At 64.0% G+C, this 65498-nt stretch overlaps 1 protein-coding gene across 2 annotated transcripts; it reads left to right on the top strand.

Moving 5' to 3' along the window:
* Positions 1-22272: 22272 nt before the first annotated feature.
* On the top strand, positions 22273-61311 carry KIF26A (kinesin family member 26A; the record flags this gene model as incomplete). 2 transcript variants are annotated; one of them, XM_082855485.1, is made up of 16 exons in its annotated part: positions 22273-22314; positions 22667-22912; positions 35630-36064; positions 42558-42748; positions 48608-48797; positions 53086-53298; positions 53844-53937; positions 54219-54481; positions 54595-54778; positions 54914-55076; positions 55402-55564; positions 56171-59045; positions 60084-60289; positions 60396-60416; positions 60784-60934; positions 61130-61311. In XM_082855485.1, 16 exons carry the CDS (start codon positions 22273-22275, stop codon positions 61309-61311), a joined length of 5619 nt encoding a protein of 1872 aa, XP_082711611.1. The 2 variants fall into 2 exon arrangements, with proteins under 2 accessions (XP_082711611.1, XP_082711612.1); XM_082855486.1 differs by lacking the exon at positions 60396-60416.
* Between the last annotated feature and the right edge of the window lie 4187 nt (positions 61312-65498).

Raw genomic sequence — 65498 nt, 5'->3', positions numbered from 1 at the left:
ACTGGCTTTTCCCCAAGTGGGTCATCGAGGGCAGGGGAGAGGCTTCTGCCAGAGGGGCGGATGCGGGGAGCTCCCCTCCAGGCCCCCACTTCTCAGGCCCCTCCCCACACTTGGGGGATGCAGAGCCCCACAATGAGTGGCTCCTGGACTGGGCAGGTGTCCCAGGAAGCTCTGGAAAGTCTCAGACATCTGTCTGGAAAGTTCCCCAGGGCCATTCCTCAGAGAGTGGCCAAGTCGCAGCAGGGGAGTAAGGGGCCGCCCTCCTTGCCCAGCACCGCGCAAGGGGGGGTAGCCCTGCGAATAACAAAGTTGAAGGGTCACCTGCCGGGAGCTAGCTTCCATCCCGCGACGCCCCCGAATGGGCACCAGCCCATCTTCCTTCCCACTTTACAGCTGAAGAAACTAAGGCCCAGGCCTGTGCTCAGGGTCCCAGGTGGGCACGTGGCAGAGCTGGGCTACCAGTCCGCCTGGCACTGCACCGGCCCCCTCACCTCTTGAAGGTAGTGCCACCGGGAGAGGTCGCCGGGCTGGTGGGAAATGCGGGAGTGAGGCGAGCTCGGCGAGGGCGGGGTACACGTGCAAGGCGCCCAGACCCCCTCGGGGTCTCGGAGGGGCCGGAGCTGCGTGGCTCGCACCCCGTGATTTCATTTGGGGTGGCGCTCCGGCTCCCAACGGCCCATCTCCTGTCACTGGGATCCCAGGGTTATCGCTGGGAAACATCTCTCATTTAGGCCGTTATCCACGTTTACCCAGTGTCTTCCGTCCTTAGATTTCTCAGTCAGGGCCGCCCTCACCCCAGCTACAGGTCACACCTCAATACCTCCTGCTGCGAGTGGGGGCCCCAGGCACTGGTACTGGTCACCTCTTCCTCTTCACTCTTACCAGTCCCCTCTGGTGCCGGCGACAGTGGCAGTGTGGAGGGAGAGGTCTGCCCCGGACTGGGCTGCACCAGGGCCGAGAACAGGGGACAGGAGAGGTGGGGTCTTTCCGCCCATGCAGTGACGGGGGTGTGCGTGTGTGTGTGGGGGGGGGGCAGGAGCTCCCAAGCTCATTGTCTTGGTTACACACCTCTGTGCCCCCTCCCCCCAGTTCCTGCCCACACACACTGCCACTCAGGCCTGTGGACTCAGCAGAGATGTGGGGTGTGGAGTCCCAGCTCCACCATGGAGCGCCGTGTGACCTCTGAGAAGTCACTGCCTCTCTCTGAGCCTCAGTTTCCCCAACTGCAAATGGAAACGATGAAACCTTTGCTACTCACTTTACTGGGTGCTGGTGCAGGTAAACCGCACACAGCGTGTGTGACGAGGTCTAGAGGGTCCGTCACACCTCGGTGGCTGCACCCCGACCTGGGACCAGCCTGGGCTCCCGAGCCCAGGGGACACGGGGGTGCAGCTGGTGGCGCGGCCTCGTGTGGCCACCCTGGACTTAGCCAAACGATGGTGACCACCACCCGCCCCCCCCCACCCCCACCCCCGGGCCGCACCACTGGCTCAGGGTTTGGGCCGAGGACTTTAGGGGTCACCTCCCTCCAAATTTTCTCTTTCTTAAGCTTGGACTCTGCCATTAGCCCCCAGTGGGCAGCTCCGCTGCCCCAACATGTCCAGGTAACTAAAGTGGGCAGGCCGGGGTGCACGGGGCTGCGGGGTGCCGGCCCAGGGCTCTGCCGGGCGTGGAGGGGACGGGGACAGGAATGTTGTGCCCTGGCTCCCCTGCCGCCCAGGGTGGGGAGTGTGGGCGCAGGATGGGGCTTCCAGCGTGGGCTCTGAGGAGGGGTCCGGGCTGCCCTCCTTACCCTCCGGGAGGAGACAGGGTCTGAGAACCAGAAACCTGCCGGCGCGTCCTCACCCTCCCTCTAGTTTCACTTTCCATTTGTTCCCTTCCTCCCCTCTCCCACGAAGTTCCCTTTGAAGTGAGAAGGGACACGGATGGGCGTGTCCAGCCGGCCCTCCCGCCACCCATGGGCGGTACCCGGGTCCCGGGCTTCTGCCGGCTCCGGTCCTCACCTGGGCACCAACTCGGCTGCCGTCCCCACCTCCCCGCAGTGAGCCCGGGCGCCCCGGGTCCCTGGCGGGACGGTGCGGGTATGGTCCCCGGGCCCGGGGCGTGGAACCCAGGGGCGCCGGGGGCAGCGGGCCGGGCGGGGCCGGGAGGCCGGTGAGTCAGGGCCACCCCCGCGTGGGCGCGCCGAGCAGGTACCGGGGCCGCGGACGACCGGCCGCGCGACCTGCCGGCCCGGGAGCCGCCCCGCCCGGAAAAACCGGTCGGGCCGGCGCGGCCCGGGCGCATTCCGGCGGCGGGGGAGGGCGGCCACCCGCTTAAAAGGCGCCGCGGCACTGGCCGCCGCCGCACGGACGCACCGCCGGGCATCGCGGGGCCGTGGGCAGAGGGGACGCGCCGCCGGGACGGCTGGGCTCGCGGGGGCTCGTCGGGCGCGGTCGGTCGGTCGGGGCTGGGTCCGGCTGCCGCGCTCCCCCTGCGTGTCCGGGAGTCGGGGCGCGCGGCCGGGGTCCCGGGCGGCGGGGCTCTTCTCTCCACAGCGCGGCGGACGCGGATCGCGCGCTGGGTTCAGTGGTTCTTAACAGTTCAACAGTTCTGTAGCGCAATTGTGAAATGTTTAGGACCACTAGACCCGGCGGGCCTGCACGCAGCGACAGCAATGGAGCGGCCCACGCGCGGCCCGGGAGCAGGGCCAGGGGCGGGGGCGCCTGGAAGGAGCCCTCGGACCCTGCGCCGCGCACCCTAGGCCGGCCCAGGCCCTCTGCACCTCGCCCGGCAGACCCCGAGGCCGGGCCTGGGGCCGAGCGCAGCGGGAGGCGGCGGGGCGTGATGGCGCCGAGCGCTGGGAAGCGCTGGGAAGCCCTGGGAAGCGCTGGGAAGCGCTGGGAAGGGCTGGGAAGGGCTGGGAAGCGCTGGGAAGGGCTGGGGTTTGGGCGCGCCGGGCCCACGCTCCTGGCGCGCTGCCTGCGCGGAGAAGCCACTGCTGTCCTCCTGTAGCCCGAGCACCCCCCCACCCCTCCGACACTTAAAACTCCGTCGGCTTCCCAGCCGGGCCCTGGCGGTGGCCGCGCGGGGTGAAGGAGCTCTCCTAGCCCTCGGCCTCCCGGTCCTGGTGACGCCGCGGCCGCGCCCTCCGGGGCGGGACTGGGTCGTGGGTTCGGGCTCCCTGGGGGAGAGCTGGAGCCTTCGCTTCGCAGGGGGCCCGTGCGGGGCGATTGCAGGGGCCCAGTGACAGCGTGTGGAATGAATGAAGGACCCCCAGGGACAGAAACGTGTGGGGGGGAGGAAGTTGGGAGACCACGCCCCAGGTAGGGGAACAGGCCCGCGGACTCGGTGGGTCGGACCGCCTTGGCCAGGGCGTCCCCTCTGCAGTGCGTCCTGGGAGCACGCGCCCGATAGGCCCCGTGGGAGCCGCGGGAGCCCGCGTATCTCTGGGAGGGGCTGGCCCCAGGGGGGGCTCAGCAAAGTGTCACCCCATTCCCACCTCCCGCCAGGGCGAAGCGTCCCTCCCGGAGGATGAGACTGACCTGCTCGGGAGCCTGCCTGGCCCGCGGGTGTGGCGCCACCCTCTGGGGAGGGAAGGTCCCTGCCTCCTTGGCCCCGGGAGTAGGGGAGCCGAAGGGCAGCCTGGATGGCGGGTCGGACAGGCCTGGGTTTGAGGCCCACCGGAGGCGCGCGGACCAGCTGGATGGCTTTAGGCCAGTCACCAGCTCGTGAGTGTGGTGGTGGCGGTTCGCGGGGTGGGAGGGCGGATGCCAGGCCCCTACAGGGTGGATGTGAGGACAGGAGGCGTGGCGCGGAGGGAGAGAGCTGGCCGCGCGCAGCAGGATGTGGCCCCAGCCCCGGCTGTGGGCCCTCTGGCTGCCTGGGGGAGGGGGTCGTGTACTCGGCATGAGGGTCCACCTTCCGGCCAGCACTTTCCCCTTTTGCTCAGTAAACTCTACTGCAGCCGCCTCTCGGGAGCACAGCAGGGCCAGGCCGGGTCCACGGTGCTCTGAGGGGTCCAGAGGGTCTCAGCAAGCATGCTGACGCCGTCTCCTGACCGCCAGTGGCAGCTTCATTCGACAGTGTTCTTCCTGCCCCACCTGCTGTGCCCCCAGCAGCCCGGAGGCAGGGGCTCCCCTGCTGGGGTCCAGGTGAGGGGTCATGGGGTGTTACCTAGTCTGTGGTCTGGAATCATTTTGTACGATGTGAATATATACATTACAGACTGATGAAAATAAACATATGTTCTAAAGCATCATCATGTCCCGGGCTGGCTGTCCTTTCTCCCCCGGGCCTCGTCGTGGTCTCTTCTTCCTTCCAGCCCCAGAGGAAGAGAAATGAGGACAGTTGTGTAGGGGGGTGGCCAGGTCCCGACCTGGCCTGGCTGCCAGCCTCTGCCTTGCCTCTGGCCCCGTGGTCTCCCAGCAAGCCCCTAGCCCCTGCCACCAGCTTTCTCTTAGTTGGGGAAGGGACACCTCCTGAAACCTTCTCCCGCCTCCCTGACCCAGACCCCTGGGCCCCTCCCCCCTTCTGTTTTGAGCTGCTGCCTTGAAGAGCCGGGCTGGGGAGAGGGCTTGGTCCCGGGGCCCCAACTTCAGGTGGCTCCACCTGCTTCCAACCTCACCCCATACTGGCGCCCGGCTGGCTGCTACCGTGCCCAGCCTGGCTGGGCTCTGGTCACCGGGAGGGGCAAGGTTGGAGGGCTTAGGGGCTGAAGTGATGGAGGACCCTCCTCGGCCGTACCCACCCCCTCCCCCATCCTGGCACAGACTGAGAGTCAGTCGTGGTTACAAGCCTTGCCGCCCATAAGCAAGTGACCGTGGCAATTCCCTCCTCTCAGAGAGCCCATTGCTTCCTCTGGCAGCGGGGCTGGTAGTGCCCATCTCACGGGGCTCGCTGCAGGGCCACTCCCAGAGCGCTGATGTGGGGCAGAGCTAGAGCTTATCGCAGGGACGGTAATACCTCGTGGGGGAGGGCTGATGGGGGGAAGAGCCCAGGTAGCAATGGGGTGGGGTCTCAGCCCACGCCCCCTCGGTCCCTGGGGCTTTCTGTGACAAGCCCTGTCTCTCCTGACATACATTGCCCCCTGCCCCTGCCCCCCGACCCCTCTCCTCTCTCTGGCATTATGCCCAGGGTCCCCAGTACCCATTCTCTTTAGCAATGGAAGCCCCTAGTGTCCACTGGGCACTTGGCCCCCTGGGCTGCTAGTGTGGGGTTCTGGCCTGCCTCTACTTCCTCTTTCCCCTTTCCGGGTGGAACCAGGCTACTGTGGTGCTAAGCCCGCCCTGGTCTTGCAGACAGAGGGCCACCCTGGGCCATGGCAGAGCCTCCCTGGATGAGGCTGACCAACTCGTCAAGGTTTGCCTGGGACTTGCAGGTTTTAACACTGGAGATTTCCTGTTTTGGGCGCCCTGTTTGTTCAGGGCAAACTGGGACAGCTGATCACCCCACCCTGGGCTAGTTCGGGGGATCCACCACCCTGGTTCCTTGAACCACTTACCAGCTTGTCTTTTCCACAAGAGAAATTAACCTTCTGTCTTTTTAAAGCCACTGTTATTTTGGTCTCTGTTAAAGTAGCTAAACCAGTCTTCTGAGCGAGTGGTCTCCAGCTTTGCCATGTGGCTGTCACCGGGAGGGCTGGCGAAGGTCACCAGGCCCAGGCTCAGAGCAGGGTGGACGGGGAACCCACGCCTTGGCCAGGTTCCCAGGTGATTCTGATCGAGGCCCAAGGCCGGGAACCACTGTCTTAAGTAATCGATCTCAGCAAGAGAAAAGAATTGGAGGAAGGAGGGTAGACAGAGCCCGGAACCTGTGGCTTTTGGAGATGTCCCGAGCCTCTAATCCCCAGGGAAGCAAGAGCCCAGAACAGACACTGCCTGTCGGTCCCTCTGTCCCCAGCAGCCCTGCCTGAGTCCCTAGGGCCTGGGCAGCCTGCTGGAGGCTGCCCCCAGGCTACAGTGAGTCACATCCAGGTGCCCCTGAGGTTGAGGATCTTCACAGAGGAGGAGGGGCAGGTGACAGTTCCCTACTGTCTCCACACCCTTGGTGACTTGGTGAGTGTCCACTGTGACGGGCTCTCTGAGCATCTGCTGCGGTTCTTGAAGACTGCGGGGCACACAGTTGGCAGGGGACATGTCCAAGAGAGCTTCCCTCAAGCCCTCCAGTCGTTGGGGATCACTCTTTTTTTCTTTTTTTTTTTTTGAAGTCTTATTTTATTTTAATTTTTAATCATACCTCATCTAAAAAAATAGCTCTGAAATTGCAATGGATACTATTGAATACACATAGTTGATGACGTTAATCAGGTATTCTTTGTTTTTTTTTAACATCTTTATTGGAGTATAATTGCTTTACAGTGGTGTGTTAGTTTCTGCTTTATAACAAAGTGAATCAGCTGTACATATACATATATCCCCATATCTCCTCCCTCTGCGTCTCCCTCCCACCCTCCCTATCCCACTCCTCTAGGTGGTCACAAAGCACCGAGCTGATCTCCCTGTGCTATGCGGCTGCTTCCCACTAGCTATCTATTTTACCTTTGGTAGTGTATATATGTCCATGCCACTCTCTCACTTTGTCCCAGCTTACCCTTCCCCTTCCCCGTGTCTTCAAGTCCATTCTCTACATCTGCGCCTTTATTCCTGTCCTGGCCCTATGTTCTTCAGAACCATTTTTTTTTTTTAGATTCCATATGTATGTGTTAGCATACGGTATTTGTTTTCCTCTTTCTGACTTACTTCACTCCGTATGACAGACTCTAGGTCCGTCCAGCTCACTACAAAGAACTCAATTTCGTTCCTTTTTATGGCTGAGGAATATCCCATTGTATATGGGGATCACCCTTGTCTTTATTTTTTCAGTGTCTAGAGAGGTAATTAACATATAGTAAAATCTGCAGCGTATGTTAAAAGCGTGCAGCCTGATGGCGTTTGCCCTATGCACACATCCATGAAACCGTCTGCATGGCGTTTGCCCTATGCACACATCCATGAAACCGTCTGCATGGCGTTTGCCCTATGCACACATCCATGAAACCGTCTGCATTGCCAAGGTAAGGAGCAGATCCACCCCCCAACGGGGCTAACGTGGCCCTTTGTGATTACTTCCTCCCTTCCCCAACGCCCCCCACCCGGACACGAAGTTTTCTTTCTTGGAACATTTTCAAATGCAAATTCAATATCTTTAATGGATAAAGGGCTATTTGGTTTACCTATTTCTTCTCAGGGGAGTTTTAGCAGTTTGTATCTTTCAAAGAATTTGTTTATTTAGTCTAAGTTGTCAGATTTATTGGTATAAAGTTATTCATGAAATTCCATTATTATTCGTTTGGCATCTGTAGCATCTGTACAATGTCCCATCTCACGTTCTTTTATTTTTTCAAAATTTTATTTATTTATTTATCTGCCCAGCATATGGGATCTTAGTTCTCCAACCAGGAATTGAACCTGTACCCCTGTGCAGTGGAAGCTCGGAGTCTTAACTGCTGGACCGCCAGGGAAGTCCCCTCCCCTTCTTTTTTTTTTTTTTTTAAACCCAAACTCCCTGATAGTTTTCAGGGAGGATTTTTTTTTTAAGATTTTTAAATTTATTATTTATTTTATTTATTTTTGGCTGGGTCAGGTCTTAGTTGCGGCACCAGGATCTTCACTGAGTCATGAGGGATCTTTTGTTGTGGCACACAGGCTTCTCTCTAGTTGTGGTGTACGGTTTCCAGGGCGCGTGGGCTCTGTAGTTTGTGACATGCGGGCTTTCTCATTGAGGTGCACAAGCTCAGTAGTTGTGGCGCACGGGCTTAGTTGCCCCATGGCATGTGGGATCTCAGTTCCCTGACCAGGAATCGAACCTGCATCCCCTGCATTGTAAGGTGAATCCTTTACCACTGGACCACTAGGGAAGTCCCCCCCTCCCGTCCTTAATATTGATGATTTTGTGTTTTCTCAGCCTGGCTAGAGGTTTATCATTTTTATTGATCATCTGAAAGAACCCACTTTGAGTTTGATTAATGTTCTCATTATTTTTCTGTTTTCTATTTAATTGATTTCCACTCTTTTATCTCTGTTATTTCCCTTCTTCTATTTACTTTAGGTTTTGTTTGTTCTGCTTTTCTAGCTTCTTTTTTTTTTTTTTTTTTTTTTTGCGGTACGCGGGCCTCTCACTGTTGTGTGGCCTCTCCCGTTGCGGAGCACAGGCTCCGGACGCGCAGGTTCAGCGGCCATGGCTCACGGGCCCAGCCGCTCTATGGCATGTGGGATCTTCCCGGACCGGGGCACAAACCCGTGTCCCCTGCATCGGCAGGTGGACTCTCAACAACTGCGCCACCAGGGAAGCCCTCTAGCTTCTTAAGATGGTGTCTGTTAGGCCATTTGAGGTTGACCCAAAGCTCCCTGAAGCTCTGTTCATTGTTTTTTTTTTATATTTATTTATTGATTGATTGATTTGGCTGTGCCAGGTCTTAGTTGCGGCACATGGGATCTTCATTGCTGCGTTAGGGATCTTTAGTTGCAGCACGCAGGATCGAGTTCCCTGACCAGGGATGGAACCCGGGCCCCCTGCATTGGGAGCGCGGAGTCTTAACCACTGGAACAGGGGAGCCCCTCTGTTCATTGTTTACAGTTTTGTTTTCTCTGTGTTTCACTTTGGATAGTTTCTATTTCTAGCTAAATAATTGCTTCTTCTGCAGTGTCGATTGGTATTAATTACATCAGTGTAATTGTCATCCTGGACATTATATTTTCCACCTATGGAAGTTCGATTGGGTCTGTTTAATAGTTTAATCTCTGCTTAATGTATTTAAGCATTCCTAGATCTTCTTGAACATACTGAAATAGTTACAAAAATAGTTTTAATGTTCTTGTGAACTGATTTTATCATCTGCATCACTTCTGGGTCTCTTTCTTTGTGTGTGTGTGTGTGTGTGTGTGTGTGTGTGTGTGTGTTATTTATTTATTGAAGTATAGTTGATTTACAGTATTGTGTTCATTTCAGGTGTACAGCAAAGGGATTCAGTTATGTGTGTGTGTGTATACATCTATCTATCTACCTATCTATCTATCTGTCTACCTGTCTACCTATCTATCTACCTATCTACCTATCTATCTACCTACCTATCTATCTACCTACCTATCTATCTATCTATCTATCTACCTATCTATCTATTCTTTTTCAGATTCTTTTGCTTTATAGGGATATTGATATTGAGGGACTTCCCTGGTGGTCCAGTGGTAAAGAATCTACCTTCTAATGCAGGGGACGTGGGTTTGATCCCTGGTCGAGGACCTGAGATCCCACATGCCACAGGGCAACTAAGCCCGCGCACCACAACTCCTGAGCTCGCACGCCTCAACGAGAGAGGCCACGTGCCACAACCTTTAGAGCCCACGCGCTCTGGAACCCTCACGCCACAACTAGAGAAGAGAAAACCCACACGTCACAACGAGAGAAGCCTGTGTGCCGGAATGAAAGATCACATGTGCCTCAGCGAAGATCCCACATGCCGCAACTAAGACCTAATGCAGCCAAAAAAAACCAAAAAACAAACCAGAATTAAAACACCCCAAGATATTGAATATAGTTCCCTGTGCTATACAGTAAATCCTTGTTGTTTATCTATTCTATATATAGTAGTGTGCATGTGTTGATCCCAAACTCCTAATTTATCCCCCTTTTCCACTTTGATAACCGTAAGTTTGTTTTCTATGTCTGTGAGTCTGTTTCTGTTTTGTAAATAATTTCATTTGTGTTATTTTTTTAGATTCCACATTTAAGCGATATCATATGCTATTTCCATCTGACTTACCTCGCTTAGTATGATAATCTCTAGGTCCATCCATGTTACTGCAGACAACATTGTTTCATTCTTTTTTATGGCTGAGTAGTATTCTGACATATACCTACACAGATATATCTCACATCTTCTTAATCCATTCCTCTGTTGAGAGACACCTAGGTTGCTCCCATGTCTTGCCTATTGTGAATAGCGCTGCTATGAACATTGGGGTGCATGTATTTTTTCAAATTAGAGTTTTCATCTTTTCTGGGTATATGCCCAGGAGTGGGATTGCTCTAACATATGGTAATTCTATTTTTAGTTTTTAAAAGAACCTCCATACTGTTTGTTCTCCATAGTGTGCACCAATTTACTTCCCACCCACGGTGTAGGAGGCTTCTCTGGGCCTGTTTCTGTTAACTGAGTTTTCTCCTCATTTTGCGGTTTTCTGCTTCTTTGTGTGCCTGGTCATTTTTGATTGGCTGCCGGGCATTGTGGCTTTAAACACTGTTGGCTGCTGGGTAATTTTGTACAAACATCGTGAGCCTTGTCCTGGGATGTGGTTGAACTGCCTGCAGAAAGTTTGATCCTCCTGAGGATTGCTTTTAGCTTTGCTAAGCAGGAGCTGTTCAACATTTATTCTGTTTTATTCTGTTGCCCCAACCATGAGGCAGCCCTCAAGTCCTCTACCCAGCACCTTGCAAACAGTGAGACTTATTCCTTCTGGGCAGTGGGAACACACACCATTCCCAGCATGTTTAAAATTTTTTTAATTATGGGAAAATATACAATACATAAAATTTATTCTTTTAACCTTTTTTTTTTTTTTCGGTACGCGGGCCTCTTACTGTTGTAGCCTCTCCCGTTGCGGAGCACAGGCTCCGGACACGCAGGCTCAGCGGCCATGGCTCGCGGACCCAGTCACTCCGCAGCATGTGGGATCCTCCCGGACCAGGGCACGAACCTGTGTCCCCTGCATCGGCAGGCGGACTCTCAACCACTGCGCCACCAGGGAAGCCCTCTTTTAACCATTTTAAAATGCACAGTTCTGTGGCATTACATACATTCACATCGCTGTGCAACCATCCACCTCCAGAACTTTTTCTCATCTTGTGAAACTGAAACTCTTTCTCCATTAAATGATAGTTCCCTGTTCCCCTCCTCCCAGCCCTTGGAACCACCGTTCTACTTTCTGTCTTTAAAAAAAAAATTATTAATTTATTTGGCTGCGCTGGGTCTTAGTTGTAGCATGCGGGAGCTTTGTTGTGGCGCAAGGACCTTTAGTTGCGGTGTGCATGCAGGATGTAGTTCCCCGACCAGGGATCAAACCTAGGCCCCCTGCATTGGGAGCACAGAGCCTTAACCACTGGACCACCAGGGAAGTCCCTCTACTTTCTGTCTTTCAGAGTTAAGACAGTTACCTCAAATGAGCAGAGTCGTACTGTACTTCCATCTTCTGTGACTGGCTTGTTTCACTGAGCAAATGTCCCCAAGGCTCATCCGTCTTGTGGCAGGTGTCTGGATTCCCTGCCTTCTCGAGGCGCAGAGCAGTGCTCCACCGTGTGGAGGGACCGCAGCTTGCCGACCTGCTCCTCTGTCAATGGACACTTGAGTTGCCTCCACCTTTGGGCTGCTGTGAGTGATGCTGCTGTGGACATGGTGTGCGCGCATCTGCTTTGGTTCCCACGTGGTTGAAACGCAGGCAGCTTTCCTTCTGTTCCCTCCCGGTGGCTCCTTCTCTGGCCTTGGGGAACGTCCTTTCCTTCACGTGCCGACGGGCACTGGGCTAGAGACTCAAGGGGCCCCCTTGCCGGTCTCCAGAGCTGTGGTGGTTCTGGCCGCTCTTCTCTCTGAGACTCTGCCCTGCAGACTCGCGCAGCCTTGGCTGCCCCAGAGTCCCGACGGTGTGCGCTCTGTCCGGGGATGCCTGAGAGCTCCCCCTGGTGCTCCCTCCATGTGCTGAGGCCCGTCAGCTCTCCCCGGCCAGTGGGCTGGGCCAGCGCACGCCCTGCCTCACCTGCTGCCCTCTCTCAGGGGTGCCTGTCCCGTCCTGCCTGAGAGCCAATGTCTGAACTGTTGCTTCACCCATTTTGTCCCTTTTTGAATATTTCTGGTGGGAGTGTGAATCTGGTCGCTGCTGCTCTATCTTGGCTCAAAAAGCCCCCCGCCCCGTTACCGCAAGAATAGTGGCTCAAACCGCGCCCTGTGGTCTGCTGATTCTCTGCCATGGTCCTTTCCCAGAAATGTTTCTGACTGTCCCCAAGGGACGACAGTATTGTGACAGACACACGGTTGGGGGGGGGGTCCCCATCGTGCTCTCCTCTGGAGCTAGATCTCTCCTGGACTCTTTGTGCTTACCACCCCCGATGCTGGATTTTCCTGGGGACTCAGATGTTCCGCTGGCTCAGTGCTGGGGCATGGAGGCTTCGTCAGAGCCCACCTAGATCCACGTGTAGCTCGTCACACGTGCGCACAACTTCCCTGAGGGCCTGGCCTCAGCAGAAGTGGGTGGAGGTGGCCACCTCCAGGAGTGGTTCCTGGGGGGTGTCTAAGTGGCAGAGCCAGCTCAGTCCCGGCAGAGGGGACCCTCCAGGTACCTTGTCCTCCTCGCTCCAAGACTCAGCCTTCCTTTATCTCCAGACCAAGTCCCCATCGTGCCTGAAGAGTGTCTTGGGAAGATGCCCCAGCACGCAGGCCAAGGTGACATGCCATGGGCAAGGTGACACTTGGCCATACATTTTGTGAAGTCTGGCTTCTTTAGTCTTTGCTCCTCGTTTTAAAAACCATTCAGATAAGTGTTTAATTTTCCTTTGGAGTCACTTTGGTCTCAGACCGTGGGTGGTGATATAAAGCACTCAATTGCTTTCTTTGTAATTTCCTCTGGGATTTTTCTCTAGAGTTATTCAGAAGTATGTTTTCACTTTCATCTACATTTCTAAATTAAACAAATAATTTCTTTTAAAAGTGAACTTTAAGCGTTTATATAATTTAAAAAGTCAAATAATAATTATAAAACTTGTTAAGAAAAACAGGAGCTTCCTGCCCCAAGTTAGCATACCATGTCACAATTCCTTTCTGGTACAGTTTTTAATTAAAAAAATAATTGCCTCATTTTTTAATTTGCATAGTTACGATGGAAGTTTATATCCCTTCTAAATGTGTTCAAACACATTATGTAATCTATATCCTTCCTTCCCTCCCTCCCACCCTCCCTCCTTTCCTCCCTCCCTTCCTCCCTCCCTCTCTTCCTTTCTTCCTTCCTTCTTTCCTTCCTTCTTTCTAAGGCCTCCCTGTACAGTGCTCTGAATGCCTGCTCCAATCTGGACCCTAGGACTCAGCTGACACCTGTAAACCTCTGTTCACCACCCTGGAAATGCCCTTTATCTCTTTCCTGGGTTGGAGTCCCATTTCCTTGATCCCATGTCCTCTTTTTCCTTGGTTTAGTTCTTTATTTGGGAGGAGCCCATCTGCCAGGAACTTGGAGAAAGGGAAAGATCAAAGGCCAAGTTTTTGTCTTCATTCTACTTTTCTACTCAGTTGATAGTTGGGCTGGGTATAGAATTCTAGATAGGGAATAATTTTTCCTCAGCGTTTTGGAAACTGCTCTATTCTCTTCTAGTTTCCATTTGCTACTGTTGAGAAGTGGAGGCCAATCTGCTTCTGGCTTGACATGTGGATTCCTCCCCCCATCGCAAGCTTTTAGTATCTTCTGTTTGTTCCTGGTGGTGTTTTGAGATTTCACAAAGATGTTGGTCTTTCTTTCTTTCTTTTTTTTTTTTTTAATTGTGGAAACCATTAAATCCTCAGTCCTTAGTTCTGGGATTTTTTTTTTCATTATTTCCTTACCCATATTTTTTCTGCTCTTTCTTCCTGCAACTACTATTATTCAGATATTGAACTTCTTACTCTAATCCTGTAATTTTCTTTTCTTTCTCCTCCCCTTATTTTTCTCTTTCTTTTTCTTCTACTTTCTGGGGTATTTCCTTGATTTTATCTTTCATCCTTTCGAATTTTATTTCTGTTATCACAGTTTTATTTTCCAAGTGCTTCTCTTATTGTTCTCTGAATTGCATCTGTACTTAAGTTCATGGAACTCAACGTCTTCTCTTCTTTCTTTGAGGAACCCCCATGGTCATGCCCAGGATGAGTGAGGGATGGTGGTTCATGAGGCATGCAGATGTCCTCGACATGGTCAGTGGTGTGCCTGGACCCTGGGGTCCCTCAGCACCCCCATCTTTATTCATCCAGCACACCAGCTCATGCTGTTTGCATGCTCAGTGTGTGTGGTCCATCATGCTTTACACTCTTGTGTAAGCTGTATTATGCACACACACACACACACACCCAACCTGTGTTCAGAAGGGCAGCTTCATGTCCAGCCCTGGTTCCTGCAGATCCAGAGCTGAGCTGGACTCTGCCCCTGCCCTGGAGAGGTGAAGGGAGCTGTTTGTATGGGACAGTCACCCAGACGGGCGCAAGGAAGCAGCAAGGCCATTTCTGGCACGTTGTCGGGGCAGCGATGCAGCTGCACTAGGGCTTCCCCAGGGCTTTCCAGCTTGCACCCCCTGCCCCCATGTGTCCCTCTACCCTGGTCATTGCCTGTCCTCGAGCTAGAGGTTGAGCCCAGGTCTTTGAGGGGTAGGGGGAGACGGAGCAAAAACGGGGGTGAGGGAGGAGGAAGGAGTCGGGGTGGGCTGAGGCCTGTGGGGATGGGGGGGACACAGGGAGGCACGTGGAGGGGATGCTGAAGAGGTCTCAGGGCTGGCACCTCTCACTCTCAGGGGTCTAAGCAAGCCCCTGCCCCTCTCAGGGCCTCAGTTTTCCTATCTGCATAAGAGGGAAACCAGACGGTTTCTCTCTTAAATATTGATGCATTCTTTTTCACCAGAGACTGTGGCCAAGGGGCGCCATCTGCCGGCCACAAGTGGCAGTGTCCCCATTGCAGCTGTGGCTGTGTGAACACAGGGGATTGGCTTCCCGGAGTCCTGGTTCCTGCCCTCTGACCCCATCAACCAGGGAGTCGGGGAGGAGGGGTCTGCTCCTGCTCCTTGGTGACCTTCCTGACTGGTTTCCTGTCTTCCTTAAACATTCACTGACACCTGGGAATCAGTGACACCTGTGCCCTGGAGGGGCACAGGAACATGCCAGGTGCGGCAGGAGTACCAGGACTGGGGGACTAGTTCTGCCTAGGGCTGGAAGCCTTCTTGGAAGAGGTGGCATCTGAGTGCAACCTGAAGTTGGAGTTTGTCAGCTATGAGGGGGAAGTCCAGGCAAAGAGGACAAAAGAAGTTGAAGGAGCGGAGCCCAAATAGGAGGAGGTCCAGGCTGGGTGCCTTGCGGGCTGGCTGAGGGACCACCACTTTCTGTGGGGCACCTCAGAATTTCTACTGGGGCTGGGAGCCTTGCAGGCTGGGCTGGAGGGCCAGAGTGCTGCTGTCATGGTGCGGCCACTGATTACAGGGTTTGGGGACCACTCGGTGCCACGTACATCTCCTCTCGGGAGCTAGGGAGGTGCAGACAGATCAGGACTGCTTCCATCTGGGCCAGGAAGTGTCCTCAGGCGGGTCAAACCCGCTGACCTAGGGCTGGGCTGGGCAGGTTTGGGCAAATCATCCCAGGGTCGGGGTCTGACCCTGCAGCCTTGCTCTGGATCGGGTGGGAAGGAGGGCCAGTGTGAGGAGGCCAGAGCAGACATCCACGTGGGGGGCCAGAAGGGCTGCACCCAGGAAGGGGATGGAGGGCAGGGGCCCCTCTGCAATGGGACTTCACACAGGACTTAGCAACAAAGAGCATGCCTGGGAATCACTCATGCCTTTATTTCTTCAACAACCATCAGTGGCATCTACCCTGTGTCGGGTATGAGAGGAACAGCCGATTTTCTAACGGGGATGATGCGCAGTCAACGAGACAAATAAGAAACATTCATAGTAACGCACGGTAGGTGCTGAGGAGGAAAACTGAAGCATTGCAGTGCTGGGGAATATTGGGAGGGTTTGGGGTTTTAGGCAAGGTGGGTAGGGAGGGCTTTGCCAGGAAGGTGACCTTCCAGAAGAGAGAGAGAGAGAGCAGAGTGGATGTCTGGGGAACAGCGTCCCCTGCAGAGGGAACAGGAATGAGCCCCTGAGGGGGCCGTGCTCAGCAACAGCAAGGAGTCTGTGAGGCTGTGGGACGCTGGGGCTCCCAGGGCATGAGAAGGGAAGCAAAAGTCCTGAGCAGAGAGGTGGTGTGGTATCACCCACCGGCTCGAAGGCACCCCTGGCTGCTGTGTTGAGAGCAGACCCAAGGAGGTGGCAGTGGTCACAGAGCCTCCAGTTAGGGGCCCCTGCAGTAAACATGACGGTGGCCGGGACAGGGCATGGGCAGCGCAGGCTGTGCAAAGCAGTCTGACTCTGGTCATTGTGTCAAGGGCGCGGGAACAGTAAATCCTGATGGATGGGACCCAAGGGCGCCGAGAGCAAGCAGGAGTCAAGGATGACTCCAGGGTGATTGAACTGAGTGAACGAATGAGCGAGTGAATGATGGAAAACCCAGCACCCAGGAGGCCCCTCCTCCACTGCCCTTATCTGAGCCCATCCCCACGTGACTTGAAGAAAGGGCCAAGGGGCGGGCCCTTGCGCCACGGCGCTGGCCGAGGTGCTGAAACCACGGTGCTGGAGGTGGTCCCATCTCTCTGGGCCTGGGGCTCCTCCTGGCGTGGGGTGCTGGGCAGGGGTGCGGGGCAGAGGGCGGGGGGGGGCTGGCCCAGTGACCGGTGAGGGTCCCTGTTCCACAGGGCACCGGCCTGACTCTGCTGGTCTCTCTCTCTCTCTCTCTACTTGATACACCCTTATCCTGCAGCCCACTGCGGCAGGGGTGGGGGTGGGGATGTGATCATCCTCGCCTCCTGCTTCTGACCCCCGGCTGAGAGCCCCCAGGTCAAGGCCATGTCCTGCCCTCCACAGCTGCACTACTGAGGCCAGGCGCTGGGGGTGAAGGGGCTCCTGCACAGACGCCGGATCCAGACGGCCTGGGAGGCATTCCGGCAACTTAGTTCACCACTCTGCCTGTTTCCTCATCTGTGTGCTGGGGGTCGCAGTAACACCCCCTGCTAGAGTTGTTGTGAAAATTAAATGAGTGGCCCCCAGCACTCAGCCACCCCTGAAGGAGAACTGGGAACATGGCTGATCTTCTCCTGACCTGAAGCCTGCCCCCCCAACCCCCCCGGAGACCCTGCCCTGAGCCGAGGTGGGCTTCCCTTGCGGACACGGTGGGGCTGTCATCACGGGCCGCCCTCCTGAGGCGCCCCTCACCCACCCCAGACATGAGCCCAGCCTCTTGGAGGGGTGCTGAGGGGGCGCCTGGCGAGCTGACCAGACTTGGAGAAGCTGGGAGGGTCCCAAGCCCCCCTTGAGATAAGGGGGAAGGTTTCTTTCCCTCCCCCACCCTGCCCATGGAGGGGAGGGAGGGGCTGCTCCATGCTGAGTGGGGTCCTAGTTCGAGGACCTCAGATCATCTTATCTCTGGCAGCTTAGGCACTGCAATCCTTTTTTTTTTTTGCGATACGCGGGCCTCTCACTGTTGCGGCCTCTCCCGTTGCGGAGCACAGGCTCCGGACGCGCAGGCTCAGCGGCCATGGCTCACGGGCCCAGCCGCTCCGCGGCATGTGGGATCTTCCCGGACCGGGGCACGAACCCGTGTCCCCTGCATCGGCAGGCGGACTCTCAACCACTGCGCCACCAGGGAAGCCCTGCAATCCTTCTTGAACTCTTTATTAAACACCCACACTCATGGTTTAAATGCCCTGCAAGAGTTAAAACCACACGGGGGGGGGGGTGGTGGCGGGGAGAAAGTGGAGAGAAGCCTCTCCCTGGCCCACCCTCTCCTCTCCGCAGAAGCAACAACTCCTACCTGTCCCTTGCGTCTCTCCCAGGAAAGGTCCAGGCCTTTATGGGCATAAATGTTCTCTAGAAACGCAAACCTGACCCTGCTGCACACTGTGTCTGGGTATCTTTCCGGGATCCCCTGGTTTTTGACCTGTGTCTACTGTCAGCGAGGATCGAGTATTAGGATCTGTTGGCCGTTTCCCTACTGGTCCCCTTTGCCACCATCATAGAGACTGCTGCCAGGCATTCAGCTTCCAAAGTGCAACGTGGACGCATGTCAGGATGCCAGCCCAGCTCTCAGATTGCTGGCTGGAAGGGCTTCTTAGAAAGGCTGGCTGGGGGTGGGCTGGAGACCACCCACGGGAACTTGGGTTCCATGTGGAGCTGGGGGCATTTCCCAATGTCCCCAGCAGGTCGTGGTGAGGTGGGGGTATGGCTCAGGCTCCCCATGCCCGGTCCAGGACTCTGACCACTGCAGCCTGGTGCCCTCCCGCTGTCCTGAATACTGCCGCGTGGGGTCCGATTGGGAGCCGAGTCCAGCAATGAATCCTGTCAGAGCTCCACTCCACTGCAGGGGCTTTTCTCCTTTGCTCCCTTGGCCTAGATTTCCCCGGGGACAGCTCTGACTGGCCGCGGCGTGCTTGGTAAATTAAATGTTAAAAAAAATCCCCACGATGGCTTTAATCAATCCACTGAGAAGGTGGCAGCCCCCTCCCAGAAGAGCGGGGTCCACTGGAGGAAGCGCCCCAGGATCAGGGTCTTGGAGAGGTGGGGAGGGAGGAGGGTGGGAGGTCCCCAGGGTGGCCTCCAGTGGCCGACAGGAGGGGCTGAGGAGGGGGAGTGGGCGACTCCGGGCCTCCTTGTGGCTTTTGCCCTGATCTCTGCCCCAGGCCAGGAGTGGCCACGGGGATGGGGAGGCGGGCAGCTCCTCCCGGGTGTCTCTCCTGACGCGAGGCCCGGGTCGGGCAGAGCAGTGGTAATGGCCAGCCCTGCGCCGGGCAGATAAGGTGTTTATGATGAGCCCTTCGGGTGCAGTCAGGTGGAGACAATGTCCTCCAGTTGCCACTGGAGTGTCAGGGGAGGAACGCCGTGAAGCAGGAGGGTCTCCCGGCGGCGGAAGAGGGGTGAGTAGGGAGAGTCCATGGTCCTTTCCAGGGGGCAGAGGGGGCTGCGGGGCTGGCCCAGCCCAGCTGTCATGTCAGGCCATCTGCGCACCTGCGCCTCTGAAAGGGCCCAGCGCTGTGACGTCCAGGCCCTCGCTTCTCTCCATGCCTGCTTACCTTCCGCATCCTGTTCAGGTCCATCTCCCCCGGAAGTGTTGCCTAATACCCACCCCGCTAACTCCCAAAGACCTCGCCGTGGGCCTAGGTTGTTTAGGAAACCCTGTCCCGGGGCTCCACCCTCCCCAGGCAGGCGTCCCGCCGCCTGGCCTGCGCCCACAGAGGGCGCCCGTCAGCTTGCGAGGCTGGGGGGCTGCGCACTGAAGGAGCGCGGGATTCGGACCTGAGTTTGTATTCCGGTAGAACCCAGCCCCTGATCCCCGAGCGTCCCGCCACGGACTCCGAAATTTGGTCGCGCCTGGCGAATAGCAGGGATCCTCCAGCCCGCAGGAGTTCCAGGAACGGCCGGAGGGGTTCAGGTCAAGGGCAGAGAAGGCTGCAGGTGGCTGCGGAATCGGGGTGCTGGAGTGGAGGCGCTCTGCGGTCCTGGTGGGACGGGCCTTAGGAGTCCGTTGACCGAGGCTGGGGTGTGGGATGGGGGGGCTTCCGAGGAGGGGCCCCAGACAGGAGCGCTGTGGAGCATGGGGAGAGGGGGGAACGCAAGGTCACTGGGCTCCCTACACATGTCTAGGGACTGGGACCCCCAAGGCGCGGAGTCCCCAGGGCGGATTGGAGTGGGAGGGGTCACGACACGCCCCCTGTCCGCTGGGGTTTTGCGGAATCCCGCTAGGCGCTGCCGCCCGGACCCTGTGCTTCCCGGCCACAGCACCCGGTAGGAGGCGCGCGAAGCAAGGGGGTGCGGACCCAGGCCGGGTCCTGGCCCCCATCCTCCGCCCCAGGGCCAGCAGGGTACTCGCCCCCCGCCCCTCCTCCTCGGGTGTGGGTGTCCGGGAGTCTGGCTCGCCGCTCTGGCGGAGGGGGCGCTGTCGGCGCGGGCGGGCGGGGCCGGAGCGCGGGGGCGCGCGGCGCGGAGCCAGCGCAGGGGCCGCCGACGCGGGCCGCGGAGGACTGGGGACCTGGCGGGCTGCCCTGCGCGGTGCGGAGCGCGGCGGAGGCGGGCGCGCGGCCAGTGAGCGCGCGGGCGGGGAGGCGGCTGCGGCGGCGGCGGCGGCGGCGGCGGCGGCGCCGCTGCTCCCCGCGCTCCGCTCTTCCATGGCGCTGCCGGGGCCGCCCGAGCCGCCCCGCGGCGCGCCCCGCAAGGCGCCCAGCCTGCTGGAGATGGGGGCGCTCTGCCTGGACTCGGAGATCATCCTGGGGTTCACCAGCCACCTCCTGCGGCGCCGAGCCAAGGTGAGGGCCGGGCGGCGGGACCCGGCTGGCGGCAGAGGCGCCGTCCCGCTACTTTGCGGCGCGGCTCCCGCGGCCCAGGGTGCGGCGCCGGAAAAGAGGCGGCAGGTCCCGAGCAGCGTCGCGCAGGCCGGGCCGCACTTTTCCCCCTTAGTGCTGCCCTATCTCTCTCTCTCCCCTCAGCGAGGCGTCCTGAGCGGGGGACTGTCGGCGAGGGAGGAGAGCGCAGCGCAGGGACTCCGAGTCCCACCGCGCGCCTTGCTGGGGAGGGAGAGGCTGGGGGCCGCGGGCCTCGCGGCTGATCCCGAGTCCCGAGGTGGTCCAGGTTCCGCGGGACCGTGTCTGGCCGTCCCCGGGAACCCGGGTGTAGGGTGTGAGCGTGTGCTTCTGGAAGCGCCGCAGCCGTGCGGACAAACGAAGTTGCGGGTGTGGCCGGCCCCGGGCATAGGACAAGGGCTCCTGGGGCCGATGTGTTTCCGGAGGTGCAGGTGAGGAGTGTGTGCGTCGGCGTGCTATAGAGTCGCGCTTCCCGGGCCTGCGTATGTGTGTGTCTGTGTCCCAGAGCAGTTGAGGGGCGGGGGCTGCGATGTCCCGCGGTACCCAGATCCGGACGGGGGTGACGCCCCTTTCCTTCGAGGAGCTAGAAAAGGAGAAGAGCTTCGGCGTCCAGGCCGAGTGGAAAGGGGCTGGACGACGTGGGACCGTGGAGTGAGAGTGGGGACCCTTTGGCCACTTTATGCTCCCCTCGCCGCTTTGCAGGCCAAGAACAACTGGGAGAGCCAGGAGGGGCAGATCACCCCGCTCCACTCTTTTCTGGGGAGTGAGTGCGTAGGTGGAGAGGACCTTTCTAGTGAAAGGGAGGGTGGGCAAAACATAAAGAAGGAGTCGCTTTGAGGGGCTCAGGAGAGGCGGGGAGCGGCTCGAATCTGTGTGAGGGTCGCACTGCGTGCCGGGGAGCTGCGGTTGGGGTCTCCGCCTGGGCCGCGGTTTTCCAGCCACCCTCTGCTCTGGCTCCGCTCCTTCTAGCCCCCCTCCCCCGGCGCACCTCTTCGCCCCGGACGTGTGGCGCGAGGCCTCTTCCGAGCCTCGCGGCGGCGGGTGCGCAGCGGCCAGCAGGGGGCGCTCGCGTCGCGAGAAACCGGGTGGCCGCGCCCGCGGAGCCCGACCCTGGATTTCTGGCTGACCCAGAGCCGGACCCGGATCCGCCTGCCGCCTCGGATAGCGAAGACACTTAGGGCTGAGCTGGAGCGGGAGCAACTGGTCGCCGGAGAAGGGGGGCGACCTCCCAGCCGGAGACTAACAGGCAATTAATTCCGGAGCTAAGTTCCCATCTGCCCGGCCGGCTGACAACAGGTCCCGCGCACACCCCCAGGGCCACCTCCTCCCTCTTCCCGGGCGCACGGCGCGCACACCGGCCTTCTTGCACACGCGCGGCTGCAAAGACTCGCGTGCCGTTTGCAGACACGCCTAGGCACAGATAGACTGGCATGGGCGCTGCACGTTCCGAGGCGCAGAGCCCGGCGATGCTCACCCATGCGTGACAGTTAGACCCAAAGTGTGGCCACCGACACGCGGAGTGCGCTGGATTTTCAGGAAAAAGCGATCGGGAGCCTGGGGGCCGGGGTTCCCTTCCACTTTGTTGTGTGACCTTGGGCAAGACCTTCCCCTCCGCGGCCTCAGTTTTCTCGCCTGTAAAGTGACGAGTGGGTTGGGGCCTCCCAGGAGACCCCAGTGTCCCAGGAGAGGAGCCGGAAGGCGCATACGCGCGCGTGCGCGGGGTATCTCACCGCGGCCCCCAGCGCCCCTCCCTCGGGCTGGGACTCGCCTAACAGGTTGGGGGCCTCGGAGTGGGTGCGGCCGCGCGGCGCTGCGGGACCCCCTCCCCCACACACTGCAGAGCGAGGGCTTGGGCGGGGCGGGACAGCTCTCCCGGAGCCCCGCCCCTCCCCGCCCCCGGAGTCCCCGGCCCCGCCCTCGTTTCCGAGCGCGCTCGGCGCCACAGCCATCGCGCTCTCCGCCACTTGCCTGCTCCGCGAACTTCGGAGCGGCCGGCCTCGCCATGGGGGCGTCCTCAGGCCGGATCACGTAGCCGCGGCGACCCCGGAGAGCCCTCGTGGCCCCGAAGCGACGGCACAGCCCTTCCTGCGTCCCGGCCATGGGCAGCCGCGGCGCCCCCCTGTGTGCGGCGCAGCCCGCGGTACGCGCAGCGGGGCACGAGAGGGAGGCGGGCGACGGGGGGGCCGGCGGACGGCCCGGGACCGAGCCCGGGACGCAGAGGACACTGGCAGGGTGCGCGGCGCCCCCTGGGGGCCGGGCCTGGAGCGGAGCGCGGGTAGCGACGGGCCTCCTGCTGGGGGGGGGGGCGGGCAATGAAGCCCTCCCGGGATGGAAGAACACGTTGCGCTGCAGGTTCGTGCCCAGCGCTCGTAACTTTGTCGAGTGAGTCACTCGGCCTGGGTCGCTCTGAGGTCTGGAGTCTCCGGTGCTGGGTACCGGGGTGGCGCCGCCCAGAGGCCCAAGCTCACTGTCCCCTTCTGCCCCCCCCCCAGGTGACAGAGGGCGGCCCGGCCCGCGAGACGTTGCAGCTGCTGGAGGTGCCCCCCCGCAAGAGGCAGACCGCCGGGCCCGAGCAGGATCCATGCGGCAGCCGCCCTGCGCCCGAGGGCGCCGGGGCGGGCGCGGAGCAGGGCCACTCGGCTGGTGGAGGCGGCTGGTGCCGCCACTGCCACACGAAGCTCGCCGAGCTCAAGCGACAGGCGTGGAAGCTGGTCGGCGGGCCCGGGACACCCCTCCGGGTAAGTGACCCTTCCTCAGGCCGGCCCCTGGGACGGGTCCTTTGCTGGAACTTGGGAGTCTTCAGGGCCCGGAGGGAGGCGAGGTTCCACCGTGGATTTGGGGCCAGTCCCTTCCCTTCTCTGGGCCTCGGTTTCCCGTCTGTTAACACCTTGTGTGTGAGTTGGGGCATTTCATCCTAAGAGGGTCCCACTGTCTGATGGGAGGGGCTGGGTGGGCGTTTCTGCTGCAGATGTCCCACAGCTGGAAGCCGAGTGTGTGTTTGGGAGAGGGAGAAGAGGGGGAGACGGCGGGGCCTCCACCCCGGGCGGGACAGCTCCTGCCTTGCCAGCGACGAGAGGTTATTTGGTGTGTTGTCGCCCTTGGAGCACCTGGGCCCCCAGCCAGGTGTCTGGAAACTGCACACCTGGGGCAGGAGGGCTTGGAGGGCCAGAGGGTGGGCCAGCTGCTGCGAGGGGGGGCCCACTCCCTGTCCCCTCCCAGGGCCATGGCTAAGAGTTGCGTGTGGCCCACAGCCTGGGGCTCTGCCACTTTAGGCAGTGGCCACCCATCTGGCCCCCCAGGCTCCAGACCCAGCTGCCAAGGTGTTGGCCAGGGGAGGGCGCTCTGCCGACTTCTGTAGCCAACGGGCTTGCCCTGGTCTTGGAAGGAGCAGGGACCATTGTTCCAGGAACAATGCGCTCTGGAAGTTTGCACAGCCTGGGAAGCTGGGGGCTGGCGGGGGGTGGGGTTCTCCAGAGGAAGCCCTTCCCGCCCGACCTGCAGCCTTTCTGAAAGCTGTCCTGGGAAGTAAGCCTGCATAATCCCCATTGAATCTAAATATAGTTCTCCGAGGAGGCCCTGTTGTCTGGGCGAGACCCCGGCCTCCTGGGGTCCAGCGGTGTTCCCCGTGGCATTGGGAGTGGGGATGTGAGTCTGGTTTGTGTCCTGGGCACCCTCGCTCTGTGGTCAGGGGAGGGGGCCTGTGGCCCGTCCTGGGGTGGGGCTGCACGCTCCCGCATCTGCTGCCCTGAGCAGGGTGCAGCCTTGCCATGCTCTGTGCCCCACATGGCCTGAATCTGGTTGAAAAGACGTGAGAAGACCTTCACGGCCCCAGGAGAGGGTGTTCTGGGCTAGACTCCTGGGGGCCTGACAGGGCCACAGGGCCATCTTACTACCCCGTTAGGGGAAATTGAGGCCAGAGAGAGGAGAGGCTTTAGTGACTGAACTGGGCTTTGCCTGGTGGTGCTGGATGTGTGGCCGGTGGGTCGCAGGTGGGCAGGGGATCATGGTGGAGAGAGCTGCAGGTCACACCAGTCGCCGGTGGATTCGGGGTCCCTCCCCTCATCTGGAGGTCTCAGTGGTCGTTTCCTGCAGACAGCTCATCAGGGAAGGCCCTGGACCACCCACAGTGCTCACCTTCCACCTCCCCTGGCCTCCCCGAGTTTGGCGTTTGACACTGGGTACCCCTCAGTGCCAGGTGAGGGCTCACCCCCTTCCCCAGCTGTCCCTGGCACCCAGCGGCCTGTTCACGCAGCAGACCAGGGTCTCTGGCTTCGTTGATCTCTTTGGCCCCTTCCCCCGCTGCATTTCCTCCTTTGTCAGATGGGGATAGCCTCCAGGGGCCCTTCTGGGGTGCTGTCCAACCTGTAGGGTGCTGTGCCTGAGGAAGGGAGGGCCCCGTCATCCACTGTTTCTCCAGAGAGGGTGGGAATGGGCCCAAGGGACCGTGGGACATGGGACGAGGTGGCTGGGGCCTTGGCGGGTGTCACTGTCCTGTGTGACCCAGGCTGATGCGCGCACAGCCTGCAGCCTCACCCGGCCTGCCCCAGAGCTTCCTGCAGGGCAGGCTGGGGAGACGGTGCCCGGGATGGGCTTGTGCAGCTGCTTCTGCTTTTGGCTTGCGGAGGAGGCGGGGGCAGCCGGGGGACCCGCGTGTGCCCGGCTCTGGGTGAGCCCCAGGGGGGCCTCCCAGGATCTGGCGCGATGCTCCAGGGGCACTGGGCTCTGCTCTGAGGCTGACAAGGCACTGGAATGTAGAGTTTGTGGTCTAGAATTTTCCCTAGGGCCCTTGTTTCTCATCGTGAGGAGATGAGCTTTGTGAGAACGGTACTTCACAGTTTACAGAGAACCTTGCTGGCTGTCATCTCACTTAGTCCCGTGCTTGGGGCATCTGGGGACGCCCCGGTCCGGAGGGGGCTTGTTGGGCTCCCATGGCCTGGGATGAGGGTGGAGCTGGGACCCCAGCCTGGCTGAGAGGCCCTTGCCCCTGCGGTCCCTGCCTGGTCTCAGGTGGGAGGGAGCCTTGCAAGGGTCGAGGGACGGCCACCCCATCCTCTGCCTGAGGCATCCCTGCCGGGGCTCGAGTCCCCGCTGGCTTCTTGCCCACCCTCCTGCCAGCTGCCAGCTCCAGGCTGTGGGGCCTTGGGCAGGTTCGCTGAGAGCTCGTGGCCTCGGTTTCCCTCTCTGTACCTGGGGCCGCCTTCGCACCCCTTTCACAGGTGTGTTAGGCCACGGCTGGCACGGGCTGGCCCGTACGCCTCAGCCCTTGTTGCTTTTGCTGGGATGCAGGCTCGGGGGTCATGCTGTGCCCAGGTCTTTGGTGCCCATGGGAGGTGGGCGGGCGGCCTGGGTGGAGGGCCCGCCTCCCCCTTGCTGCCTCTGCTCCCTTCTCCCTGCGCCTGCCTCAGTTTCCGCACCTGGGCAGTGAGGATGACCGTGGTTCCCGCCCAGGGACCTCATCCATGCGGAGCAGATAGGACTGTGCCCCCTGCTTTGGAGCCCCAGTGTCTCTGGGGGCCGTGGGGGAGGGAACATGCTCTGCCTGCCCAGCTTGGAGCCCAGAGACCGTCCTGCCTGACCTGAGAGGGGCGGTGGGCCTGGTTGTGGAGGGGATGCCAGGCTGGGGCCTCCACGGCTCCTCCACGGCTCCTCCACGGAGCCACCTCTGCTTTCACCAGGGTCCAAGGCCTTGTCTCTGAGTGACCCCTTCGGACCCCTGCGTGGCCTGGAGCACGCCCTTCGGACTGTCCTGTGGCCTCCATGGGCCGCTCCTCCCGTAGGCCCCGCTGCAGATGCCCTGCTTCTCCCCAGACCCCCTCCCCCTGCCCCAGCCTCCCCAGGTGGTCCTGCCAGTTCCCTGCTCTGCTCTCCCTGCCCCTGCCTCTGAGAGGCCTCTGCTGGGAGCTCCCAGAACCCCCCACCCAGGGACCAAAGCCAGGCCTTCCTCTCCTCCACGACTGAGCGCCCTCCAGCTTAGTACTGGCCACTCTATCCCCCGAGTCAGAACCTGAGGCCCCAGCCTTCCCTGGCAAACTGGTCACCAAGTTCCTGCAGGCCCCTGTCATTGTCCCCCGGCCCAGCCCACCCACAGCTGCCCGCCCTCAGGGCAGCCAGAGGGGACTCTCTGAACTGTGGAGCCCTCAGGAGGGTCCCTGGCCAGTCCTGGGTCCTGCTGTCCACCTGGACTGAGACCAGACTGAGACCAGACCGAGGCCCCCCGAAAGGCACAGCCCCTGGGCACGGGGCCCCTTCTTCATTGCATGGTGGTCTGCCACAGCGCCCCTTTGGCAGACTTACCCCCCCACCCCCACCCCATACTCATTTGGTGGAACCGTACAGCCTGAGTTGCCCTGAGCCCTGCTTGGGCAGCTGACGGTCGTGGGGGACTCGGACCTCACTGAGTGGCCTCACTTTGAGCTCCTGGCACAGAGCCTGGTGGCCCTCCATGTGCAGTGAACCTCTCCTCCCCTCCCCTCCCCCGAGCTTTCCCTCCCCCACATCTCCACCGTCCTCCCAGAGGCTACCCCTGCTGCCACCTGGCCCCGCCTTTTCTCAGCCCTTCCCACACTCCATGGCCACTGTGTGGTCTCTGTGGCCAGTGTGCTACCCCCAGGCCAGGAGCTCTGTCAGAGCAGGCATGGGGTCTGGGTCACCCAGAAACGTTTGTTGAACGACTGAGTGACCAGATCTTGCCTCCCACAGCCTGCTGTGTTCACCCCGAGGGCTGCTGGACTGGATCTTGGCTCTCCCCGCCGCCCCATATGAGGCCCTTGTGGAGGATGGCGGTCCCCAGCCCCTTGCAGCTGTGGGGGGCAGGGATCCTGCTTGGGGATCTGCTCCAGCTGCCTCCCAGACGCGTCGCGTGGAGGTGGTGACTCTTCTGGAACCCGTGACGTCCACGTGTCAACACGGCACTGAATTGATTAGTGCTCAGATGGGGGAAGTGATCAGTTCTCCTTTCGATCTTGGGAATCTCTCGCTCACCCGAACAGGGGGGTCTCGTCCTCCCTCGCCCTGTGAATTCCAGAACCACTGCCCACCCATGCAGCCCCAGCACTGGTTCGTGTTTTTCGCCAAGCTGGACAGTGAGTCTGAAGGCTGCCGGGAGGCCGTGGGCTCACCCCGGGCACAGCTCGGGGTGAGTGACCAGGCTTCTAAGGCTAGAGGCCTGGAGACCCTCCCATCTCTCTCTGGGGCCTGGCTCAGGAGTGGTGGTCTGTCCCCACCGCCCCCAGCTCTGACCACACTGGTATGCCACGGTGGGGTCCCGGGGCGGCAGGGGCTTGGCCCAGCTGGTGCTGGACATTTGCCACCTGGGGTCACAGTCCCTGGGCCCGTGTCCCCCATGCTGTTTGGAGCCTGGCCTGAGCTCCACCAGCTTCTGGGGGGGCTCCCCGGGGCGGGGCGCCTGGTGTCAACAGCATTCTCCAGCTGAGCCGGGTGTTGGCAAGCCCCAGAGGCAGCTGGGAGGTGTGAGAGGGGCTGGTGCTCCCTGGGGCTGGCTGCTGGGCACTGTCCCAGCTGGTAGGGGACTGATGACTCAGCCGGGGAGGGATCAGGCCGCGGGGACCAAGCCTGGGCGGGAGGAGGGAGGAGGCCGGTCAGGCCTGGCCTTGCCACCTGGCCTCTGCGAGACCTCGGCCGGCCCCTCCACACCCTGCCCTGGCCCCCTCCTCCCTAGGTGGGCGGTGGTCTAGCTGGTGTCTCCTGCTGTCCCTGGGAACTTCCTCTGGTCCCATCCGTGTGCCCGTCTTGGGTCCTTGCTGGTCTGGGGCTTCGGGGAGTGAGGGTGGGCAGTGGGGGCGGGACTGAGCTTCGGGTCCTGAGCACCTGTCCTCTGAACGTCAGCCGGAGGTGGAGGTGGGGCTTTGGGGGCCGGCTGGGGTCTGGGGTAGGGAGCTTCTTGAGGGGAGTCCAGTTGCAGTCAGCACTGGGGCTGAGCAGGGGAGTGAGTTGTGGTGACTTTCCTCTGCCTCTCTGCTGAAAGGGGGAGGGTCAGGGTGTCACCCCTGTACCTCGGGCTGCTCAGTGCCTTTCCGGGGGCTTGTCTTGGTCTGGCATGGCTTAAGGGAGGGGGTCTGGGGCCTTCTCAAGGCTCCCTCGAGTGTCCTGAAGGGATCTTTTACTTGGCAGTTGGAAGAGCTGGTTGTCGTCTTGAATGGCAAGGAAAGTCTAGTTTCCTTTTTCCTTTGCCTGCCAGGGAGCTCACAGCAAATGCAGTCTTCAGCTTCCGCCAACCGCATGGGCCCTTTCTCACGCATCGGTGGGAACTGATCGTTCCTAGCTGCTCTAACATGACTGTCTCTAGCCACGTGGTTTCACTTCCAGTTTATGCCGAGTAATTCCTGGAAGCCACCGCAGTTTTTGTGCAAGAAGGTGCGGGGTATGAATAAATAAACAGAATGGAAGTGGATCGAGTGTCCCTCAGTGCGTCTGGCCTCCGTCCACTCGTCTGCTTCCTGGGGACGGGGAACCCGTGCGGTGGGGGGTGGCATTCAGGGCCAGGCTGTCCCCTGTCAGGTTTCTGGAAGCAGCCAGTCTGGGCTGTCTGGGACCCTCTGGGAGCTGCTCTCTGGTCATGCACCCCTGAGCCCTGACCTCTGAGCCCCGTGATCTTCATTCCCGCTGGGTGGACGCGTGGCGGACAAGCCTCTCCCCCCAGCTTCTGTGGCCCCCAGTTCCCGTGGCCCCAGCTCCCGTGGCCCCAGTTCCTGTGGCCCCCAGCTCCCGTGGCCCCAGCTCCTGTGGTGTGGTCGCTTCTTGGGAGGACCTCAGCTGCCCTGTCTGGGAACAGCGTCCTTGGGCTGAGTAGACACTCTGGCCCCCTCTGGGTGAAGGGGCGCTTTTGCTTCTGGTGCTACGTTTTGTGGCCGAGGGACCAATGTGGACCGCAGGGCTCCTGGGAGGGCTCCCCGGACTCATCTGGTCTGGTCCCTGCCCCCCCGGGCAGCATCCCAGGCTTCGGCTGTGGGCGCTGGGCTGGGGCAGGGGTGGGTGGACTCAGCTGGGTGCCTGGGGCTGGTGGATTTACGGTCCTACACGGCCCAGGGACAGGCTGCTGTGTCCGCCTTGGGTGGATGTCCTCACACCGCCGTGTGCGTTCACCTCTGATCCCGTGTGATGGATGCTGGTCTGCGCAGCTGCCTCCGTTTCTGGGTGGAGCGTGCCGGGCGCTGGCCCTGCCCCGTGCCCTGCTCGGGGGTGTGGGCTGCAGAGTCGGCTCCTTCCGAATTGCCCCGTCCTAGGCTCCCCGTCACCATCCTCCCCCACACAGCCTTGGTGCGAGGCCACAGCCCAGTTTTGCTTCCTGGAATCCCCGCCAGCCCCACATACTTGGCCTGTTCAAAACTCGTCACCAGTGAGCAGGCCTCTGGGAATTATGTGCTTAGCTCCACCACCCCACGTGCCAGGGGAGGAAGTAGCGGACACACGGGTGTGAGTGACTTGCCCGAGGCCACGCACCCTGGCTTCTCCACCTCTGAAGTCTGTGCTCTTAACCAAAGTGCCCTGGGAGGGAGGGCTCTGGAAAGGGGCACCCAGGAGGACCTCCTGGTGGAGGTGGTATTTGATCTGGGCTGGAATTAGCCCAGAGGTGGGGTGAGGGTCTCCAGGGGCGGAGCATCAAGAGCTCGAGGATGGGGTTGCCCGGAGCACATGCGGAGACTGTGTCTTGGGTGCCCTGTAGGGTGACAAGGGGAAAGCAGGATGAGGTCGAGGGTAGGGAGGCGGCGTGCAGTCGCACTCCAGCCCTGGAGTAGAAGTGGGGCCTGGGGGGTCCTGGGAAGCCCTCCGATAAAGAGCCGTAGTTCCGGGCTCTTCTGGCAGCCTTGTCGGAGGGGCTGGTGGGCGGCGGTGGCCCTGTGTGCAGGAGAACACGGTATCTGGGGCCACCTGGGGGCAGGGGCCCCATTCAGCTTCTGCACCTGCCCCTTTTGCCGGGACTCAGAGCCTCCCAAGGGGCATTGGGGGCCCTGGCCGTGGCTGGGCTTGCAGGGTGCGATCTGCCACGGCCCGTTGTCCAGAAGAGGAAACTGAGGTCCACAGGCTGTGCTGGCATCCAGAGGTGGACAGTCAGACTGAAGGCTGTGTCCGGCTGGGCGCCAGGCCGCCCTCCCGCCCTGCGGCGGTGGACAGTCAGACTGAAGGCTGTGTCCGGCTGGGCGCGCCAGGCCCCCCTCCCACCTGCGGCGGTGGACAGTCAGACTGAAGGCTGTGTCCGGCTGGGCACCAGGCCCCCCCTCCCACCTGCGGCGGTGGACAGTCAGACTGAAGACTGTGTCCGGCTGGGCGCGCCAGGCCCCCCTCCCACCTGCGGTGGTGGACAGTCAGACTGAAGGCTGTGTCCGGCTGGGCACCAGGCCCCACCTCCCACCTGCGGCGGTGGACAGTCAGACTGAAGGCTGTGTCCGGCTGGGCGCCAGGCCCCCCTCCCACCCTGCGGCGGTGGACAGTCAGACTGAAGGCTGTGTCCGGCTGGGCGCCAGGCACCCCCCCCACCTGCGGCAGTGGACAGTCAGACTGAAGGTTGTGTCCGGCTGGGCGCCAGGCCCCCCCCACCCCGCCACCTGCGGCGGGTGTCCTGGTGGAGCTGCTTCTCCACCGCCCTCACCCGCTGAGGCCGTCCTGCCTGTCTGGCCTTTAGCCCCCCGGGCCCCCGCCACCCTTGTGTGGCCTCGTGTGGAGGATAGAGAGGCCGTTGAGGGGAGGAGGTCTCAATGAGCTAGTGTGTGCCCCGAGCTGCCCAGCTGGCCGGTGCCTGGCACAGGGTCTTGGGGATGGGTGCTGGGCAGCGCTGGGTGGGCCAGGCTGCAGCCCCCCTCCCCTCCCCCCGTGTCAGCTTGGGGCCTCAGAGCTGCAGGCCTGCAGGCCGGGGTGGTCTCTGGCGGCCTGGCTGGCAGAGGGAGGGTTGGGTTTGGGTCTCCAGGCATCCCACTGGACCCAGCAGGTGGTGGGGCCTGGGGCTGGGGGCCGGGCCCCTGGTGAGGCCCTGGCTGGGTGGGAGGGAGGGAGGGAGGGCCTGGGATGGCTGCGGTGTGGCTGGAAACCGAGCCCGCTGCACGCGACCTGGGAATGTCCTCGACAGCAGAGCCCGGGAGGGCAGCGCCCAGCCCGGCAGCCGGGGTCCCTTCCTGGACCTGTTGTCAACTCCGGAAAAGGGGGCCGCGCGGGGTCACGGCCCAGCTGCTTTGTTTGTGGCGAGAAGGGCGGGTGGGGCGGAGGGAGCTGTGGCTGGTGGGGCCTTGCTCAGCGCCTGCCTGTCGAGCCTGACCGTGTGGCTGGCCTCTGGGCCCAGGTGCTCTCCTAGCCGCCCTGCCAGTGGGTGCCCAGGCCCCCTTTTAAAAGACGGGGTGATGGGGGCTCAGAGAGGGTCGCCTCATAGCCCTGCGGCCTGGGGGCTTTTCTGAATTGGGGAATAGAGCCCCTTCCCACCCCCTCCCAGGGGGGCATCCGTGGCGGTGGGGTGGGGGGCTTCTGGTCAGCTCCCCTCCTGCCCTGCTGGGGGGCCTGGCCAGCCGGGCTGGGGAGGCCTCTCCTGGTGGTGATGGTGGGGCAGCGCGGCCCCCTCCAGGGCTCCCTCACAGGAGCAAATGGAAGGATTACTTAAAGCAACTTGGAGACCCAGAAACAAAGCGAAGAATGAGAAGTCATCATTTTTAAGTGCGGGGAGGCTCCCTGAAAGCCAGGCAGCGTGCAGGGTAGGTGGTACGCGATGCTAAGTTGAATCAAATTAAGAAAAACAGTTTCCAAATGCAAGTGAAATATCTGTTTGATTAGACCACAAAGAGGAAACTAAAAGTAATATTTTGCAGCAGGAAAACTACTGTCTTTCTGAAGGTGCTGGGCTCTGGAGGGGAGGGGTGGGTGCCAGGCTGCACGGTGGCCGGGGCTTTCAGGGCTTAAAATTCTGGAACTTGGGCCTGTGGACCCTGGAGCTGCCAGGAGCTGCTCCAGGGCTGGGAGAGGAGACCAGGCCCGGGGCAGGGAGGGCTGCTCCTCCCAGGCGTCCCCCAGCTCCCCGCCCTGTGCTGGGGTCTGAGGATTGTGGGCTGCACTGGGGGGAAGGGGTGGCTGAGGACTGGGGAGGGGCCTTTGTCTCCCTGAGGGCTGCCCAGGGGTCGGCAGGTGGTGTGGAAGGTGCCGTCACCCCTCACCTTCTGGGGCCCAGGGTGCCCTTCCTGGGAGTGGCCCGTGCCAGCTCCCAGGAGAAGCCCCCTCCCTGGAGCCCCGAGTGCTGGGCCAGCAGCTGGGGGCGGGGATCCTGGCTCTAGGCCTGTCCTGCCCAGAGCCTGCGGCCCCCAGGCTGGTCCTCCAGTGAGGGCTGTGGTTCTGAGTGACCAGCGTGCAGGGACTGTCCCGGCTGCTCAGTGGCCCAGCTGCTGCCCGAGCGCCGCTTTGGCCCCTGTGGCGGCCCAGCGCTGCTGCCTGGCCTGTCTGAGGGGCTCAGGGTCCGCTGGGCTCTCCGTGCGGTCACCCCAGGCGGGCCCCTCCCCCTGGTGGCCTTTGCCGTCTCGCGTGTGTGACAGGAGACGGGTTGGAGAGACGGGCCTGCCCCACGCCGGGAGCCCCTCGAGGCCCGGGGGATCAGCCAGCCTTCGGCAGTGATGATGGGAGGGTCCCCCAAGGGGTGGGCTCGGCTGCCATTGCTGCAAGGGGGTACTTGGCCCCTCAAGGGGGCTTTGGCCATGGGGTGGGCCTGGCCCTCCTGGGAACTTGTGAGGCAGGACTCGGGAGACCTGGGGGGGCCACGAGCGCAGAAACCCCCTCAGTTGGCTCACCGAGCAGGTGGCCGGGCAGCCCTGGGCTTGTCTCCCTGTGCGGGGTGTGCTTGAGCTAGGGGGGCCCTCTCCCCCCAGAGCAGACCCCTGTGGTTCCCACGTAGGGCTTTGATGCTCAGAGCCTGAGGCCTGGGGCCGCTGGGGCCTCCCTGGCGCCCCACCTGGATTCCTCGGGACGGCTGGGGGCGGGGCTTGGGCGGGGGGCTGCCGTGGCCGCGCGGTGGGGGTCTGGTGGGGGCCCAGGGCTGTTAGCAGCCCCCCATGCCCTGCGCTTCCCACTTGCCTTCCGCCGCCTCCTGTGCAGGCCGTGGAGGGGATGCCAGGGCTCCCCGGAAGCAGAGGCCCTAGAACAATGGGCAGCTGGGCCTGGGCCGGGCGGGGTCTGGGCCGCCTTTCAAGTTGGTTAATGGCTCTAGCGGCCGCCCTCCCTCGCCCTCTCACCAGCCCACCATTAGCTGCCTCCCGCTGAGTGGAAAAACCAGAGTCATCAGGGCCGGGCCTGGAAAACTGGCGGGGTTGGGGGTGGGGGATGGAGTGACAGCCGGCCTGTGGGAGCCAGGCGTGGCTGGGCTGCCGTCTGGATTCCATCTGTGGCCCACGGGCAACACGAGTGGGGTCCCCGCGGCGTTTCCGGGCCTCCCCGGGGCCCCACGGGGGAGCAGCAGGCGGGGGTGGTGTCGCTGATTGGGACCCGACACGCTGGGCGCTTCCGAGGCTCTGGGGCCCGCCAGCCCCTGCTGGAGAAAAGCCAGGCCTTCCGGAGCGGCCCGTAAATCAGGTAGCTGGCAAGGCCTGGCCTGGCTGGGGTCACGCTGTCGTTCGACCGGGCCTGCCCGGGGGCGCGTGAGGCTGCCGGGAGCGCGGGACGGCGCAGGCACCCCCGTTGGACGCGCTGCGCTTCGCTGCGCTTCACAGGTGCGCTGTTTTCTGCGCGCCGAGGCCTCGTGGCAACCCCGTGTCCAGCGAGTCTGTCAGCGCCGTTTTTCTGACAGCGTCATTTTTTAACCCGTGCTCTTTTTCAACATTAGATTGTTTTTTTAGACACAATGCTACTGCACGCTGAAGGTTACAGCGTGGCGTAAACATAGCTCTTGTAATTGGGAAACCAAAGCCTCACGTGGCTAGCTTTATTTCAATACTCCCTTTATCGCGGTGATCGGGACCGAAGCTGAAATATCTCCGAGGTCTGCCTGTCCTGGGGACACAGAAGCAGAGCGATGCCCTCTGATGCTGGACCGGCAGAGTGTACTTTCACGGCAAGGCCACCCTGTCCCGGCTGTCACCCTCTGGAGCCCTCCCAGGCGTCTGTGGACACTGGTCAGGCTGGCCACAGCTCAGGCTTGGGGAACCCTGCTGGGATGAATGAGGCACCCCCTTCTGCACGGTGCTTACGGCTTCTGCATCTGAGGGTTTGGGGAGGTCGTAGTCCTTTTTTGGCCAAGAGGGCCACTGGACTGGAGCCAGGCCTTGCCTAGAACCTTTTGGGAGAAGTGTGGCCAGGGAGGGGGGAGGGCCCCGGCTCTGCAGATTTGCGGCGGGTCCAGGCTGTGGTGATGGGGAGGGATGGGGCCGGCTGAGTCCCCCAGCTGGCCGAATTGGAGACCCAGGCCCGCATTTGGGGTTTGCTCTGTCAGGTGACACTGGGGAAGTCCTGGGTGGTCACAGCCACGGCTGGGCTGGGCTCATGCTCTGCTGAGGGGATGTCCCAGCCAGGCACCTGTGGTTGGGGCTTGCCCCTCGGGGAAGGGGCAAGGATGCTGAGGGGCTGGTCCCAGCATAGACCCAGAGCCCTGCGGGCTGCCCCGGGGAGAGGCGGAGGCAGAGCCTGGTGGGGGGGTCGAGGTGCAGGGGCTGGGCCCCGGGAATGGGACTCTTAATAGCTTCCCTCCAGTGAGTTTCCTTCTGAGGATTGGCTCCCTCCTCTTCTTTCTTCCAGAGATGTCACCTCCTCCAGGAAGCCCTCCTTGACCTCCAGGCTAGGCGAGGACCTCTTCTGGGCTCCCCTGGCTCCTGTTCTTAGCCCTCTCTGGTTACCAGGCTTGCAGTTAGACCCGTGTGTCCCCCTCAGTGCAGGCCAGGGGGTGGGCTGCAGGGACCAAGTCCATGCCCGGGATGGAGCGTGGAGGCCATCAAGCCTTGCCTCCTGTCTCTGCTGGCCGCACTCGGCCTCTGTCTTCCCGTGGACTTGGAATCACCAGCTCGGCCCTGTGGAGCAGGGCTAGAGATGCCGCAAAGGCAGGGGGAGGGTCTGCAGCCCCCCAGCCCCACCTCCACTGGCTCCGGAATAGACGTTGCTTCCAGCCGGGGCCCTGGTGCTGGCCGCCCCCAGCCCGCCGTGGATGCCTTGTTCTGCCGGCCCCCTGGCTGCTCCTCGGCCGGGCGGCCGCGGCCTTGGCTGCTGGCTGCACGTCGGGGAGCGTGCAAACGCCTCCTTAGCTGTGAGCGAGCGTGGTGATGACGGCAGGAGGAGCTGGGCAGTTGTCAAGGGCGCCGCAAGCCTCACTCTCAAGCCCTGATGATTATTTCCTGCTGGGTGTGTGCTGACGACACAGCTCGGGGCTTATTAGTCAGCTACGGTGGTGCGGCGGCCGCCACGCACGCTGGCCTGGCGCCGTGGACCATGCGGTGAGTCCTGGCACCCAGGCACTGATCCCTTTGTCCCTTTGTCCCCTGTTCCCCCAGGACCCGTGCCTCTCCGCTCTGCTTCTTGACGAGCTGCCTGCGTGTCGCCCGGAGGCTGAGCGCCGCTGTGACGTCTGTACCACGCACCTGACCCAGCTCACACGGGAGGCTCTGCGGCTGCTTCAGGCGCCCGCCAGCCGCGAGGACCCTGACACCCCCCATGGAGGCCCCGGACTCATGCCCCCCAGCCCCGGTGCCGCCACCGGCCCGAGGGATGGACCGGCGCCGGTGGGCCTGGTGGGGCGGCAGCTGGGCCGAGTGGGGCCGGGCAGGAGGAAGGGGCTGGGCTGGCCGTCCGGGCCCAGCGTCCAGGTGTCAGTGGCACCCGCCGGCCTGGGCGGGGCACTGAGCACGGTCACCATCCAGGCCCAGCAGTGCCTAGAGGGCATGTGGAGCGTCTCGAGGGTCAACAGCTTCCTGCCACCGACGTGCCTGGTGAGTGCCCGGGGCGCAGTGGGCTGTGGGCCCCCTGGACACCAGGCAGGACGCTTACAGCCGGTCAGGGCTGGGCGCTCTCCGGGGCTGAGTGCCCAGCTCAGTGGGTGCCCTGCAGCACGGCTCCCCCTAGAGCAGGGGGGCTGTGCCTTTTGGAGGAGGCCCCAGACATTCCCAAGGCCCTCGTCAAGTCAGCCTGCGAGGTCACTGGGGGGCAGGGTCCTCTTGTGTACCGTGGAACATCGCTTCCACCTGGCACAGGCCTGTGGTTGGGGACGGTTTGGCTACTCTGAGAGCACGCGTGGCGCCGTGGGCTGATGGAAGGGCCCTGTGGGCTGCTGGGGCAAGATCAGAACGTCATCCAACATCTCCTCCTGGTGACTCCCTGTCCAGGCTCTCCTGCCTGGAGCGCAGCAGCCCGGGGTGACACAGCCCTGCCCCCTGGACAGGTGACAGAGCCTGGAGGGTAGCGGGGGGCCTGCAGGTGGTGGGGACCCCGTTCCCGCTTACACGGGGCCTGGCCTCTCAGGAGCCGCCTCTTTTTGGGTGACTGCGGGATACCCCCCTCCCCGCTCCGGGGCTCCCCTCCTCAGGCCCACCAGATTGTCACCCACAGCAGTGGCATAGCTTCCGTGGAACCAGATCTGGGCACCAGGGGTGCCGGGGGTGCCCCAGACCTGGGCTGGGTGTGCCCAGGGAGGGCCCCACAGCCTGAGATGACCCCAGCTCCGGAGGGTGGAGCTGGGGGCCCGGCCCTGCCTTGGTCACAGGGCTTCTCTGGTGGGAGTTTCTCCCAAGTGTGAGTGGGAGAAACTCCCAAGTGGGAGTTTCCCCCCAGTCTTCCTTCTAAGAGAAGGCGTACCAGGGTGGGGGGGTGGGGAGAGGGTGGGTTATTGGATCAGGGGTCTCCTGGGACGCTGGAGGGAGTTGCTTTGGGTTTGGTGGTACATGGGACTAGGTGTGCTGGGCGCCGGGAGGCCCTTTCCCCAGGAGGCCCAAGCCCTGCACGACATGGGGGGGGTGGGGTGCCTTCTCCTGGGGGCCCAGCCGTGCCCGGAATAGGGGCTCACCAGGCGACAAAGTAGAAGGGACCCTGTAAGCAGAGGGACTGGTCTGTGTGCATGGAGGTGGGGAGGCCTTACTGGGAGACAGAGCTGGGGGTGGGGTCGCGGCCGGGGGGGAGCAGGTGGCGGTGCGGCACAAGTGTGGCTGTATTGTCCGCCCCCCGTGGAGCCCCAGGGGCAGGGAGACGGGTGCGTGGCTGTGAAAGCCTTTCCAGTCGCCACAGCACCAGCCGCACCAACTCGCCCAGCAAGTGTCTCTGAAATAGAGCACGAGGCAGACGTCTCCTGGGGTCTCCGTGCCCCCTGGGGCTGTGGGACATGGAGGCACGAGGAGGGCCCCCAGCTCTTGGGGCAAAGTCCGTACAGCCCCTGGGCGGGACTGACCCCCGCCCTGCCCCCGCCTCTGGGCTTGCTGGCCCCTCTGACGGCACCGAGATGTGCTGGCTGGACGTTGCTGCCTCCAGGGTGGCCCTTGGCGAGACCCTGCCCTTTCTGGGAGCTGGCCCCCTGTGACTCGCTGCTGGAGCTGGTCCACCCGAGGCTGCCCTGTCCTTGGGGCCTCCCTGGCCCTCAGTAGCCTGGGGTGCACAGGGGGCTCCCAGGAAGAACTTCTGGGTCTGAACTAGCCTCCAGTTGGTGTGACAACGCCCCCTGGGTGTGGCCTCACTGTTTCCGACTCCTGCATTTGTAAGTCCTGAGTGAGGTCAAGAAGAGGGAGGCGAGCCTCTGCCGTGCCAGTCCCATGGTGCCTCCTGGCCCGAGAGCTGGGCTGCCCGGGAGGCATGTGCCGAGGGGCTCGAGAGATCCGGGCGGCTTCCTGGAGGAGGTGGCATTGAGCTGGGCCTGGAGGGAAGTGTCAGAGATGGTGGGCCCAGCGAGAAGTGTATGGGGGCAGAGGAGGCTGCTGGGAATAGCCGGGGGCTCCTTACCTGGGAGGGAGCTGAGCGCAGTCTTGCAGGTGGAGAGAGGGCTTGGCCGCGGCTCTGAGGGCTCCAGGAGGCGGAGGGGTGGGGTGAGCGGAGGTGGGAGAGGGCGGGATGGCACAGCGCCCCGGTGCAGCCTCCTTGCGCTGTGGTGGGGTCACTGGCCTCTAGCTGGGCAGCCCCGCCGGTGGCCTGCACACCGTAAAACGTGAACATTTAAGGCTCCCTGTTGGTTTTATGTGTGCATTGATTGCGTTCAGGGTGGGTGGGAGTGGGTTTATAATTAGACAACAGTCCTGGCGATCAATAGAGAGATTATTAGAACCATAAATAGAACTTTTGGACTCAGATGAGGTAATTTCCCCTGAACCGGGGCATTGATCATTAGAGGCAGCCCTGGAATGTTAAAGTACTGCATGTTAGGCTCTAGAATTAAATACCTCTGGAGAGACGTGCTGTGAATCTCCACCACAGCCCACCAGCGGCCCTGGGCGCCACAGTCTCTAGGCAGACTTGGATCTGGGCGGGCGAGGTGGGTGGAAGGCCTGGTATGTTCTAGGCGCTGTGGCTGGGAGCCTGCCCCATGGGCTGCCGGGGGTCGTTCTGTGCGCACGGCTATCTACTGTCCGGAAGGAGCAGCCCTCAGCCAGCCACGCTGTTGTCGAGACTGCAGCCCGCTTCCCCGTCCAGAGAACAGAGCTCGGCCCTTTCCGGGCCATTCACCTCCCGAGTGTCCAGTGATGATTCCCGGCAGTGGGAGCCGCCCAGCGGGACAGTCGGGCAGTTGCTTTCCAGACTGTGTCAGGCAGAGGCATTTCTGCCACTGTGGGGGATGGAGGTGCCCGTGGGCCGCCCCAGGTGCTCCGCCCTGGCCTGCTCCACGGGGACACGGCTGTGGACCGTGATGTCTCCCCCATGTTGGCAGGGCCCCGTCAGATGTTCACAGGACATCTGCACTCATTTTACAGCCGATGCCAAGAGATTGAGGCTTTGGCCTCCTGACCCCACGGTAGGCTAAAGGTAGCACCGCCTGGGGCAGCTGAGGGTGGGACTGAGTAACTGGGTGAAGGGTGCAGCTACCTTGGGTCCAGGCTAGCAGAGCCTGTGCGAACCTCCCCTAGTCTTGTAGACACAGGCCGGGCCCTACCCAGGGCCCCACAGTTCGTGGAGGAGGACCTGGAGCAGAGGGTTCCCAGCCCGCCGCAGGGGCTGGGACAGCGGAGGCTCGGCCTGGACAGGGAGGATGGAGGGCTTCCTGGAGGAGGTGCTGCACGCTGCTTTGAGTGGGAGGTGAGGTCATTTTTGGTGGAGCCAGGATTTCCCTCTGTCCATGGAGGCTGGGTGGCCCCGGCTTGGGGACCTGGCTCCTGCTGCCTGTGTGCCAGCCTGCTTGCCTCCCCCCACTTCCTGTGAACCCTGGCGGGGGTCCCTGGTGGGTGCTCACCTGTCCTCGGGGACAAGGCCGAAACGGTGTGGGATAGAGGGAGCTTTGTCCCTCTGACCTGGCTAACCCGTTGCTGGTACCCCCTCTGGGCCTCAGTTTACCCGCCCGTGGAGTGGAAGTTGGACAGATGGGCCCCCACTTCCATGTGAGGTGCTTCTGTGACACGGGGGCGGGACAAGGCACCTGCAGAGGCTAGGACCGTCCCAGCCCGGGGCCCTCTGGGTGACCGGGCAGAGCTTTGAGGGGGCCCGGCACATGCCCAGTGGACGATGCCACCCGTGCCCCCTGCAGGGCAAGATTCAGCCCTGGCCGCCCCTTAGCCACCTCCTCCTCTGCCTCCCCACCTTTCCTCTGGGCACGAAGTGGCCCCCGGAGAGGTATTTGTCCTGAGGAGCTGGGGAGCGCTGTCCTTCACGGGCCACAATCTTGCAGATGCGGAATGCAGGCCCAGAGGGCTCCTAAGGAGTGGGTTAGCTTGGTGTTTCCCAGGCCGTGCTCCTTGGCACCCGGGCGCCCCGTCGTGGGCACCCTGCAGAGAGGCCTGGAGGCTGCTGCGGGGGCCTCCCGGGACGGCGGGCCCTCCTTACGCTCCTCTCCTCATGCTTTTCTTTCCTTGCTGCTGTGGCACCTCCATCACGTTTTCCGTTTGGCCGCCCCCCCCCATCTGCTGTCCCCGTGTTGTGTCGTGTCGTGTCTTCCCTCCCCCGCCCCCTCGGCTTTTTTGGGCGCGTCCGGGCTCTGCTTCCGGCAGGAACCGGCAGCTCGTGGGCCGGCGGAGCCGAGGCGCGTGCGGGACCCCCGACAGGTCAGTGTGGGGCTCGGCCGGCCGTAGGCAGGCTGGGCGGCCTGCACCGTTGCTGGTGGGGCCGGATGTCCTGGATGAAGGCAGAGATGCCGGCGTGGGAGGTGGGGTGCTTGGGCCCCGCGGGAGTGGGTGGAGGGCTGTGTGGGACCGTGACCTCACAGCCCTGTCCCCTGCCATCAGGCGGCCTTGCTGGCCAGCGTAGCCGGGCCAGCCTGGGCTGCTGGACGTGGGCCCCGCCTCGGGCCGGTTGGGGCAGTGGGTACCAGGGGTGTTGCGGGGGTGAGCCCTGCCCCGGCCCCCGGGAGCCCCCAGCCGTGCGCTGCTCGCAGGGTGTTGCTCAGCCAGACCCAGGCCAGGCCCTGTGGGTGATGCAGCTTTTAACATCAGTCCTGTCCTCCACTGCTCTGCTCGGCAAAGGAGTTTAGATCTCTCACGGGGAGCACGTATGTGAAGTGGCAGAAAAGGGACTGACGTTTGAGGTGAGGGAGCATCGCATGTCACGTGCGTGTAAGGCCGCAGGGCAGCGTCCAGGCTGTCGGGGCCCTTGGCTGCCCTGCGTCACTCACATTTGCCTTGAGCTCCACAGCTGCCTGGAGGAGAAGCAGCGTCCGGTTCCCGTTATCCAGGTCCAGGCCTGGCTGACCCCCCGCCCTTGTGGAACGTTCCCTGTGAGCGGGTGCCCCTCTGCTCCTGCAGCCCCCCCTTGCCCTGGGGCACAGGGCCTACCTCCTGGCCGTGAGCTCCGCGTGTCCCTGCCACGCCTTGTGCTCCTGGAGGACAGATTTATTGAACACCTACTATGTGCCAGGCAAGGTGCCATGGATGTGGAGGAGACCGGGCAAGTATAGAGGCTCCCTCCGGGGCCTCCTGCTTCCTGGCATGCACTAGGTGCTCATGCAAGCTTGGGGGATCGGAGAATAGGGTGCTGGGTAGTTGAGCCTGGCCTTGTTTCTCTGTGACTTGGCAGCACTACGTAGACTGGGGGAAGCTGGGGGAGGTCTGAGGGCTGGGGGAGGCCAGGGAAGGCACAGGGAGTGGCCTGGAGAAGGAGAGGGCTGGCCGGACTGGGTTCTGAGGGATGCATAGGAGTTCCTGCCCTATAGGCAGATGCGAGGCAGGTGGCAGGGTGTGGTGCGCTAGCACAGTGCCTGGCGAGGGCCTGGACTATTCCAGGTTGGCCCTTCTCTGCCACTGACCTGTCCTTGCAGCCTTGGAGCTGCTGCAGGGGGGCCAGGTGGGGGTGCTTGGCGTCCATCCAGCTTAAGGTTTGGGGCTCCCTTTGAACTTCCTTTGCAGACATGTTTTTGCTGTGTCCCTAGGGGGCTTTTGGGAGCTGGTGCTGACCACGGGCTGGGTGGGGTGAGACCCTCTGCCGTGGTGAGGAGGGATGCTGCTGTGAGGTGGCAGGACCTCCTGCCAGAACATTCCTCCTGGGGCCCATGATGGCTTATTCTGCTGAAGTGCCACCTGACGTGGCTTGTGGCTGTGTCACTTGGGAGACCCCGAGGACGCTAGGTTCCTCACAGGCAGACTCACCAGACAGGCCCCTGTCCTTTCATCCAGGTACAGAGGACTCCCTGGACAGGGCTCAGGGCCAAGGGAAGCCAGAAGCCCCAGGGACCGGGCTGTGGTGCCTGGGGAGCCTTGGGGAAGGGGATGGGGCTGGGGTGGCCGACGTCCATCCCCCTCCAGGGCCAGGTCTGGCCTGGGGGTCCAGGGCCCGACGCGTGCGCATAAATGTAATATACAGTGGCGGGATCTCAAGTCTGCCAGCGCCGTCCTGGGGCACGCTTAATTACCTTTGTGCTTCGCTACGAGGCTGTCTCCCTTTCCGGAATTTATTTTAGCTAATGAGTTGGAAATGCCAGAGTAGTATTTCAGGTGATGGGAAGACAACGTATTATCACACATGGGGCAATTAGCGCTCATGACAAATATTTATTGTGGTTCCTTCTCAGTCGTGCCTCTGGGTGCTCCCAGACGGATGGCCCAGGGGTGAGGGGGTGGTCCCTGTCCGTCGGTCCTGACCACTGTGGTCACTGTGTTTCTGGAACTGGAAGGGGGAGGGGCTGGAAAGTCCAGTCCCTGGGCGGGCGTCTGTGCCCTCCTCTGCTCCAGCCACTCCCCGAGCCGGCTGGTCCCGTGCGTGCAGGGCCCAGGGAGCTTGCTGGGCTCCGGGGTGCACGGGCCTGCTTCCCCGGCTCCCCGGTGAGGGACGGGTGCCTGTCCCTCATGCGGGCTCCCTGCTTCCCTCCAGGCTGAAGCAGCGGTGGCCGCGGTGGCGGTGGCAGACACGGTCCGGGACGGCCCCCCGTCCGTGGGCCCTGATGGCGCGTCGAAGACGTGGAGCCGCGGCGGGGCCTGCACCACGGCCCTGGTCACCCCAGCCCCAGGCCTCCCAGCGGGAGCCTCCACGGGCCCATCAGCCGCAGCCTCCTTCTTCCTCAGGTACGTCCTCCTGGGGCAGGCCCGGGGCCTGGCTTGGGGGCAGCTTGGGCGCGGACAGTGTGAGGGGGCCTGGGGGCCTCAGCCCCTGGCCTGGCAGCCTGCGGGCCTTCCCGGGGAGATCTGTGGCCTTGTGCTGCTGGCAGTCGAGCAGAAGGGGAGCTCGCAGCCGTCCTTCCGTCCGTCCGGCCTCTCAGGGCGCCACATCGACGGCAGTGTGAGTGGAGGCCTCTCGCCCTGGGGGTGGGGTACAGCCAAGGACAGGGTTCGAACTCTGCCGCTCCGAGCTGTGCAACCCTGGGCAGGTCACGTAACCTCTCTGTGCCTCAGTTTCCTCAGAGGTGCAGCGAGCTGATGTCTGTGAGGCCCTGAGAGGACGCTGGCCCAGCGGGAGGACGCTCAGCCGTGGGTGGTGGATGTCCTCGGGCGGCCCTGAGCCAGGGCCGGCGGGAGGGGGAGGGTGGCCCTGGAGGGGAGGCAGATGAGGCAGGTCTCAGGGCAGCTGTCCCTGCAGTTGGGGAGCACAGGGGTGGAACGGGCCCGGGGGAGCATCCCTGGGTGACCGAGGAGGCTGTCCTGGGGGCCGGCTGCACCCACACCCCACCTACCGGGCTCCCCCTCCTGGGGGGCTGCTGGCACACCCCCTCACGGCTCTGCTGTCAGATCTGGCTCCACCGTCAGCAGGAACCAAGTGGGTCCCCGTCCCAGGCCCGAGCTCCAGTGCGCAGGGCCGACCGGGCCCCGGTGTTTGCTCTGTCCGCGTCCCCGGGATGCCTTGCGTGGCCCCGCAGACACCAGGTCCTGGGGTGTCGGTTGGCGTGGACGAGGCCTGGCAGGCCGGGGCGCTGCGTCAGCAAGGTGCGGGGTGCGGGGTGCGGGGGAGTGGTGTGTGGGAGCAGGGGGTCCCTTCTCCCACCTGCGTGCCCCCCGACGATGCCCTTGGGTTCCGAGCTTCCCCCTGTGGTGTGGGGAATGCAGGATGTGCCGGTGGTAATGAGCGGTGATGGCTGGCCCGGCACGGGTCACTGTCCCATTAGCAGCCCCTGCGGGCGTTAATCTGGTCCCCTGATCCCAGGAGCCTGCGCCGCGTCAGCTTGGCCCAGTGGCGGGCACGCGGTGGGGTGTTGGGGGCGCTGGGCTGGTGAGCACAGCATCGTGGCCCTGTGCGGGCTCACCACCCCAGCTAGGTGCAGAGAGCCTGGCTGGGACTCTGGCTACGGGGCAGGTGGGGCCTGCCTGGAGGGCCCGGGAGCCCTGTGGAGGGGACGAGAGGGGCAAAGCGGGCCTCGGGAGGTTTCCTGGCCCGGGTAGGCTCTGCCCCTGGGCTTTGGGCAGCGGCCGCGCTCCATCAGGCCATGCTTGCTGTGGGATTTCAAGCCTGAGACCCTCTGAGGACGGAGACCAGCTCCGGGCGTCTGGGGGCCACACTGGCTCGTTAGCAGCCTAGGGCCTGCAGGAGGGGTGCGCCTTTTGTCTCCAGCTGAGCTAGGCTGCCTCCACTGACCTTGGGAAGTTACCATAGAAACAAGCGCTCAGGCTGGGGGCTGGGGGCTGGGGGCTGGTTTACAAGGCATGGGGCGGGGGTGGGGTGGGGGGGACACTGCCGGCTGCCATTACTTCCAGCCTGTTGGATCCCCCCACTCACAGCGGCTTCCGGAGGGTCCTGGGCCACGTTGTGGGGTGGGTGTTCCTGATGGGAACACCGTCTCCAGCTCGTGCCTGATCTGGGCCCGAGACCCTCTGCTCTTTGGGGCCGTGGCACCCTTCACTGTTGGGGTGAGGGGGGTGCTCTCAGCTGTATGTGCCCTTCTTTGCTTTGTGGGGCTGTGGCTTAGAGGGGAAAGGGGCTTGTCCAGAGTCCCAGGACCAGGCGCTGCTGGACCCCGGGGGGCCTCGGGCGCGAGCTGAGCGCATGTTCCATGCTCCCACCTACATCCCTCACTGGGCATCCGGGGGGCAAAGCTGACACCCAGCCCATGCCCTGCCCCTCGGAAGTTTCTGGTAGTCGGGGTGGGGTCTGTCAGCCTTTCACAGCAGCATGGAGCCTTTGAAGGAGCCGAGCAGTGTCGCAGGACACAGGCTTTGAGGGTTGAGTAGGAGTCCGGTGTTTGCCAAGTGGAGACGGGATAGGGTGGGGTCAGGATCTGGGTTCTCCAGCGGCCCTGAGCACTCCCTGCGGGCATGCTAGCCGCGTGCCTTCCCGACCACCTCCGAGCCCCTCACCCTGCTGTGGGCAAGCCAAGGTGGGGGTGATTCTGTGGGTGGCTTGGTGCCCAGGGTCTTGTTACAGGGCGTAGGGCACAGGGGTGAGGCCCGGTGCCCTGCACGCCTCAGCTGGGCTGGGTGGGTCGCCTGGGCATTGCAGCCACAGCTGTGACCGAGAGCGAGAGCTCAGCGTGCCAGCCCCCACCAGAGTCCTGAAAAGGCCGGGCCGCCAGTAATTACATTTTCTGCGGAGGCTCTGGTGACCTTGACTCCCCCTTCCCGAGTCCTCGGGACGCTGTGTGATGTTCCCGTCCTTCCTGTCTCTGCAGCCTCTCCTCCCCCGAGATGCGTCCATTAGCGCTCTCTCCTACCCGCGCTTCTGGGCCTTTCCGGGGCTCACCTCCTTGACCCCTGAATCTAGATGGCGTGGGAAGAACTGCTGGGGGTCTTCTGGGCAGGTGCAGGGCAGGGGGAGTGGTGGGTTCCTTCGGCGACAGGAGCCCCCTGCACTCGTAGGCACCCCCGCCGCCCCATTGCAGTCTCAGCGGAGCCCCCTTCCCCACATCAGCCCGGGTGCCCAGGCCACGGAATGTCAGCCCGGGTGCCCAGGCCACGGAACGTCAGGTGTGGCACCTGGCAGAGGCCCAGAACCAGAGCAGGTGCTGCCCAGAGGTGCATGGGCAGGAGGGCCCCGCGGGGAGGTGTCCCTCACCGGCAGGGTGCGTGAGGCAGCTTCGTAGCCGCAGCATGAAGTTCCCAGGTGACGTGCAAAAGGCAAGCAGGCCATGGCAGGGAGCAGCGGTCCAGGTCAGGGCTGCTAGGACCTTGGGCCTCGGCCTCGGAGGCGTAGGCCCCCTTAGCAGGCAGCTCTGAGGGGGGATGCAGGCGTGGGGCGTGGCATGTGGCTTGGCCTGCCGGCCTCCAGGCGACCCAGGCAGGAAGCCCTGGGTTGGCCGTAATTGACCCCCACACACATCCAAACAGGCCCGTGTGTCTCCTCAGGGTGATTAAGGACCTCACCGTCAAGGCCAACTGCCTGTGAAATTACCTTCTTGTTTGGAAGAGGCAATTTTTCTTTGTAAAAAGGCAAATATCTTCTTTTCTGTTTATGTGAATTAATGACCCGGGCCAGTGAGCCTGGGGAAAGGCCTCTGGGATTAGGTGAGAGGGCTGGGGGCTCAGAGGGAGGTTGGAGGAGCTCGGTCCCTCCCTCATTCATGAGTTCACTCCCTCCCTCCTTCCCTCCCTCCGGGCCCCATCCTGAGCTTCCCTGTGTTCTAGGCCTGGGCTTGGCAAACCCCTGCCCTCCAGAGCCCCCACCTGATGGGACACAGCCGTGTGAACCTGTGGCTCAGGGCGTGGAATGGTTCCCGTGGTAGCAGCAGGCCCAGGGTTTGGGGAAGCCCAATGTGGGGGCATCAGGGCAGGCTTCCCGGGGGAGGTGTCCTCTGAGGACGAGGAGAGCTGTGCGTGCAGGTGAAGTTCCTGCTTTTCCAAGTCTCCTCTCTAGAGCCAGACCACTCAGACGTGCCCACCGCCCCCTGCAGGTTCTGCCTTGAGCACCCCGCACCCCAACCCTGCTCCCCAACAATGCAGTGGGTGTTCGGGGTCCTGAGTGTGGTGCCTGCGTGTTCTCTTAGCCTCTGTGAAGCCTGGTATCACTTCCTCCCCCACCCTCACTGCCTGGAAACCAGGTCTGTGCACCCAGAAGGCTGGGACCCTCCCGAGACCACCCCCAGGCCGTGTGAGCTGAGGTGCAGTTGCTCAGTGGCTGGCGGGCTCGTCCCGGTTTTGAAGGGAGCTGGATTTCATCACAGGAGACAGTGCTGTCCCGAGGCCCCTGAGTCGTGCCCAGTGAGGCAAGCCTGTAAGAACAGAGACCTGGAGGGCTGGGCAGGCTGGGCACAGCTTCTCAGCTCCCAGCCCCGCGGGGGCTGACCCAGCGCCAGGGAGGGAGGAGGGGGTGCCCCGAGTTAGGTCAGACCACGGGGCAGAGACGCCCAGCCAGTACCGTTCCAGCCTCGTGGGGCTGGCGGGACTTCAGATGGCTCCGGGCCCAGCCTCTGTCCAGGCGAGACCTGGGCGTGTCCAGCGGGGAAGGACGCCTCCCTGTGCTCTGCTGCTGGGGCCTGAGGGTGACGGAGGGGGCTGAGGTCTGTGCCGGACACCCTGGTTCCTGAGAGGGTCACAGAGGGTGCAGAGCCGTCTGTGGCCTTGAGCAGCAGGCAGAGCACTGCCTTCTGGTGTGGCCTCTGCAGCCCGATGTCCTGTCTCCCCCAGCGCCTCACCCGTCCTCCTGGCCTTCACGTCCCCTTGAGCCTTGGGGGGCTCAGGGTGGCCCCACCCCAGCCTCGGGGACCCTGGGTGGCCCTGCCCGACCTAGGGAGGAGCAGGGAGCCAGCTGTGACGGGAGCGGGGGACACACCTCGGCCGTGGTGGTCTGCTGACCTGTCCAGTCTCCTCGAGGGCCCAGCCGGTGCCTCCCAGGACAGGCTGGTGCCGGGCAGTTCCTGTGCTGCCCTTCCCCCACGTCTTGGGGACTTCTGTTCAGGCGGTTTTGGGTTTAGGGCACATGCGCTCAGGCAGGAATCGGGGCCGCGTCTCCGGCTGAGGGCCCCGGCCCGAGTTGTCCGGGCAGCTTGTGGGTTCCGCTCACAGGCCCCCGCCCCCGCCAGGCGTGCACCGGCCGCCCCACTGAGTTACGAAGGGTCCACCCCGCACTGTAGATTACTTTTATTTTCCTTGGTGACACCTCGCTAGGAGGAAAGCCGTCCCTGGGGTCTCTTAAAAGACAGCTCCTATGAAAGATGAGAGTTCAGCAAAACGCTGGCAGCTGCTCCGAGTGGGAGGCGGGCTGGGGGCCGTGTGCCCAGAGGGTGCAGGCCCTCCTGTCGGGCCCCTTTGAGGGGCACAGGTGAGACTCAGGGGCCTGGGGGCTTTGGGAGAAGGAGGGCGGGTGCAGCAGGACCGGGAGAGGGGCAGCTGGGCGGGGCGGCGGGGGGCTGCCTGCAGGCCTGGTGGGCAGCTTCTTTCAGCCCTGAGTTGGCCCTACTCTGACCTCCAGCCCCTTTCGCCGGGAAGGCGGGCGGGGTGGGGGGGCTGACGGAGGCCTGGGCCATCTGGAACCAGGGCCACCTGGACCCAGGCCCGTCTGTGTCACCTGTGCTGGGTGCCTTGAATGCATTCGCTCCTCAGGGCTATACACGAGGGTCTCTGGTGGTCATGTCATCCCATGTTAGAGATGGGGAAATCGAGGCACAGAGAGGCTAAGTCACCACGTGTGGGTCACACAGCCTGTGAGTGGCTGACCCCAGCATGTGCCGTCCCGCCCCAGCTGCTGAGTTGGGGACTTGGGGCGGCAGAGGGTGGGGGGAAGGGGATGCCCTCAGTGCGGGGTGTGGAGGGGGGCCGGGGTCCCGTGTCTGCCTGGGGCCTTTGTCGCCTGGCCTGTACTGGCAGGGCTGCCAGGGGCTGGACATGGTGGCCCCAGCCCCGGGGGCCCCTGCTTGGCTCGGGGGGAATGACCTGTGGCCGTGTAGCCGCATTTAGGGTGGGGCGGGTGGCAGGACAGCTCTGAGGACCCGCACCCGCCTCTCCTCCCTTCCCCCCCCTCCCCACGCCGCCCGCCCCTGCCCTCTCCACCCCTCCCCTCCCCAGGGCTGCCCAGAAGCTCAGCCTGGCCTCCAAGCGCAAGAAGCCCCGCCCGCCGCCGGCCCCCGCCGCCCGAGGAGCCGCCACCTACCCCACGGACTTCAGTGGGGCCCTGCAGCTGTGGCCACCGCCTGTGCCCCCCTGCCTGCTCAGGGCCGCCTCCAAGGCCAAGCACAACCCCAGCAGTGTCGGAAAGGTAGGCCCTGCCCTGACTTGGGGGTGACCCTGGGGGGTGGCACGAGGCTGGGGTGTCTGGGCAGCTGCGGGATGGGGTGCGGGAGGTGGAGGGGATGCTTCCTTCTCCTGGGCTGGACCAGGCTGGTGAGTGTACAGATGGGGCGACGGAGGCCCAGGCCCACCTTGACGGCTCCAGGTGGTGGCAGGGAGCCTGGCAGACTGTGGTGGGCCTACAGGGAGTGGGTGGGAGGGTCCCAGGGGCACGAGCTGGTCTCAGTGTGGGGGGGGATGGCCAGGGCTTCCCGGGACTCAGGGGTGGGGTCTGGCCCCAAGAGCCCCCTTGCCTCATCTTTGTTGGTGTGCTGCCCTCAGGGGGTCCGGGGGGCAGGGGTGGGACCCCTCAGCTATCCAGAGTCCCGGCAAAGCCCAGCCGCAGCCTGACCTGAGAAGTGGGGGAGCAGTTGAGTCAGGACGTCCCAGCTTCAGGTGGGGGCGCAGGCCCGGAGTGGAGAAGGCCTCGCCCGGTCGCAGGCTGGCTGCCCCCTGGCTGCTGTGGCCTTTGGCTTCAGGTGGGGACGCAGGCCCGGAGTGGAGAAGGCCTCGCCCGGTCGCAGGCTGGCTGCCCTCTGGCTCCTGTGGCCTTTGGCTGAGACGGTTTCTGTCCTGGTCCCATCTGGGTTGCCCGTGACGGCCCCCCAGGGCTGGGTTGGGCCTGCCTGTGCGGCTCTGCGTGCGTGCATTAGTGGGGGGATTCTGTGCCTCTGGAGGCACAGCGGGGTGGGGCCTGTCACCAGGGCCACATGGCTCTGGGGTGAGGACAGGACCCCAACCCTGAGCGTGCACCCCATCGCGTTTCCCTGGCCTTCTGCCCGCTCTGCCCCTCCCCGAGAGTGGCGGCTGCCCACCGGGCACTGGGTCCGGCCTTTCCAGTGCCCAGAGGCCCAACCCCTGCAGAGCTGGGGGGGCGGGTTCCACGCACCCCTGGACTCAGTCTGTCCTGCCGCCTAGGACACGCCCCAGGGGGCTTCTGCTCCTAGTGATGGGTCTGCAGAGGGGTCTGAGGCATCTGCAGGGGTCACCCTGCCCGGGCCCGAGCTGCTCCCCAGGCCCCCACCCCACCCTCCCCCTGGCCCTCCTGCTGTAGCCTCTGTGCTCGGCCTCCCGGAGGTCAGTCCCCGTGTCCGGACGTCCAGGAAGCCTTCCCTCACCCCATCACCACCACGCCCTGAGATGGAGGTAGACGTGTCCCCCGGGAGCTTGCTGAAGTGGGGAATCTGGGCCCTGCTTGGGCGGTGGGAGTGCCGGGGCCAGAGGGAGGACACCGCGAGCTGGCCGTGGGGAGGGGGCTCTAAGCAGCTCTGGGCCTGGTCACTCGGCCCGTCTGGGGTGGGGGCTGGGTGGCTGGAGGGTTGGGGAGGCTCGTGGTGCGGACCCTGCTTTCTTACCGCCGCCGTGTTACTTGGGGCTCCAGCAGGCCTCCCCGTCGCCCTGGGGCCAGGCCCCCCACCCAAGTATTCCAGGGCGGGGGCTCCTCCCCTCTCTCCGGCAGACCACCGCTGTGCCCTGGTGCCCTGCGGCAGGGAGCCCGTGGCCGCCCGTCCTGGTCCTCTCACTGTGCCGCCCAGAGCCCCCTCCCCACTCCCTGGATGTTATTTGCGTGAAGAGTACATAGTTAGAAATGCCTCCTGAAAGGCATTTAATATTGTCAGAGAAAAGAAAGTTAGATTACCCTCGATTCCTGACATTAATGTACCGCTTAAGGTAATTCATCATCGTGCGGTATGAAAGAAGGCAGCCCCTCCCCCCGGGCTGCCTGGGCCGTCTCTCAGGAGTGGAAGCCCCTTTTTATGCAAAATGTATTTTTTCCCTACCTAGCTGCTATTCAGCGGGGCTTTGCAATATCTGAACATTTAGGGGGAGACGTTCTTGTGTGGCGCAAAGACCCTGTCATTTCCTCGCGGTAATGAAAGGATTCTCGCAGACAGTGACCCAGGCATTTAGCTGGGACGGTGGCGCGTGGCGTGGGGCTGGCGCACGCGATGTCCCCTCCCCGCCGGGAACGCTCTCCAATCCGCAGAACCCATTTGGCTCCTGAAGCGGCCAGGAGTTCACGCTGAAAAAAAATTGCCCAAAATTACTGGGAAATGCACGTTTTCATCTGCTTGGCAGTGGCGTTTGGAAATGAAATAGTTTTGTTCATGTCGTCGGGGAATAAGAGAATCGATTCTCGGCTAATGGAGCCCAGGTTCGGAGGAGCTCAATAGAAAAGTATGTCTTTCCGCGTCTCCCCGGAGGACCCCCTCTCCTTACGGCGGCGCGAGTTTGCATGTCAATTTGCCACATGCCGAAGGGACGGAGATGGTGCCTCGTGCGAACTACCCACGGTAAACCAATTTCGCCGGAGTTATGTATCTGTCAGTTACAATTAAACCCGTGAAAAATATTGGCTCTGAGATGAGGCTGGTAATTTGATTTACACTGTACTGGAGAAATCGGAGATTTCACCGGAGAGCGGAGGGCGGTGTCCTCCAGCGGAAACCGGAGTCTGGTGCCTTCTCCTGGGAGGGCCCCCCCCAGGGTGGCTTGCCCTGTCAGCACTCGGCCCCCCTTGGCCACACCCAAGATGCGCGGCCCAGGGTGTTTGTTCTCCACGCGGGTTTGGGGGTGTTTGCAGTGTCTCTTGTTCTGGGCTCCTGCATCTTGGTTCCTGGCTTCCCTCCCCTCTGAGGTTTCTGTTCCCTTGAGGGCCTTGGGGCTGGTAGTCCAGCCCCAGGAGCTGGCATGAACGTGGGTAGGGGGCACGGGCAAGCCTTGTATCTGCTTTTGTGTTCGGGGGACTCACAGTGGCAGAGGCTGCCTGGTGGCCTGTTGGGCCCTGAGCTGAGCCGAGCCCTGTCCAGCTCTGCTCTGTCCCCACCCCGGGCCCCCACCCCAGCCTTCGTCTCTCCACCATCTCCCCTGGCCTGGGGATTCAGGATTCCCGTCTGCTCTGGGATCATCCCGCCCTCTTCCTTCTGGGTTCTGTGCCAGTGGGCTTGCCTCTGGCGTCCTGCTGACCCGGAGTCCTGCCACAGGTGTCCGAGGGGTTTGAGTCTCCCCAGGTGTCCTTGGGGTTCCGAGCGGCTCTGGGGTCAGAAGCACCAGATCCCGTTTCTCCCCGAGGGCACCGCAGGCGTCAGGCCCGTCCCCCTCCGCGTGTTTGTCCTTCCTTCACTCCACACACTCCTGCCCACCCACCGCCTGAGGTGCAGACACGGGAGGATGTGCCCAGGGCTCTGAAGGCCTCTGGCTTGGGGCTGGGAGCTGGGAGGAAGGGCTCCCGGGAGGAGGTGAGGCTGGACAGACACGTGGGGGGCCGGGGTGTGGGGCACTTGTCCCTCCCCTCAGCAGGGAGGCAGCTGCTCGTGCAGCCCGCGCGCCCCTCGCCTGCCTGGCCGCGGCGCACGGCTGTCTTTCCTCGGGGCTGCACCTTGCTGTGCGTGGAGCCCGAGGTCGGGAGCTGGGGGGTGTGGGGAGGCCCCGGCTGTGAGGCAGCCCCTGTCCTCCGCATCAGGGGTGGAGGACACGCCTTCGGAGGAGCGTGCGTGGGGCTCTGAGGGGACCCTGTGGGCGGGGCCGGGGCCTGTGCCTTCCTGTCTGGTTGGGCCGGGTCTTGCTGCCCCAATCTGCGTGCCCCTCTCTCTCCGCCCTCAGATTTGGGGTTTGGGATTTCAGGAGACCCACTGGCAGGCTGTGTGACACGGGTGAGACAGTCGACCTCTCTGAGTGTGTCCCCTCCCCCTTCTGAAGCCTGTGTGGGCCCGGGGGTGGGTCACCATGGCGGCTGGTCCAGCGGGGAGCTGGCGGGCCTGGGGTGGGCCTGTGTGGGGTGACCCTGCTCTCAGAGGCCTGTCTTTGGGTTCAGCTCCCTTGGTGCTGGCTCTGCCTTGGAGTCAGCGAGAGGGTGCGGAGGAGCCCCAGATCGAGGTGGGGTGCGCTCTGGGTCCCGTCTTCGTCCTTCTGTCTCTCTGCTCACTGGGGCAGCTGGAGTCTGCTCCCCCTGTCCTGCCCTCCCTCCGCCCTGTGCCCCCCGCGCTGTGCTGACGCGCTCTGTTCCCGGCCAGCCTCTCCTCTCGCTGGCCCTCGTTTTCTCCCTGCATGGCTGACCTCATGTGGGAGGCGCTCTGGCCTGGAGCTGGGGTGCCGGCGCCGCGTTCCTGCGGCGGGGACCCCACGCCGGGGCCTGGCCCACTGTCCTGACTCGCGTGAAGCCCCTCCTGCCGTGTACTTAGCAGCTGCTCAGATGCCCGCCCTGCCCACCTCCCCAGGTGAAGGTCATGCTGCGGATCTGGCCTGCGCAGGGGGCCCAGCGCTTGGCCGAGTCCTCGTCCTTCCTGAAGGTGGACCCGAGGAAGAAGCAGGTGACCCTCTATGACCCGGCCACGGGGCCCCCAGGCTGTGCGGGCCCCCGACACGCCACCACGGCTGCCGTTCCCAAGATGTTTGCCTTCGATGCCGTCTTCCCCCAGGACTCGGAGCAGGTGAGGGTGACAGTGGCGGCCTCGGGTGGGGGCGGGGCCTTCTCGTGCAGAGCCGGGGCTGGGCGGGGTGGGGTGGTGGGGGGGGTGGGGAGGCCAGCTGTGTTTCCCCTTCCTCGCTGGCCTCCCAGCCCTCGTGGTGTCTCCACCCAGCTCCTGGCCTGGTTCTCAGGCCAAGTTTTTCAGAGCCCATGCCGCATGGAAGCTTTCTGAGTGGTGCTTTGTTTCCCAGAGGTGCTCCTCCACGTGTCCCGTGTGTGCCGTGCGTGCGTGCAGCATGGTGTGTGCCCGGCATGGCCGCAAGGGCACTGTGACTTCTGTGTGTGTGCGTGCACACTGCGTGTGCCTGTCAGCTGTGTCTGGCTGGTTCATGCTGTGAGTGTGTGTGTGTCCATCTCCGGTCCGTGTGTGTCTTGTGTCCACGTGGAGATTTTTGTGTCCTTGGTCTTGGGCGCCCTCCCAGCCACCTCGTGGACTCACTGTCTGTACGTGATGAGACAGAAGTGGCGGGAGGCCGGTGGCTGCCTGACTCTGTGCCTCTCCCCCAGGTCGAGGTCTGCTCGGGGACAGTGGCCGACGTGCTTCAGTCGGTGGTCAGTGGGGCCGATGGCTGCATTTTCTCCTTTGGCCACGTGAGCCTTGGTAAATGCCCCTTACCATCCCCTCTCTGCAGTCGCTGGGCGCCATTTCTGGGTGGGGTGGGGGGTGGGCATACCCCATACGGGCAGCAGGTGGGCACCTGGGGCGGGGGGCTGTGGAGAGGAAGCTGAAACCCTGTAGCCCTAGAAGGTAGAGCCGTGGAGTGGGTCAGAAGAGGCCCCCGGGGTCTCAGCGGCCCCAGGTTGGCCTGAGGGCCCCGGGCGGGGCCAGGGAAACAGCCGCCGGGTCTGCTGGGCTCTGAGGGCTTGTCACGCTGGCCCCAGGCAAGTCGTACACCATGATCGGGAAGGACAGCTCGCCCCAGAGCCTGGGCATCGCGCCCTGCGCCATCTCCTGGCTCTTCCGGCTCATTGACGAGCGCAAGGAGAGGGTGGGCGCCCGCTTCTCCGTCCGCGTCTCGGCCGTGGAGGTGTGCGGCCGGGACCAGAGCCTGCGGGACCTGCTGGCCGAGGTGGCCTCCAGCAGCCTGCAGGACGCCCAGTCCCCGGGGGTGTACCTGCGGGAGGACCCCGTCTGCGGGGCGCAGGTACGCCGAGGCCGCCGCGCGGGGAGCAGGGCCGCGGGCTTGGGGGCCGCGTGGGGGTGGCGGCTCGGCCCCGAGCCACTCAGGCGCCCTCCCCGCTGTCCGTCTGTCTGCAGCTCCAGAACCAGAGCGAGCTGCGGGCGCCCACGGCTGAGAAGGCGGCCTTCTACCTGGACGCGGCACTGGCTGCGCGCAGCGCCAGCCAGGCCGGCGGTGGCGAGGACGCCCTGGGCGGCTCGCACATGCTCTTCACGCTGCACGTGTACCAGTACCGTGTGGAGAAGTGCGGCAGGGGCGGAAGTAGGTGGCCGTGGCGCCTGCGTGGTGTGGGTCCGGCCGCCCTCCCTCTCGGCAGGACTGTCCCGGGTGTGGGCTGCGGGGCAGGGTCTGAGTGCCCTGCGGCCGAGCCTTCACCCTCCTGCCCTGTGGTTTCAGTGTCTGGAGGCCGCAGCCGCCTGCACCTCATCGACTTCGGCAGCTGTGAGGGGGCACCTGGCAGGGGTGGGGAGGCCCCCGGGGGCCCGCCACATCTGTCCTTGTCGGCTTTGGGCAGCGTCATCTTGGCCCTGGTCAGTGGAGCCAAGCACGTGCCCTACAGGTGAGTGGTGGGCTCCTGGCCGGGGCCCTGGGGACCCAGCCCAGCCCAGCCCACATCAGGCGTGTCCAGCTTGTCTGTGGTCCCTGAGCCCCTCAGTTCTTTGCTCCTCCATCACCTGACGGGCCTTGCTGCCCGAGGGCTGGGGGGGGGGGGGTCCTGGCGCCCAGGGCGTGGGGAACAGAGGTGGGGGTCAGCCCTGACCCCGAGGCTCCAGGCCTGGCCCTGGTCCAGCGAGAGGCCCTGCGGCAGCCCACGCGCCCAGCCTCCCACCCGGCATCCCTCCTGGGCCCTCAGCCCCTGACCCCCGCCCCTCCCCGGCCCCCAGGGAGCACAGGCTCACCATGCTGCTGCGGGAGACCCTGGCCACCGCCAACTGCCGCACCACCATGATCGCCCACGTCTCCGATGCGCCCGCCCGCCACGCCGAGACGCTCAGCACCGTGCAGCTGGCCGCCCACCTCCACCGCCTGCGCAGGAAGAAGGTCAAGGTTGGCTCCGCCTCCCGCCTGCCCCTCCCTCTCCCCAGGGCCCCTGCCTGCATGGTGGGGGTGCCGGGCCCCGCGTCCTGGGGTCACAGGGCTGTGCCCACACGGCCTTGCCCAGAGGCGGCGGGGCCCAGGCTCGAGGTCGCCCCAAGCAGAACCGGACCTGCTCGCGCTGGGGGCTGTGGTTGTCTGGCCTCTATCTGCCTGGCCCAGGGGTAGGTGTGTGCTCAGGGCAGCCTGGTGGGATTTCCGTGGCCTGTACCCCTCCCAGGCCTGGTCCAGCAGGGCACGCCCCAGGCAGCCCTCCGTCGGGCCGGAGGGTGGAGTTAGGGGCGCCCCGGGGTGCCCTGGGTCTGACTCCAGGGTTTGCACTTACACGCCATGTGCTGAGGGCACGTGTTCTCACTCCCCTGTGACTCGGCTGAGCGCTTCCTTGGAGGTCCGGTTATGTTCGCGGCCTGAGACCTCTCGTGCCGGTCCAGTGCTTGATGGGACACGGTTGGTGGCTGCGCTGTCACTTCCTTCACTGGAGCGTGGTGTGTGCGGCTGGGGTGCGGGGGAAGGGGGGCAGGCGGGGAGGCCGCTCAGGTGGGCCTGCTCTGTTCCCAGTACGCGTCCAGCTCCTCGGGTGGGGACAGCTCCTGCGAGGAAGGCCGTGCCCGCCGCCCCCCGCACCTGCGACCCTTCCACCCGCGCTCTGCAGCCCCAGACCCCGACCGCCTGGCCCCCAGCTCGCCCGGCGACCCCGACTACTCATCCAGCAGCGAGCAGTCCTGCGACACCGTCATCTACGTGGGGCCGGGGGGGGCGGCGCTGTCGGACCGCGAGCTCACGGACAGCGAGGGCCCCCCCGACTTTGTGCCCATCATCCCCGCACTGAGCCGCCGCCAGCCCTTCCGGGGCCCGCGTGACGCTGACCACTTCCGCTGTAGCACCTTCGCGGAGCTGCAGGAGCGGCTGGAGTGCATCCACGGCAGCGAGGGCCCCCCAGGAGGCCTGGGTGGCACCAGTGGAGCCCAGGCTAGCCCGGCCCGCGGGGGCAGGAAGCCCTCGCTGCCCGAGGCTGCGGCCCCCAGGAAAGCCGTGGGCTCCCCACTGGCCGCCAGCACGCCTCGCGGCAGCCCCGGCCCAGATACCCACCGGGTTGCCCCAGAGCCCTCCAAGGCTGGTGGTGACCAGAGAGAGGACGGCAGTGCCAGGCCCGAGCTGCCTGTGCCGGATAAGGCCACGGGGGGCAGAGGCAGGAGGCCGCTGCCCAGCCCGGCCCCCCCACTGCCTCGGCAGCTGGAAGCTGGCGGGGCCCCAGAGGAGCCTGGGGGAGCCGACGGTGTGGGTGTGGTACGGACACCCCCCGTGGGCATGAGCGGGCAGGACGGCTGCCCCCGCCCCTCCGCACGCGGCCAGTGTCTGGAGCGGGGCCTGCTGACCACCACGGTGACCTTGCAGCAGCCCGTGGAGCTCAACGGCGAGGACGAGCTGGTGTTCACACTGGTGGAGGAGCTGTCCCTGGGGGGGCTGGCCGGCCCCGGGCGCCCCTCCAGCCTGGCCAGCCTCAGCAGCGACTGCTCCCTGCAGGCCCTGGCCTCGGGTTCGAGGCCTGTCAGCATCATCAGCAGCATTAACGATGAGTTCGACGCGTACACCTCGCAGGCGCCCGGTGGGGCCCCGGACGGGGCGGCCGCGGCCGGCGGCAGCCACGGCTCCTCCGTCAGCTCGTGGCTCAGCGAGGTCAGCGTGTGCACGGCCGACAGCCTCGGCCCCGCCCCGCGGCCTCCCTCGCGGGCCAGCCCAGACCCCTTGAGCCCCGGCTCGCCAGCGGGGCCTGAGCCTCTGGGCTCCCCGATCCTGGATGGCTCCTTGGAGGGCAGCAGCTTTCAGTTCTCAGAGCAGGACAGACCGGACAGTCCCGGCCCCGCCCAGAGTCCTCGTCCCACGGAGGAGGCCACGGCAGCTGCCAGCCGACCTGGCCGGGAGGCCCACGCCGCGTCCCCACGGCGGGCCGCCCCAGCACCAACCATCCACTCCAGCCTTCCCCGCAGACCGAGGACTACCTCAGCGGCCAGTCGTGTGGGCTGCCCCCGCCTGGCCCCGGGCCCGCCTGGCCCCGGAGGCCTCTTCGAGGACCCTTGGCTTCTCCGGGCGGACGAATGTGGCCTGCTGCCCCTGGCCTCTGCCAGCAGGGCCCCCGGCCTGGCCCCGATGCTGGCTTGTGCCCGGAGGGTGGTGGACGGCTGTGAGGTGGGCAGGGCAGCGCACAGGCCAGAGGCCGTGGCTCAGATCCCACGGCTGCGGAGGGGAGCCACCACGCTGGGTGTGACCACGCCCTCCACATCCTTCGGGGACGCCTCGGCCGAGGCAGCGGCCTGCCTGGGCAGCCCAAAGGCCACGTCCAGCAGCAAGAAGAGTGTGGCCTCCAAAGGGGACCTCTGCCCGCGGCCTGGCGGGGGGGCGGCCCCCCCGGCCCCGCCGGTGCGCAAGTCCAGCCTGGAGCACAAGAACAGCCCGGCGCCGGCCCCTCCCCAGGCCGGGAGCCTGGCTTGGGCCGGGGCTGCCACCTGCCTCCGAGGGGAGGGGGAGGCCAGGCCTGGCGCCCGGGCCGACCACTCCATCCCCAGGGCCACATCCAGCCTGAAGGCCCGGGCTGGCAAGGCAGAGGCAGGGTGCCGTCCTGCCACTCACGGGTCTCTGGAGCGGTGCGAGGAGGGCCTGGCGCACGGCAGCAGCAAGGCCAGGGAAGGCCCCGGGAGGCCGGCCCGGGCCATGCCCAGGTTGGGTGTGCCGCCTGCCAGCCCCACGCCTGGGCCCGCTCCTGCCTGTAGGAGCAGCCCGGCCAAGGGTGTGGGGGCCCCCAAGCCCCCCACCAGCGGGGGCAAGGGCCGCAGCCCGGCGCCAGGCGGGTCCAGGGCTCTGGGTGCTTCGGTGAAGCCGCTGGCCCCTGTGGCGGGCAGGGCCCCTGGGGGCCCAGTGACGGGCCCCAGGGTCGCCCCGCGAGCGGTGCCTTGCGTTGGGGCCAAGGCCAGCCGGGGCACCATCATGGGCACCAAGCAGGCGCTCCGGGCCGCCCACAGCCGCGTCAATGAGCTGGCGGCCGGCGGAGGCCACGGCCGAAGTGGCCCCTTGTGGGGCTCGGCCGACTCGGACAGCGGCAACGACAGCGGGGTGAACGTGTCCGAGGAGCGGCCGCCCGCGGGCCCGGTGCTGCCCTCCCCGTACAGCAAGGTGACGGCCCCGCGGCGGCCGCAGCGCTACAGCAGCGGCCACGGCAGCGACAACAGCAGCGTGCTGAGCGGGGAGCTGCCGCCCGCCATGGGCCGCACGGCCCTCTTCTACCACAGCGGCGGCAGCAGCGGCTACGAGAGCATGATGCGCGACAGCGAGGCCACCGGCAGCGCCTCCTCGGCCCCTGACTCAATGAGCGACAGTGGGGCCGCATCCCCGGGCGCCCGCTCCCGCAGCCTCAAGTCCCCCAAGAAGCGGGCCACAGGTGGGTGTGGCCCAGCCCCTGCAGGGCCCCACCTTCGCGCATCCCAGTGTAGGCGGCCCTCGACGGTTTCACAGACGTGCCTGGGGCTGTTCAGGCTGTAGGTGTGTGCAGCCACTACCGTTTGTAGACGCACCCAGCGTGTGCCCTTCTCCAGTCCCTACGCTGCCTCTGAGGCTGGTCCCCATGCCCTCAGAGCGGGCTGGCAGGGGTGGGCCACACGGGGCACCCAGCTGAGGCGGGGGGAGCCGGGAGAGGACTTGGGTCTGGGGCTCCAAGCCTGGTGTTCCCCCCCGGGGCTGGTGCCCAGCTGCCTGGGAGCCCCCTGCTGTGCTGTTCCTGCCTCCAGCCCCTGGCCCTTCTGTCTCTGGGGACCTGGGTAGTGTGGGCCTGTTTCTCATGCTGGGTGTGGCTGGGGGGGGTTGGCCACTGGCTGCTGTCCTCCAGGAGGGGGGGGGAGGCACGCCCTGACTGAAGGTGGGCTGGGAAAGCAGGAGGCCGGCGTGGGGAGCAGGGAGGGGTGTGCTGGGAGATGTGGCTGGTGCCACAAGCATGGGCCTGGCTTGGGAGCCTGTCCGGAGGCGGTGCGGTAGAGACGGTTGCGATTAGGAAGCAGCGTGGCCCCTTAGGCTGTCGGAGGGCTGCCTCCAGGGCTGGCGGGTGTGACCCTGAGGCTGCTGTCCAGCAGGGAGGGTGTGGCCGTCCCAGGCTGGCTGGGGGAGGGGCTGGGGGACAGGAGCCCATCTCTTCCACCGGGCAGGCAGGGGCAGCCAGGCGGGTGTGACCCTGAGGCTGCTGTCCAGCAGGGAGGGTGTGGCCATCCCAGGCCGGCTGGGGAGGGGCTGGGGGACAGGAGCCCATCTCTCCCACCGGGCAGGCAGGGGCAGCCGGGTTTCCGGCCGGCGTAGGCTGAGCATTTCAGGACTGGGAGGGCCCCCGTGGGCTCTGCCTGTCAGAACCGCAGCCAGGCGCCCCTCTCGGTCTTGGGCTGAGGGCTGGGGTCCGGCCTCTGCTCACCCAGCGCCCGGCTCTCTGTTGCAGGTCTGCAGCGGCGACGGCTGATCCCGGCCCCGCTGCCCGATGCTGCTGCCCTGGGCCGCAAGCCCAGCCTCCCCGGCCAGTGGGTGGACCTGCCACTGCCCCTGGCTGGCTCGCTGAAGGAACCCTTTGAGATCAAGGTGTACGAGATTGATGACGTGGAGCGCCTGCAGCGGCACTGCCTGCCCCCGAGGGAGGACCCGGCCGAGGTCGGGGCTGGGGCAGTCCGGGGGCAGGTGGTCCTGGGAGGGTGGGGTGGGCCCCTGGGGTGTGGCAGGGCAGCTCACTGACCTCATCTTGCCCTCTTGTCCACAGCCCTCCCAGAATGCAGAGAAGGTAGGAAAGGCCCCGCTCGCCCCTGAACCCCTGGCATCTCCCGATGGCCCTTGTGGGCCGAGTGGGGGGCTGGAGGGGTCCTGAGGCCACCGCTCTCATGCCCTGGAGTTACGCCGGGGTGTGGGCGTGCTTCCCACCGCCGTGCCCGCTCGTCCTGGGCCCGGGTTCCAGACAGGCACGGGCTGCTTTGGGAGCACGTGGCGTGAGCTCCCTCGGGCAGGAGGGGCCCAGGTCCTACCCCCTGTCTGCCTTTGAGGCCCTGCTGTTTGCCTGCTCGGGCCCAGGGGGTGGAGCGAGGCTCACGGAGCCCCTGGGAGCAGGCCGTCCTCCGTGCCTGAGCCCACCCGCCGCCGTCCCCGCCGCCCAGGGCCCGGTGTGCGTCAGTGCGAAGTTGCGGCTCGCCGAGCGTAGGCAGCAGCGGCTGCAGGAGGTGTGGGCCAAGCGTGAGGCGCTCCGCGAGGAGCTGGCTGAGACCCAGGGCCGGCTGATGGTGGAGCCCGGCCGCTGGCTGGAGCAGTGTGAGTCTCCCCACTCATCCCCCCACACCCTGGGAGGGGCAGGTGCAGGACCCCAGGCTCTGCACCCCACCTGCACCCCCAGTCCAGCCACTTCACCCCATCCCAGGTGGGGACCCAGAGGCTGGGAGGGAGAGAAGCATTTCCTGGGCCTTGCGGGGACCCCGGCCTGACCAGCGGTCTGCCGTCCATCCCTAGTCGAGGTGGACCCGGAGCTGGAGCCCGAGTCGGCCGAGTACCTGGCGGCCCTGGAGCGCGCCACGGCCGCCCTGGAGCAGTGCGTGAACCTGTGCAAGGCCCGCGTCATGATGGTCACCTGCTTCGACATCAGCGTCGCCGCCGCCACCGCTGCCCCGGGGCCGCAGGAGGTGGACGTCTGAGGCTGGGCACTGGGACACGGGGGAGGGGGTGGGGGTGTCGGGGGCTCGAGGACGGGACGTGGGATGGAGCGAGGATGTGGCGGGGGTTGGAGGGACGAGGATGCGGAGGGTCCAGTGGGGACCCGCGGGTCTTGGAGGCGATGGAGCGTGAGGCAGGGGAGGGGCCGGCCGAGCACGTGGACGGAGGAGCGAGTGAGCAGGACACGGGAAGACTATCGCCCCCAGACAGCAACGCAAGTGCCTTTAACCTTGGACTGGATTTCTCTCCTTTTCGCGTTTGGTGCTAAGGACTCGAGACACCAGCAGACGGTGCGCTGGGGCCGCCGGCCCGACTGATCTGATCGCGCCTTCTTACAGCCAGGCAGTTCCATGTAGCAAGACAGCCCCGGGCTCGCCGGGCTCCGGGTTAGGATTCAGGGTTGCTTTTCTTTCATAGCTGTTTCCGCTCAGCAGAGCCCGCCTTGGTGGTCTCCAGACCTCGGCCTGCGTGTGTTCTCTGCGCAGATTGAGCCGGTGGGGTCTTCCAGGCGGGGATGGCCGACCCTCCTCTCCCCAGGACCTGCTCTGTTCTGAGGTCACCGGGAGGGCGGCGCCCAAGGGTTGAGCTGAAGGCACCTGGCGCCTTCTTCCACGGCAGGAATTCTTACCAAAACCACAAGCAAAAAACAAACCAACACACACAAAAATGGGAGGGGGAGGGGGAGGGTTTTGTAAAGGTTCTGTTAGGTTCGTATTTTTATATCGTTTTGCCTATAACTGAGGTATTTGCAGTTGGAATTTGAAGACAAATGGTCTATGTTTTTATGGTTTTCTATGGAAGGTGTCACTCCGGCCGGGCTCTTTCTGGGGGTCCCCAAGCAGGGCGGGGGTCCTCAGAGCCACTTCTTGCCAAATGTAGACCAGGGGTGAGCCCGCCGGCGAGCGGGATGCTCCCGTCACTGCGGGTTCTGTTTTCTGATCGTCATGTGTTTTCTAGGGCTGTCCAAACGTTTGTACAAATGTGTAGATAATATCTTGCTACAGCTTTTATCTGTGAATAAAAGATGCACCCATTATTCACGCGGCTCCTGAGTTCACTGGGCGTGCAGTCCTCTGAGGGTCCTGGGGCGAGGGGGCTGCGGAACGTTGGAGGGATGCGTCCACGGGGTCAGAGGGCTTCGGGGTCAGCAGGGGACCCTCCCTCTGCCCACAAACCCTACAGCATCCCCATGCAGGGACCAGCGTTGTAGGCGAGAAGGCACTGGCCGGGAGGAGGTCCTCCTGCAGGCTGGGATGCAAGCCCCCATCTCCTCTCTGTCCCCCTCCCCAGCCACTCCATCTCGAGTTGCCCGGCTCTCGGGGTCCTGAGGCAGGGAGCCGGGGGCAGGGGCTGGGCTGATGGGAAGCAGCATTTTCTGGTGGGCTCCTGGCCCCCTTCCCAGAGCTTATGTTAGCTGGGGAAATCCTGGCAGCGGCCATGGTGACCCCACGGGAGACCCCACCTGCCTTTCCAGGAGGTAGACGAGCAGACACTCCACGGGCACGTCAAGGTTCAGGACCCCCTGAGCTGGAGGGGGTCCCCGCCCAGCACAGCCGCCCTCCCCACTCTGCCCCTCTCTGCTGTGCTCAGGCCGCCCTACCCGATGGCCCTGGCTGCCCCCTGGCTGCCGCCCCCGCCCCATCTAGGTGTCCCCACTGCAGGCAGCCACGCGGGCACCTCGAGGCCCCTCCCAGCCAGCCGGGCCCTCGCAAACCCCTACGTACGCCTGGGACTTCTCCTCCGGGCGGCGAGTGTCGGGGCCCCTGCTTGGTGGCCTGGCTGCCCGGGGCTGCATCCACCCGGCACGTCACACCCATCTCCCGGCCTCGATGGGGCCCCTTGGGGGCGTGGTGGGGGCTGAGTCATGGCTGCACCCCCTCGTCGGGCACAGGGCTGAACCCCAGTGGGGCCCCGGCGGCACATGCCGGATGAATGAACGAGCGAATAAGTGAACGAGGCCTCGCCTCAAGGAGTGTCCCTCTGGGATAGAGCAGCTCCAGGACCGAGAGCACTTAACAGTTTGCAAGCTGGTTCCCTGAACCCTCCCTGGGCCGGTGCTTTGTGTGGCCATGTGGCCCCCGTGGCCCCGCCCCGGGGTCACCTCCTTGCTCGCTGCTGTCGATGGCATTTGGGGCCCCTGGGATCGGGGTTGCACGTCGGCCGAGAGGCACCGGGACCCCGGACCCCCCACCCCACCCTGCAGGCTCTCCCTCTCTGTTCTGAGGCCAGCCTGATGCCTCCCAAGGCTTCTCTGTCACTGAATTTGGGGGGTTCTGGGGGGTTGGGACAGGTGTGGTGGGGCTTGGGGGGGATGGGGAGATAACATCCTTTCAGGACCTGTTGTCTGAAGGGAGGGGCTGAGAAGACCCCCTGGTCTGTGGATCCGGTGATCCAGGGTCTGACCTTCCTGTGTGGAGGTGCTGGCCCGGTGGCCCTTCCATCCTGAGGGACCAGGGCGCGGCTGGGGTCTGGGTGGGTCAGGGCTCCATGCTCAGGGACCAGGGCTGGCCTGTGAGCCCGGGATCCATTCTGAGGGCTGTGCTCTTGCTCCCAGCATGCCCTGCAGCATCTCACCTGGGCTGTGTGGGGGATGGGATGGTGCGTGGGGCACGCTGGGTGGGTCCCTTTCTTCCGCGCAGAAACCCCTGCTCCCCTACCTGACCCCCAGTCACTGAGGGGCCCAGAGCCTGCTTCTCACCGAGGAGGGCCCTCCTGCCCTTGATCCTCCTGGGCCCCCGCCCCGGCACCTGTCCTGGGTGGGGGGTCTCTGTGGAGCGGGCCCAGCCTGGGGCAGTTGACCTTTGGGGCCAGCGGAGCCCTCTTCCCACAGGCCAGGGTAGGCTCGGGAGGGCAGCGCCTGCTCTGTTGGACGGGAGCCCCTGTCCTGGGGCTAGCCTGGGAGCCTGGGCGGCCTTTCATCGGGACCATCAAAGCCCTCGGCCCTGTCATTACAGGCTGGGAAGCCAGCAGGGGAGCAGCTGTGAGGACGAGAATGCCCATTTTATGGATGGGAAAGCTGCAGTGGCGCGGGACCCAGCTCCTTAAGCAAAGCCCGGGCCGCCCCCTGTCATGCTGCGGGCAGGGGTCTGTGGGCGTCCTTCTCATTCAACATCTGCGGAAGCCGACACCCAGAGTGGGCAGGTCCCTCCTCCTGGGAGGGGAGGAGGAGGGGTGCTCCTGGTGGAGGCCTGGGATCAGCCGGGTCTGGGGTGGAAGCAGAGGGCGAGGGCGGGGCTGCCTGGGCCGCTCGGGACAGGGGAGTGAGCCCATCCAGGTGAGGTCCTTTGCTGCCTCCGAGGTGCCCGCCTGACTCACTCTGTGAGTTCAGAGTTCAGGCCTGCTCCGCCCGCCCCCCGCCCCAGCCCTGGGCACCAGGAGGCCACAAGGGGAGGTGGGGCTTGGGGGGGGTCGGGCTGGGCTGGGTGGCCAGGGGCAGGGGGCTTACCAGGCCCAGCGGTGGCTGGGAACAGGCCTGAGCCAGGGAGGGTGGGCAGAATGGCGGGGCGGGAACTGAGCACCTGGCCCGCGGCCCCCGGGGGAGATTTGCCTGCTCCTTCCTGGGCCTCATCTGGACCAGGGGGCGTGCTGACCCCCGCCCAGGGCTTCAGGTGCCAGGAGAAGAGTCTGGATCTTCGAGAGCGAGCGTTCAGTCCTCTGAGCCTCCTCCCGTGGTCACCCAAGCCGTGGCCCTGGGGAGGGTGACAGCAGTGGGGACGGTGGCGGGAGGGATCAGAGCAGTGGCAGCAGAGGTGTGGGAGCCTGGCAGACTGCCCAAGGCCTTCTGGAGCCCGGGCTGCAGCAGGCTTCTTGCCTGCCTCGGGCCCTTCTCTGCCCGTGAGGCCATCTGTCTCCTGAGCTCCGGCCCCAGTGACGCCAGGTGTGCGGCCTTGTCCCCTCCTGACCCGTGTCCTCCCTGGGAAATGGGGGTAAGGTCACGTCAGCCGCCCCCGTGGGGCTCCCACTGGGCCTGAGCCCTGTGGCCTGGCAGGGGTGGAGTGGCGGGTCCTAAATAAACAGCAGTGACCCGCCGCCCGCCTGCCCCTCGGGGGGCACCTGGCGCTCTCCTGAGGTCCAGGGCAGGGGCAGCGGAGGGTAGAGGCCTCGGTTCCCGCCTCTGTTTATGCCACCGTTTGGGTGCGCACGGCTGGGCGTCTGTCCCACCCCTGGG

This window comes from Leucopleurus acutus (assembly GCF_964270905.1).
Source record: "Leucopleurus acutus genome assembly, chromosome: 1".
Taxonomy (NCBI): Eukaryota; Metazoa; Chordata; class Mammalia; order Artiodactyla; family Delphinidae; genus Leucopleurus; species Leucopleurus acutus.
This window is presented reverse-complemented; position numbering and strand designations above follow the sequence as displayed.